Source organism: Pyrus communis, chromosome 8 (assembly GCF_963583255.1).
Source record: "Pyrus communis chromosome 8, drPyrComm1.1, whole genome shotgun sequence".
Taxonomy (NCBI): domain Eukaryota; kingdom Viridiplantae; phylum Streptophyta; class Magnoliopsida; order Rosales; family Rosaceae; genus Pyrus; species Pyrus communis.
The window spans coordinates 1,008,731-1,078,262 of NC_084810.1; the positions used below are offsets into that span (position 1 = coordinate 1,008,731).

Here is a 69,532-nt window from a genome sequence, read left to right on the forward strand (position 1 = left end):
CTTTAATTTGTTTATAAATTTGTTCTAGAAGTGAGCATACCTCGATAACTAAACAAGAAAGTGATGAGAATGTGTTTGTGTATATATAAATAAATAAATATATATAGTTAGGGAAAAAATTTCTTTAATGGTTTTTTTCTTTTACAAATGATTATTTACACTAATTCATCTAAATTATAAAAAAGGGAATTCGAACTTAAGTGCAAATGTGAAAGCACTCTGCTCTAACTAAGAGCTCGTTTGGATGTGTTTTTAAAATGACTGAAAGCACTTTTGGTGAAAATGTTTTTAGAACCAATCTTTATTAAAGATGCAAGTAATTCCTGAAAAAACACTTACAATACTTCTTGGAAGAAACATATAACTGGTACTTCTTGCATAAAGCACTTTAAGTGCTTTTGGAACTCAAAAACATTTTCTTTAAAAACACTTTTAGTTATATTAAAAGTACAACCAAACGAGCCCTAATTTAGCTAAACCGAGCATAACTAATTGCAGTTTTTCTTTTCATTGAATAAGAGGGGATAAAAGAAAGATATTAATTCACGATAATAAATTAACTTCTTTTTTTTTTGGGACAAAAAATAATAAATTAACTATCTAATTAATTCATTGGTCACATGTGAACTATAAAAAGAAAAACAAAAGGAATACAAGGTATATATAGCTAGCAAGGTTAGGGTTGTATTTACCCAACAAGTCAAGGGTATTTGGTAATTAAATTAAGTATTTCGATAATGTTTCTTGTGAGCACTATATATAATTATGTAAGGCCAAAGAAGACCAGGTTCCAAGATTAAGTCTAATTGCACAAAAGTTGCTTCTCTTCCTCTGACCAGTGTCACCAGAAAAGAAGGAGCTGAGTTCCCTGCTTTTGTCTTCCTCTACCAAAAGCAAACTCCTGGATTTCTGTTCACCAAAAACAAGTCTCTAGTACTCTAGTCCTTCTGGCAACATAGAAAATCTGAGCTGAGTGTAGAAAAAGGACAGGCTAATTATAACTGTATAATTATCTCAACCTTTATTGTCTGTCAAAAATGTCAAATATTACAGGTGATGTTGAAGAAGGAAGCTTCTCCTCAGGGAATAATACTGGAGAATTAGAAGTTCGTCGAGACCAAAAGCAGCAAGAAAACCACTTGCATCGCTCCAGCTCTGGCGGTGCTTCCGGTGCCCAAAGCAACAGTAATGGCTCTGTCACTCATCAGCAGCCTCAGCAGCCGCCACCACTTAAGAAGAAAAGAAATCTTCCAGGAACTCCAGGCAAATAATCTTTAATTAATATCAAGTAGTTTCTTGATTTGATTGGCATGTTTCACTATATATATGTATATAACATACAACACAAGGCCCGGGGATTTGATTCATTTCAGAAGAACAAAACAAAAGGGCTTCTTTCCGGATCATGTCAGCTTATGTTGAGATTGATTCACTCGAGAATATTTACCAATATTTGACGTCATGCCTGAGTCTTGTAATATTTCATTTCAACGATGTATATTGCTTTTTCTTCAAAAAAAAAAAAAAAGAAGTTCTAATTTGAGTTATCTTGCGAAAGAATCTAAACTTTATGAAGAATTGTTGACAATAATATACAACTGTTTGCTTGATTTCAATTTTTTGTTGGTCACAAGTGTATATGCTGACATAATTAACCAGTGTTGCTAATTATACTTATATTTATGCTACTTAGTTAATTATGTTCTAAAAGTTTTGTATTTGTGTAATCAGATCCTAGCGCAGAAGTTATTGCACTATCACCAACAACCCTAATGGCAACGAACCGATTTGTGTGTGAGATCTGCAACAAAGGGTTTCAAAGGGATCAAAACCTTCAGCTGCATCGTCGAGGCCATAACCTTCCATGGAAGCTCCGGCAGAGAACCACCACTGAGGTTAGGAAAAGGGTCTACATATGTCCCGAGCCGACGTGTGTTCACCACAACCCAGCTCGGGCGCTAGGAGATCTCACCGGCATTAAGAAGCACTTCAGCCGGAAACATGGGGAGAAAAAATGGAAATGTGACAAGTGCTCCAAGAAATATGCAGTGCAGTCGGATTGGAAGGCGCATCAGAAGACCTGCGGCACTAGGGAGTACAAATGTGACTGTGGAACCATCTTTTCCAGGTTCGTTAATTAACTTATGATCATGAATAGTTTAATTTTGTTAATTGAATATTGCATGTGCATGAACATATTATCGATCAAGATTGGGATCACCAAAAACTACTTCATGTATAGATGGTTGTTTAATCTATTAAGAATTAGCACCCATATGTGTATTTTTATACTAACTTACCAAGCAATAATCTTCATTAAATTAATCTATATTGCAAGTAGAATTCAGACTTGAGCGCATAGTATGAAGTACACTACTCTAACCAATTAACTACATTATTATTATTCCACGAGCTAGTTATAATTTCTACAACATTTTTCTTACAAGCATTAATTGTCACAAAATTATATGTAAAATGACTTTTAAATTTTTAATGTACCATAACTGTTGTGCTTGAGCCCTCCAAATGCAAAAATATAAATTTAGGAAAGAAATGGCCGACCAATTGAAATAATAGTTACATTTGTCGATCTCTTTTTGGAACCTTTCTATTTTATGTCACAAAATGATCTCGCCCTTCCAACATTGTTTAGAAGCAATAACATTAACATACTTGTTGACACGATTTTTAATATAAATGGAGTACACGCAATAATAGAATCTATTTATATTAACTTATGTTTATTTTGTATGTCCAAATAGTTTATTGCAATTTAAATAAGATAACTACATGCACATTCTTCCACAGAATTTTATGTAATCAACAATATCAATACAAATTTTGTACTTTTGCATGTAAACGTGCAGGAGGGATAGCTTCATCACCCACAGAGCTTTTTGTGACGCATTGGCAGAAGAAAACAATAAAGTAAACCAAATGCCTATGCCACTTGATCAGCTCATACCATCAATGGCCATGAACACCAGCACCTCCACCATGGGAGGAGGAGTCTCCGAATTCCTCAATTACGATATTAACCCCAACAAAAACAAGCTTCCTGAAGATCTGGTCCAAATGCCATTCAAATCCATGAACATGAACATGAACATTCCAGGTGGTGGTGCAGGACCAGGCATGTTCTCAAGCACCACCGGTTCGCTCTTTGGCGGGCCAAGAAGCGTGTCTTCCACCTCGGCCTCCAGCCTTCAGCTAAGTTCCAACAACAACAACAGCTCATTAGGGTTCAATTACCTTCACAACCAAGAAATCAAAAACGGAGGCAGCAGCCTAAGTAGTATTACTGGGGCTGCTCAAATGTCAGCCACCGCCTTGCTTCAAAAAGCCGCCCAAATGGGAGCCTCGGCAAGCAACTCTACGATCAACTCGCCGATGATGCAGAAGAGCTTTGTTAGCAGCATGGCAGGTCCTGATCACGGACACCTCTCTAGCCCGAATTCCCTTCTAAACAATAATATTCGACCCCCACCATCGTATGATCATCAGCCTCACCACTTCCAACAACAACCTCAAGCGTCTGATCCTCTATCATATAATTCACACAACATGATAGGAGGGTTCACTAACCAGCTCATGCAAAAGGACCCACAAGAAATGTCACAGCTTTTTGATCATCACTCCAACAACTCGGCCGCTAGCTCGGCAATGACAGATATGGGACTCTTCAGCCAAGTCTTTATGGGGATCGATGGCAATCCCCACCAGCACCATCAGAGCCACCAGGCATTGTTGAAGAATTTCGAACAAGACCATCAGGACATTAATAGCCCTAACAACAATTCTAGTAGTAGTATTTCTACGCATCGAATGAAAAGCGCTCTGGGGCCTTCAACGACGCTCGATCTCCTGGGTATCGGAGGGTCGAGGCCACCAAACTTGCATGAGCAGCATCACCATCACCACAACCAGCAACAAAGGTTGGACTTGGAGGCAATGAGTCAGCACAGATTGCCGGCAATGATGAACACTTTTCAGCAGCAGCAACAACGCTCGCATGGAGATTCGGCTATGGAAAAACAGATTTGGGATGTTTGAGAAAAGATACTCATGTTCCTTGTAATATCTACATGTACGATGTATCCATTACTTGCAGAAGAAGGAGAAGGGGAGGCAGCGAGAAGAAGCAAACTAGGGTTTGTTTTGTCCGCTGACACGTTTGAGATTTGGGCCATTTTGGGCCCTGATTTCAGGTCCACCTTCTTTATGTATAGTCAAATTTGGGACTTTTTTCTTTCTGCCCAAGTCACTTTTTATATAGTGACCCAGTGAGATGATAGAAGCACTGGGTATATTTGATGCTATTCACACTTATTTTTACTTTTTACACACCTTTCTTACTTTCGACTGTCAGATAAAATGAGTTGAAGAAGACATATGGCTAAATTAACAAAGGTGTACGGAAAATAAAAATGGGTGTGAAAATAGTACTATCCTTGCTCAATTCAGAAAATCCCATGGGTATTTTTCCTTTCATGAATCAATAAAAAACTTGAATGTGACTTTGCTTTCCCTTTGGAATGAATGTTCAATGTTTACATCAATGCCTTGAACCAAGAAAAGGGAGGAAATATTTCAAAGGTAGTTAAAAATCATCACGCATTATATCAATGTTATAATATGAATGAACGTTATTTTTTAGGAAAACTAATGAAAATGGCTTAAAAACTTTGAGTTTTAATTAAAATGACAAAAAGGTGTTGTAAGTGAATAGTCCCATGAGTGACTTTTTAGAGTAAAAATATCATTTTCTTTAAAAGTAAACAGTACCAAAAGTGTTTCGTTAAAACTTCATTTTTAAAGTATAATACGAATGATTCAAGATTAGAAACAAATTGCGTTGTCCAACTGGAATATGAGTGAATTGGTTTGTCAATCATAAATCATTGTGTAGGCCTCTTAACCACAATTGGACTTGGAAACAAATGAATAGTAGCCCATTTCTACTTTTAGATCGGTAACGTCCATTGCTCAATGGGCCTTCTTGGGCTGAAAGTATTGGGGGTAATTTCGTAATTCAGTAGAGAAAGCTGCTCGGCCCATAAGACGGCTAAACACTTGAACCCTAATCGAAATCGCGCTTCTATATATTCAGAGCTCAGAGCCTCCTTCGTCACAGCAATCTGTGTCTTCTCGCCGTCTCTCTCTCATCGCTCTCTTTCTCTCTCTAGAAATAGGGTTCGCCCGCTCTTTCTCTCTCTAGAATTAGGGTTTTGCTTTGTGCGATTTGTTTGAGGCAGTGATGATGAAAATCTACCTATTTTCTGAGGGATTAAATTCCCAAGTGTGATTACAAAAATTACCAATGGATCCTTCTGAGCCTCCCAACTCTCTTCTTCTTCATTAATTTTTTCTTCTTCTTTTTTTTTTCATTTTTATTACGTTTTTATTTTCTCTGTTTAATTAAGAACCGTTGATGTGATGATATGTTTCTCGGAATTTCCACCGTGTCGACTAAATTACAGACTACAATTATCTGATCAACGGTTCTCACTTTTCTGTCCATTTTTTATTTGGTTTATAATTCTTTTTCCTAATTTTCAACCTTAACCCAGAAAAAAAAATTCAAAAAAACCCAAATTTCTTTGGCCTAATTGTTTAATTGTCTTGAATTTATGACAAAATTCAGTTCTTGTAATTTGAAAAGGATCCTCGCCGGATCCTTTTTGTGGGGATTCGGAGATCAAGCAATCACGGTTATTCATTGTATATTATGCGTTTAGAAATTATTTAAAATTTAAAATTGAATATAAATAGTTTTTGACGAAAATTTACCGTATACGTTATACAATGAATGATCTTAATTACTTGATCCGAATTTCCACGAAGAGGATCATTTCCCTTGTAATTAATTATCCATCCAATTTTTAGTGGGAATCAGCTTGTTTGTTGGTCAGAAATTTAAATCGTAGACAAATTTAAGGATCATATAATTAAATTTAGCCAAATAACAAATATTAATGGAGCATCAAAATAATTAAAATTTTCAATGTGCCACTGTAATGAATGCGTTTGCATTGAACTGTTGAATTTTTTCCGAACAAATTGAATGGTTGAATTTGTATGGTTAGATTTTGATAGTCTGTAATTCAAAGACCGGGGCATTTAATATATTGGTTGAAAAATATTAAAAGTAAACCATCACAAAACAAATTGTAAAAAAAAATAAAATTAGCACTTGTTAAATCACTAATATAATTTAACAACACATTTGTGATGTACATACACAAATTTTAATGTCACCATGAAGTTAAATGGATTGGTAACGATTATATTTGTGAGATACATATACACATGCAGAAGAAATTTTATTTTTTAAAGTGTTTGGAACATAGAATGGTATTTTTTTTTTTTTTACGTGTTCTTCTAATTGTATAATAACATGTGTTATACGATCCGTGTTCTTGAGACACTAAAAAATCTCTCCATAAGCTGAATGCCGCTGTGAATGAGAAGACAAAAGAGTTCAAAGAGAAGGAAAAGGATCCTCGACGAATCCTTTTCTTGGGGATCCGACGAATCCCACGATTATGGTCGTTCATCGTACATCATGTGATCAATATTCATTAGGTACTATTTATATTTAATTTTAAACTTTAAATTTTAAATGATTTCTAACCGCACGATCTACGATGAACGAATATAATCACCAGATCCTCCAAATCAAAAAAAAAAAGAATCCGACGAGAATCCTTTTTCCAAAACGAAAGACCCTAACCACACTAGAACAATCTATTGAAAAGAAATCAAGATTTACAGTTTATATTTCTCTGGACAAGAAAGCCAATGCCTTGGGCCCAAAACCACAATTCAATTCAGATGGTCAACAAATCCAATCGTCAAATTAATAAATAAATAGGCCCAAGAATTTTTATGTTTGTTTTTAGAAAGTGAAAATTACAGAGAAAAAGGTTTGCCCAAATTTTAGAATATTTTTTCACCCTAATAAAATTGAAATTAATGATCAGTAGAGTGTTCTTATGAGCTTCTCAAATCTACGGTCAGTCACAATGGCTTTTACAAGCTCTCACTCGTTTCCAAAACTGAGACTCTCGAGAGCAGGGAGTTTCGTGTCACATCATTCATCCATCGCGACGCTTAATCCACGAAAGGGCAAGAGAGAACAAGTCCGTTCTTAGACATATCCACTCTGGATTCTAGGAACTCAGTCTCCTCCGCGGTTAGGCCATCTGTTCCCCTGCTGCCTAGTCTGACCGCGGTATCCTGCAGGATTCCTTCCCATTGACCTGTAATCCCGTCCCGGATTTGTTCTAGGTTCTGTTCCGTACATGTACCCGGGATTTCTACTCGGACTATCATCATCCGGACTCCGTGAATGGAAATCTTGGTTGCTGCCAACACGTTCATATCCTTCCCAAGAAGGACCTGACAAGTGAGGCTGCAAATGTCCCCCATGCGATGCGTTATACTGGTTTTGGTTCTCTAAGTAATGGTAATTTGAAGTCAAATCCTGCCTGGCTCTCCACGACTCGGACGGAGGGACCGCTTTTCCCATCGGCGGTTTAGGCGAGTACGTAGGAGTAGAAAAACGACGTTGTTGTTGTTGTTGTTGCAATGGCTGCGGCTGTCTTTGTTGCCTTGCCATAGTCGAAAACAAGGGCTGCTGCATTTCTGCTAGATTATATGAGTTAGACAGAGGTGCTCGTTCGACATTGCTCGTGCTCTCACCCCAAACTGAAGGCACAGCTGTGTTGGATAAGTTGTGAAAGTGCGTGTTCTTCGTCATAGAAGTCATCTCCGAGGCCGGTGTTTGCATAGGATAATAATCCGGTGAGTATGAAGGTACCGCTGGCTGCGGAGTTGATAGCCGTTGGGGCGGAATAATGCGATGAGCAGATGAAACCTGTGGCATCTGTTGGGGAAATGCATTCCTTCCAGCATCTCCTTTCCATCCACTCTGCGAAAACCGCAGAGAAACAATCAGTTTAACTTGCAGATAATTATACTGAACATGTATGATTACATCAAGAAATTAAAGTTTCAATATTTAAATTCACAGAATTTTCTCAAATTTTCCTTTTTCTGTAATATTACACAATATGTGGCCCTAACAAGGTTTATAGCCAGGCCACCATCTATGGCCCATGCAGAGAATTCCCATCCCATCCATCTAAGGTGAACGGGGACGCCCCTGTGATGATATGTCAAGCCAATAATGCATTGCCATGTGGGAAAGCTATAAAACGTTTAGCCTGTCGTTGACTTGCAATACCGCTCACAATGACATCCCTAAGTATAGGTAAATTTATCTCCGTCCACAGGAATATCAACCACCATTCACTATTTGCCACTTGTTTCATCGATGGTGACTCCTAACCAGATTCGAGATAACAAGACCTACAGTTCAATACCACCAATGGAGGTTCAACTTTTACCAAAAACTCATATGGGCCTCCTAAATTATCAATTGTGCTTCTATTTGCTTGGCTTTCAGGATTCTAGAGCGGGAGAGGCTAGAGTGCAGTGCATGGTAAATTTTTTCTACTAGTAGTCAAAATCTGCAACAGTGAATACAATCTCTGGCAAAAGTTGCAAAATGAGCCCGAGTAACGCACCGTTCCAGGGTTGCTCGAAGGTGTCGGAGATGGAAGAGAAACCTCGACCCTCTCCTCCATTTTTCTACCTAAACCATTTACACTACCGGCAACACCAGCCCCACCAGACTTAATCATATCCAGCAGTTTTACTGTATCCTTGCTCGACAAGTTAGCAGCCTGGCCGGAAGTCAAAGCAAACACCAGTTCTGGATTTTTTAGCAGTACTGCAAGCAGTTCTAGATCCGGTTCAGCTGCGCTTGCTTTGTTGATTTGAGATAAGGCCGTTGGCAAGGAAGCGACACTGTTTGCTCCCTGAGAAGGAACGACCATTGTTTCTGGATAATATTCTTCTCTAGGGAAAGTTTGTGTTTCACTGGAATCGGCAACATCAGGCGGCTGTTCTATTGGTATTTCTGGTGTTAAAGAATCATCGTAGTCCATTTCAATGTCCCATGGTTCCTTCGGGTTAGACGGTGTCTCCTGAACTGTCCGGTAAATAGTTTCCTTCTCACGGCGGTTTCTGTTTCTCTGGACTTCAATTTCTTTGCCATTCTCACCACCACCAACACTCCACGAAGGATCGAGTTTTATTTCTGCAGAAAGGAAAGGAAACGGCATGAAAAAGTATCCAACTGCAGAAAATGTTTATTTCAGCACTTACAGAAGCCATCAACCAATCAAAAACTAAATAAAATAATAATGGGCGAATATAACTGTGTCCAGAATCTCTGTTTTTGCTTCCTCTGAACGATCAACGTCCATTTATCCGTTAATGCCTTCACGGCCAAGTTCATCAGTTATTTAGCCCGGTATTATGGGATATATCGCGCCTTATGCCTATCTCATTCCACACGTGATAGGTAGAAGACGGGTATATCCCCGTGCCAGGTAAGTCCCTCTCGTCCTTCTGAAGATGCATTTCATAGTGAAGCATGCTACCAGAGTTTCAATGCGAGCTCACGGAACTGTCAATTACCGGGTGCTGGCCATATGGGGGTGGTTCGTAATCAGTCATTCATTTTTTTTATCTTTTCAAGCTAATGAATTCAAAATTGATGATATTTCCATTCACTCGGCCTGCTTGGTAGAATTCCCACTTAAATCACAGCACACATGTCGAGCGGACCTCATTCACATAGGAACCCATAAATAATCATGACAAAACTAAACTTCATTAAAATTTCTTACAAGAAACAAAATGTCGTCAAATAAATCTTGTAGCACATTATTTTGGTAACGTGTGACAAAACGGCCCTCAGAATTATCAGTCCATAACAATAGAGGAGAAAGTAAGGAAAGGGAAACGAGGTATAATTCATTTCTGTCAACAAAACAAGCATTGACATTAATATACTCAGAAACCTTAACCGAGCGAGCCCACTTTTATCCGGCAAGGAACACCCACATGGGCACCAGTACACCCAGCTACTGTCACATGGAAGAAATGACATCCTCCATTCGTTTTCTCTATGCAGCAGGTATAATCTACCATATAATTGTGATGCCTGGACAGTAACATTCCCTACCAAAATGCAAAACATAAATGGTAACAGGACAAAGTCCAAGTGTCCAAGGGATTTTAAGAGCAACACTCAACTGCTATAAGGTTGAGTTAGAGCACCAATTTAGTAAGCGGGAGGTCTTGAGTTCAACTCTTATCAGTGAACAAAAAAGATATAAAAATAAATAAAGTTGAGCAAGGAAATTATTGGTCAATGAGAAGCTATTAACTCAAAAAATTAACTCTGTCTCTCCATGATATATGTTGGAAATACTGAAGGCACTCTCCCAACAAACTCTAAACAACTAAGGCCTACTGCTTTCATACTTAACATTCCGAACAGAGAGTCAAAGGAACAAGAAAAGAGCCACTAAAAGAATATGTACCTGGAGGCATCTTCCATGGGATCTGGATTCTCCTGCACTTGTCTAATATGGGCTCCTTCAAATCCATAGACCGCTTTGGGGCAAGAGTAGTTTCGGGCCTACTAGGAGTTTCCCACTCTTTCAAAGGATATGTCGCAGGTATCTTGGGTTCCTCAATGTTATACCGAATTGGAACTTTGGGTACCACAGGCAAAATGCTTGCCTGAGAAGTTATAAGTTTTTTCACACCTTCAGTCTTCAATTCTTTATTTTCATGGGATAAACCAGATTTCCCATACTTGCTCTGCATAAATTGTGCTCGCATTTTTGCTTTTTGGATATCATCAGCAGACATTGGACGAGCTTGACTCACAGGTATTGTCCTTGTGGCCTGAACACTTCTCCCAGCAGATTTTTGGCCAGGTTGTTCCACCAACTGAACTTTTCTGCGCTCTCGAAATTCTGCCACTAGCTAAGGAAATAGGCTCCTTCACTCTCATATGTTTAAAAAATAAAGTTTTACACACTCTAATCATAAAACACCTTTTTAGGCCATCCACGTAGAAACATAACAACGTAGAAATAAAACCTTTCATTGACAAAAAGCCTACTTTTCTTAACTAATGATATAATTTTGTTCAAATAAGTAAATGTTACTCAAAAGTTCAATATACCACTTGGGAGAAAATTGTAAAAACCTATATTAAGGATACGAGATGAAGATACACCGAGGATGTTCTTCTTATTTGACTCATCTGATGATGCTGTCAATAACTTCAAGGGTTCTGAAGCATTTACTTTACTGAAAAAAAATGCATTCAAGATTAACACCACAAACACTATCTTACGAAAATATATGTCAGAAGAAAGAAACATTCTTACCTGAAATTCTCTGCACTTTCAAATGGTATTCCAAGTAAGTCTTCCTGTAAAACATAAAATAAAATCTGTAAAAACTACGCACCTTAAATCAACTTGAATGAATTTTTAATTAAATCTACGAAGCACTTACAGAAATATCCATATTTGACTTCCACGATTCATCGCCCATAACTTCATCGATACTGCAAGAAAATTATAGATTAGTAAAAACCGATTACCCAATTTTTCAGTGCATTGGCAGTGAGAATTGAGAAATGTACTTGCCTCTGCTTCAGAATTACTAACTCTTGTCCTGAATCACTAGATGTTTTAATGCCATTTGGTTTTTCCAAAGCTTGGTTTTTTGCTAATAACTTGCTCCACCTTGATAGCAAAACCCTTGCCCTGTTTGATATGTCTGATCTTCAAATCAGATAAATGAGATTAAAAAATTTCATGGTTTATAAAAAATGACAGATACAACATATATAGATCACTTATTATACAAAAGAATTTTCCCCTAGAAATAAAACTCAGATGAATGAGAAGAAAAATGCTATTGTGTATGGTAAAGTATGGCTGAAGAACATATAGAGTTGCTTACTTACTACTAACCATAGTTTAGAGATATCAAAGCAATACGCATATTGAGAACCTTGTTTTGTTGAGTCAAGAACAAGTTTAACCACACAGAGATGAGCACGAAAGAACTTGAGAGAGACGGGGCAAGGTAGAGAGGTGATAAAGCACCAAAGAACTATCTGTAACAAATACACACCTGCTGTCCTGTAAAACCGCAGTCGATTAACACTTTGCAGTACGGCTGACATATGCAAAGGAAGTGCTTTATGTAGAGGCAAATGACAAAGAACCTGTGCAGCAGGTAATGTTAGAATTTTAAACAACAATCATTAAATGCGGAAGATAGACCATTGGCAAGATGGATTCCAATTCAATAAGTACCTTTAAGATAACAAGTAAAACATTTGTTTGTTCTTCGACAGCAGCTTGACTCAACCATGTTACTAAAATCATTACACCACCTTTAGTTAAAAACCTGCACGTATAAAAGTGGACGTTTGGAACATGAAAAGAGACAAATTGTGTTGTACTATGAAACCTATAAAGTGATTTGTATTACCAACATAATACTGAAGAATTTTGTATCCGCAATATCCACTCCATCAGTTTCACTTGCCCAGAAAATGTTTCTTCCTTCCGCATCAGGTTGAAAATATCTTCAACAAAGCATTTATCTAAGTCGTCTAATCCAGAAGGAGCATCATCCTGTGTTGAGCATGATGGTGCGTCTTCAACATTCGAGGGACCAACAGAGTTCAAGGGAACTGGATCACTTGGTGTCAAAGAATCAGGGCCTGTTGAGACCCCATCCTGCAAATCTTTATGTTCACCGGATTTCAAGGCCTTTTCCCTTGACAACTGTACTAGTTTTCTAACTCTCGACCGTTGACTGTTAAAGAAATCACGAACCTGTCAATTAATGGAACATATGTAAGACACGATTAAAAAAATCACCATAAAAGGACCACACTGGGGAGAAAACGTGGATCAACCCAAAAATAGCCAGTTGTAAAGTGTAAGGCAGTATATCATTATCAGTTTAAACCACAATGGCGCGCATGGTAGGGATCATATGATGGCATAAACTAAATGCATTACAATAACATCTAAGGGAACAAGTAATTAAGAAGGAAAGCTGAATGAAAGGTAACCTGTGTGACTGTAATGCCGAATAGAGCATTGAGCTCCCGAGATTCCTTCTTACTAATTGCATCTTTAATCGAAAAAACAGATTGCATATACTTTATAGCCTTCGGATTTAGCAAATCCCTAGGTCTTTTTCCTGCAATTGGACCATCTAGTTAATGTATAACAGATGATGGCCACAATGAACAAACACAAGAAAAATATAAATATTTGTGAACAGTAAACTATAGCATCCAGATGGGTATATAGCATCTCACATAATGAAGCTGAATATGCAAATTAAACAAGATTAATCCCACAATTAGCAATAACAATCCCACTTCCAACATTTACCAATCTTAATTGAAAGAGCACCAGCTGCCTGCATATCACAAAACGAAAGACAAAATCATTAGAATTAGGGATAGTAATTTTCTTTAAATTTTCCTCCAATTTCTCGGAAACCAAACACGCAGAACGCAAATTCGAATACGAAGACAACGCACCATCTCTTGGGAGAGAGGATTGACGCCGGTGATTTTGCATTGGGTGCCGACGATTCTCTGGAGCTGATCGATCTGGCTGTGGAAAAGCTCCCTCTGCGAGTCCAAGAACTTCCCGAACGACTCCTGGGAGGTCCCAATCTCCATCTCCGCCGAGGGATCCTCCATTGCCGACCTCCAAGCTCGAGTTTCTGAAGCTAAATGCAGCCCATGAAGAATTCGAATTTAGCTATTAATCACTGGGAAGTTTGGGATAGAATTAGGGTTAGGCTTCGACAAGAGAAGAGGGGGGAGAGAGGGAGAGAGAAACAGGGTAGAAGCAGAGCAGGAAAGTAAACCCAAAACAATTGGCGCGTGTATCTTTCGGATCCGGTTCGTGGGTTTGGGCTTACTCTCCCGATTCGGTTTGCTTCTCGGCTCATTGTTATGTTTGTTTAATTGTAAGACTTGTAAGAAGGGGTTGAAATGTTTTTGTGAGTCTTTCGGATCTCGGAAGAGGTAGATAACTGTAACTTACTATCAGTTGTTCCCTTTTTTTTAAAAAAAAAATGTAAAATGTTACATGTGCTAATTCGGGACACAACACGATTATACAATAGATTTGTCATCATTGTGACTTTTCAACACATTTAATTACTTTGATTAAAATTTATTCTAGATTTCTGTGTCTGAAGTCCGCTGATTAAGAAATTCGGATAACTCACTTTCAATCTTATGCCCAATCAATCCCACTCACCCACTTCTAAAAACCCAAAAGCTTGAACAATCCGAGTCGTTTTCTCTATCTTGAATGGTCTGTAAGCTCTAGACACAGAGATCCGAGTAGATTTGATTCCTAAATCTTATGTAAGTGAAAATCGTCTTATCCATATCCGACCCATAAAGTATGAAGTTGAATTCGACATGTTCGTGTGGTCCATACGTGCTTTGCAACTTGGATTTGTATTATATTTGGTTATCTCACATAAAATTAGGGTGGATCCAAGGATCAAACACATGAAAAAGAATCATATTATTAAATGGGTTAATCGTTATAATTTTCAAGTGTATGTTCATGATGAGAAACAATGACAAGTTTAGTAATAGTGTCTAAGTTAAGGTTTGTCATCAACGCGTGTGTCATATCCAGGTTGATCCAAATCCGACACGTTTAGATAATAGATTCATCCATATATCATATATTTTATGTGGATAGGTTTCTATTACACCCAATGCACAATTATAATGGTGTCATTGATTCAATGATTGCTTATCACGAGTTCAAAAACTAAACCAATTGATTGATTGATGCTTACCATGTGTTGTGTTTAGTTGTATAAGAGTATCTCTCATTCTCGTGTGGTCTAATTCCTTAGGTGATGATCAGTCAGTCAGCTCGAAAGTGAGTGCGTAGGCGGACAGATTTGGATCCTCTCCTAAGCCCAAAGAAAGGGTCCTCCTAACCAAGCAGTGTGGGCCATTAAATTTTTATCCAACAACTATAATTAATATAACTTTAAAGGGATCATCCTGCTCCTGTTTGTAGCCATTGGATTTTTATCCAACGACCTACACTGCTTGGTCAGGAGGATCCTCTCCTTGGGCTTAAGAGAGGATCCAAATCCTAGGCAAACCAACCAATGGCGACCATGTGTCAGGGTGATCCCCATGGCGGGCTGCTATTGTAATTCATGGGCTGTATGTCCTGAAACTTTTGGGCTTATATTGGTCCATGGGGCTTATTCAATGACCTATATTTCTCGGGCTTAACGTATTGTTGGGTTACGAGAATCCTACGGTACAAGACAATTCTTTTTATTTTTTAATTTTGTAAAACTACCTAGTTTTTATTTATTTTTTTAATGAAAGAAGATTAATTAGTTTTTTCAATATTTTTTATTGACAAAGAAAATTCTATTAATGTGTAGTTTAAATTTAGAAGTAAATATATTTCTTTGAGTTGAAAATAACTTAATTTTATTCATAGCACGACTCTCTAATTTTAACAATAAAATAAATATAAATATCAATTTAACGTAATGAAATATCAAAATATTATTTTCTCACAATCATTTTGGACATCTGGCTCGTTTCAAAATGTTTTTAAAATGACTTAAAGCGTTTTTAGTTAAGATAATATGAGGATCAATTCTTAATAAAAACACAAATGAATATTGAAAAAGCATTTCAAGTGATTTTCTTCACAAGTATCTATTAATGTTTTTTTTTTAACAAAGATATTAGATGGAAGGAGATGAACTTAGCCTTATAATGGGCTAGTAATAATACAGTTCAAATTCAACTTTAACGAGAATCAAACTTAAGACCTCTCACTTACAAGTAACAAACATCAATTTCACTCATTAGTCACTTAGTACTATTGTCTAGCAGTATTCTTCTTCATCTGTATGTCAGAGGTTTTAGGTTTGATTCTCACGAAAAACAAATTTGAACCACATTAACATTATTGTTTGTAAAAAAAACATTTCATCCATTAACACTATCGTTTGTAAATAAAAAAAAAAGGCCCATAAATAATTAGACTATCTCCAAATGAGATGTCAAATCCTAGATGGAATTCTATGTAATCAAATTTGAATATAGGAATGAGCTCTATGAGTTTTCATATGTCAAATTTGACATATGAGAAAAGATGATGTCAATTTTTTTTAAATTATTTTATTATGTGGATTCTATTAATGCACCAATTGATTTATTTTTAAAATGGATTTTACAAATATTATTTATAACAAAGAAACATATCGGTTGGAAAAAGAAAAAAAATTCAACATTGCGACATCAACTATCAAATTAACATTTGACATTTATCTCTTAACAATTTTATAATAATAAAATTCCTACTATTTTCCGAAGAGTAATGCTGACTAATATTTTGTTAAATATTTTCGTCCTCGCTTTTTTCTATTTAAAAAAGGAGAAAAACCTGACCTCCAATTGGTCCCTCTCTCTCTCTCTTTCGTCCTCCCACTAATTTTCCTCTCCGCGATTTCCAGGGGTTGGAATTTCGGGATTTTCCCTAACTCTATCGATTTTCCACACGATCGACCCCTCTCTCTCTGCAATTAGGGTTTCTTCTTCCTTTCGAATTCTTCGCGAAGGTAGAGTCTCTCTTCCTCTGCAACTCCTTCTTCCCATTGTTTATAAATATTCTAAGCCCGTACGCAGCGGCAGCCCTCTTGTTCGTCTGCTTCGATTCTAGGGTTTCCTTGTTCTTCGCTGTGTAATATTGCTTTCGTGCTTTTTTTTTTTAAATTTTAAATTTTAAATTTTTTGTTTTTGTTTTTTTGTTATGGATGATTGTGGGTTTTGTTTCTTTTTTGTTTGGGGTTTTGTTTATTCAGCGATCTGTGTGTTAGGTTTGTTAGGTTTTTTTGTTAGCAATGTTTACGTGTTCTGTGCAGAATATATGATTTTCAATTTTTGTTTATCTATGATCTATCTAGGGTTTTCCCCATTTTATTGGCTTTTATTTTGGAGTATTTTCCATGTCATCATTTGTTCATCATCTATTTAGTGTTGTTTGTTCTGGATTAATCTAGGTTTTTCTCCATGATTTTAATGGCATTGCTATTACTTCTTTGATTACCATGGTTTGCTCCGAAGAAAGTTGGGTTCCACCAAGTAGCCCAACTACTTATAAGCACATGCAAGGTCCCTCCTCTCAACACACCCCCTCACGTGTGACGGAATTTTCAAGCCTAACACGTGGGATGATGTGGAGCACATGTGGCGGTATATTTTCTGTTGGTGTTATGGAATATATGATTGTTATATATTTGCCACTCGTTTGGTATGACTATTGGTTGCTAATCTATAATCGTTTCCAAATTATTACACGACTATACTTGCACACAACAGTATGTGTGCTCGAATGTACAAGTAGGCAATATGGTTAACATTTTGTTGGTTTTTTTCTATGTTGATAGAGTTATAGTGGGAGGGTAGCAAATCTTTTGTTAAATGGAGCGCAAAGTTATTGAGTTGGATCAAGGATGGGACTATATGCAGAAGGGGATCACGAAGCTGAAGAGGATCCTAGAGGGGTTACAGGAGCCTCAGTTCAACGCAGAAGAACATATAATGCTTTACACGTATCCTTCGTTGTTTTATATGTACTTTTTAAATACTGTGTTTCTTTTATTTTCTCCTTATTGGTGCATTCTCCGAGGTGAACCTCTCCTTAACTTTACGTACAGAACCATCTATAACATGTGTACTCAAAAGCCCCCCAATGATTACTCTCAACAACTATATGACAAATACCGGGAAGCATTTGAGGAATACATTACTTCAACAGTGAGGATCAAGGAACATTCTGAAATATTTGCTTATGGTTTCTTTGTATTGATCATTTACTTAAGTGACATTCTTTCATCATTTTCTGAAGTTGCGTAGAATCATAGTTGTATTTAACTGTTTATGTATTAGGTGCTGCCCGCACTTAGAGAGAAGCATGCCGAGTTTATGCTGCGGGAGCTTGTAAAAAGATGGGCAAATCATAAACTTATGGTTAGGTGGCTATCACGCTTTTTTTACTATCTTGATCGCTACTTCATTGCAAGAAGGTCACTTCCTGCACTAAATGAAGTTGGACTAACCTGCTTTCGTGATTTGGTTAGTTATTGGACTCTTTTATATCTTCTACGTACTTTATGCAAAAATACCTACTCCCTTTTATATGCTTTGTTGTTTGTCGAAAGGGGCTTTAGTGATCTCAAATGTATTGAATATACAACCTCAGGTTTATCGGGAGGTCAATGCGAATGCCAAAATTGCTGTTATTGATCTTGTAAGTTTATTGCTTCGTGATTAAGTCTATGTTTTATGCACAAATATCCTGGCCATGATGAATGTTGTACCAATACTTTTTCTCCAGATTGATAAAGAACGTGAGGGAGAGCAGATTGATAGAGCACTGTTGAAGAATGTGGTAGATATATTTGTTGAAATTGGAATGGGTCAAATGGGGTCTTATGAACAGGACTTTGAAGCACACTTGCTAGTAGATAGTGGTGCATACTATTCTCGTAAAGCAGCTAATTGGATTTTGACAGATACTTGTCCGGAGTACATGTCGAAGGCAAGTTTTCATGTGCTTAAGAGTGTGTGTGGCTTTTCAGTGTAGTTTTGTCTAACACCTCTTGTGGAATTATACAGGCAGAGGAATGCTTGAAAAGGGAGAAAGAGAGAGTTAACAACTACCTTCATTCAAGCAGTGAACAGAAGCTTGTGGAGGTTAGTTAATGTGTAACATTATATTTTGAGAATTCAGATAGTAAAGTATGTGTATATATATCAGCAGTTGTGTGGTAGCTGTAATTTGAGAAAGTGTTTGGATATAATATATGTATTTACGTATGCACATAAATGTATGAAGGGAGTCTGTAGTATGTGCTAGTGGGATCGTTGGTGCTTGTGTATAATAATATATTTTGAGAATCCAGATGGTAGATAGTACATGTATATTTATTAGTGGCTGTGTGGTATCTACAATTTGATAAAGTTTTTCCACCAAATACATATAGACTGTTATGTACATAAATATGTCTGTAGTTTGTTCATAATTATTGTACTAGTGGGGTTGTTGGTGCCCGTGTATATTATAGTAGGATCCTGCGTGAATATTAGCAATAAATTAATTGTTCACAGAGGAATCTTATAAAAACCGTGGGCCAATTGTTGATATTTGAAGCATTCAGAGGTGTGTTAGCACTAATGTTTTAGGAATCTATGGGATGTACCATTCTAGAAAATCCATCAATATCGTGCAACATGGAATGTGGTACGGAACGTACTGATCCATTAGGCATGCATAACAGGTTTAAAAACAACCTGTTACATTGAACATGGTGTAATTTGCCTAATGTTGTGACCCTACTTCTATAATTGAAAAGGCAGTGTAAACAGTTCTGGTTTGATATTGTTGTATTATTTTTAATCTCATTTATATTATATCATGATATTATTTACTTTCAAGTTCATCTGAATTATACTTGCATTCTTGACCTGTAGAAAGTGCAACATGAGTTGTTGATCGTTTATTCAACTGAACTGCTTGAGAAGGAGGGTTCTGGATGTCGTGCTATGCTGAGATTGGACAAGGTATCTTATTGCCATGCAGTTTATGATCCTGTTTGTAATCAGTCTTCTATTGTATTTCTAAGACTATGCCTGCTTGTTTGTGTCTAGGTGGATGATCTTTCTAGGATATTTAGACTTTACAACAAAATACCTAAAGGCTTGGATCCTGTTAGTCTTGTATTTAAACAGGTTTGTTTGTTTTTAGTTCATGTTCTTCCGACCTCTTTCAGATGCTCCTTTATTACAACAGTACTAAAATATGTAATGGTTTGCAGCATATTACTGCTGAAGGTACGGCCTTGGTTCAACAGGCTGAAGATGCTGCAAGTAGCCAGGTTCAGTATCTTGTTCTGTTTATGCTGAAAGTGACATATTAACAAGTGTCTTGGTGTAATTGCTGCCATATATTTATCCTATATGAACTCAAGTATAGGGGTAATTGCTGCATATGTTTTGTATTCTGTTATGGATCTATTTAAATTTATTCTGCTTACCATTCTATGTATGCATGCTGGAGTGTAGTTGCTAATCACTAAAATTCCTGGGTGTTGCCTCTCTATTTGATGTATCTTGTGGATGTCTTTGAAGTCATTGGTCCCATGTTCTGGCTACTTCAAAAAGTTAGATGCAAGCGTGATGTATGAATATTAACTAGGTGTTTGCATAGTGTGTATATGTATTATATATATGAAACATGCTTTTGTACTATCATGTTTTTTCATTATATAATTATAACTTACAATCAGTGTAAGTGATGCCCGAGTTGAGGTTATTGCATGGTTGCTTGATGCACATTTAATTACTCAACTTGGAGTTTTGACTCGAATGCTTATTAAGTTCAAAAGGATCATGGCATTATATGTGCTAATCTACTGAGAAAGAAGAGAAAAAAGTGATAAGAGGAATGAGGTTATAGTAAGCTGTCCTTCCTTGAACGCTTGTTGACTAAGTTGTGCCAAGGCCCAAGGGTTCTTGATCTGTAGTATTATTTGATTTTGTATTGTGTGTGCCTGGTGAATCCTATTAAGCATTCAGGAGTGAACTAAATATGTGTTCATCTTGCTTTTTATATTATGGTGTTAATTTGTATCAAAATTGCTTCTGCAGGCTCGAGGTGGAGGTGGCACACAGGAACAGGTAACTACGTTAATCCTTATTATTTGATAATTTTGGCAGTGATTGGAGGTCCGTAGTTGATGTATCTTTTGTGGTTTTCAGGTCCTTATCAAAAACATAATTGAGCTGCATGACAAGTATATGAAATATGTTGATGATAGCTTTCAGAACCACACACTCTTTCACAAGGTTAGTGTTACACAATTCTTGTCATTTACATTTGTCTTGTTACTTTCTCTAAGAGGCCCTTTTCTGTTGGGTGTTTAATAGGCATTGAAAGAGGCTTTTGAGGTATTTTGCAATAAATCCGTTTCTGGGAGTTCAAGTGCGGAATTACTTGCGGGATTCTGTGATAATATCCTCAAGAAGGGTGGGAGTGATAGGTTGAGCGATGAGGCCATAGAAGAAACGCTTGAGAAGGTATTATTTTATTGAGGGTTTTTCTTATTATGAATTTTCATTTATTGTTGGTTATGTGTTTGGTAATTCTTGTTGAACTTGATCTTTTGGATTAATTTTAAGATTGTCATCTAACTGTTTTCAGGTTGTTAAGCTGCTTGCTTATATCAGTGACAAAGACCTTTATGCAGAATTCTACAGGTAAATCCATGTTTTCTATCAATATGTAGCGTATGTGGTTTCGTGTCACTTACCAGTTAAGTTCTTGTCAGAAAGTTGCTGGTTAGTGTGTGCAGCTCAGTAGACAATAAGTAATTGTTTTCTATGCACAGGAAAAAACTAGCCCGTCGGTTACTTTTTGATCGGAGTGCCAATGAGGACCACGAAAGAAGTATTCTGACGAAGCTCAAGCAGCAATGTGGTGGACAGTTTACGTCAAAAATGGAGGGAATGGTGAGTCAACCTGTTTTTCCCTGAGCGTCTTTCTGACTGTTACTTCGCTGTTAATAGAGATATTTTCCTTCTTTTTTTTTCCGTCAAACGATAGTCAATTATCAAGTTCGTATAGAAATGTTTACATCTCGAGCAAGAGAGTTAAAAACCCAATCGGGAACAACAAACCCCATCTTTGACTACCACCCTTTCCAGTGTCTACAAAGTAAGCTACTGGGTCACACCATTACAATCATGTGAAGCGAAACAAAAAAAAAAAGATATAGTCCAACTGTCTAGCCATCTGATGCACATCCTGCAAAGTACTTTCAATATCTTCATCCCTTTGCGGATATTTGTCTTTGTGGTCACCAAGTATTTTTAATACTAGGATTGGGTCAATTAAGAGAAATTTTAGCAAGTGGTATTGACTTAAGGTGGAGAGGAAAATTATTGTTATTGACCTAAGATGAAGTAGGAAATTGTTTCATGAACTTATTTATTGACCTAGATTGAATTTCTTAAATTATCTTTCAGGTCACTGATTTGACAATAGCTCGGGACCACCAGAAAGGGTTTGAGGAGTATCTTCACCATAACCCTGCCGTGAATCCTGGGATGGACTTGACAGTCACCGTGCTTACAACTGGTTACTGGCCAAGTTATAAATCGTTTGATCTTAACCTTCCTGAAGAGATGGTAATATTAAGTTTGTGGAAGATTTCCACTGCAAATATAGATTGCGCTTGGAAATACACGTTCCCAAATATGGTATACCTGATGAATAGATATTTGGCGTATATATCTATTTCAGGTGAAATGTGTTGAAGTTTTCAAGGGATTCTATGAAACAAAAACGAAACACCGGAAACTTACATGGATTTACTCATTGGGCACGTGCAATGTTACTGGCAAGTTTGACACCAGACCCATTGAATTGATCGTGTCAACCTATCAGGTTATTCGACAATATTTTGCTTGATTTATTTTGGCCATTGGCAGAATGTCACTTTTTCAAGAGTATTCGAGTACGGGGACTATAAGTTGTGTTGCTTGTATTTTTCACAGGCTGCTCTCTTGCTCCTCTTCAACAGCGCTGATAAATTGAGCTATTCAGAAATATTGACTCAGTTGAACCTTACTCATGATGACTTGGTTAGATTGCTTCATTCGCTCTCATGTGCCAAGTACAAGATTCTCATCAAGGAGCCAAATTCAAAGACCATCTCAACGAACGACAGCTTTGAATTCAACTACAAGTTCACGGATAAAATGAGAAGAATCAAGGTCTGAGATCCCTGTACTTGTTTCCACTTCATTCTTTTTCTGAGAGCTGAAGATTCATTAACTATGGCTGTTTTGTTATCCTTAGATTCCTCTCCCACCCGTAGATGAAAGGAAGAAAGTGATTGAAGATGTTGACAAAGACCGGAGATATGCTATCGATGCTGCAATTGTTAGGATTATGAAGAGTCGGAAAGTTTTGGGTCATCAACAATTAGTCTTGGAGTGCGTTGAGCAGCTGGGAAAAATGTTCAAGGTACTACATTATGTTTGTCATTGGATGCACTTTTCAGTTTACGTTGGTGTTCGCATATAGACATTTTGCCTCTCGTATCTGTATCTATATATTCTGTGCTCTTTTGTTCCCATTTAATCCGTTCTGGCAACGGTTATGGGCGGACTTGAAATGTGCAGCCCGACATCAAAGCAATTAAGAAGCGAATTGAAGACCTCATCACTCGCGACTACCTGGAGAGGGACAAGGAAAACCCCAACATGTTCAAGTATCTTGCCTGATTCGAGTGCTTGGGCTTTGGGACTGGATGAAAACCCTAATCAGAAAGCTCGAGCCATAGTTTCTTCTTCTTCTTCGTCTTCGGATTTGAGACCCGAGAGATCTGCTGTATATTGTGTGCAGCTCTTTTAGAAATGCTAGGATTTTTCAGACGAGTTTTTGTGCAATTGATCCATTATCTATGTTTTTCTAACTTGGGGGGGGGGGGGGGGGGGGGGTGCGGAATATTATTATTGGCAATAATATTAAGATTTTTGTACTGCTATTTAGTGTTTTCGTGGTTGCTTAACGACCTTTAGAAGGCTAAGAGCTTGTTTGAAAGTGTTTTTAAAATGCTGGAAGTGCTTTTGATGAAATTTTTTTTAGAATCGATCCTTAATAAAATTGCAAGTAAATTCTATAAAAGCACATAAGGTGTTTTCTGGAAGAAATATATAACTAATGTTTCTTGCAAAAAGTACCTTGTGTTTTTGGAACTCAAAAATATTTTTTTTAAAAGCGTTTTTAATCAATTTAAAAGCACAAGCCCAGAACCGGTGTTAACCTTTTTTCTTTCGGTTTATGCTTCACTATAAAAGTTTCCTTTTTAACACAAGTGGGTTTGGAGTGGTTCGATTGATGTATTCGGGAAAGGGAATATAAATATGTTTCGTGAGTTCCGTTCTCTTTGTTACCTAACGACTAAGGATACATGGTCACTCAGATTGATTTGATGTCATATTAAGAGTTGGGTTTAAAACATTAAAAACTCATTCGTTCATTCTTTGTTTGATATCAAATTCAACAGTTGAGTTTGAAACATTAAAAGCATTCGTTGGTCGCCAAGTGAGCGTGTAATTTAGGGGTGAATTGTTGGTCTCAAAACTATTAACTATAACTCATTACATTCCGCATGATATTCGCCTTCCCATGGCCCGAGCCCCGACTAATATTTTCTTTACCGTGCACACAAAATGTCTTGAAAAAACTCAACAATTTCCATTTTCACTGAATTACGAGTTTTTATTTTTTCTAAACAAACGATATTATTATCTACATTAAGAGAGGATTAGCAATAATGTGATTCAAATTCATTTTTTATGGAAATCGAACCTGAGACTTCTCGCTTGTAGTGAAGAAAAATATCACCAGACCGTAGTACTCGGTAGCCAAGAATTACTGAGTTATAGTCACAATTTTTCACCATAAAATTCTTGGAAGAAATTCTAGAGATGTTGCGGCCTATAAAAACCTACAAAATGTATTTTTCCGTCTTAGAGCATAAAATACTGAACAGAAAAGAGAGCACTCAAAATCTCCCGTTGACATTTCCGGCTTTTTTCCATGAATAATTTATAAAACCCGGATAATAACCATCGCTAACTGAACTGATTTTAAACATTATTGTGTAAACCTAAACAAATGTTATTTCTCTCACTAAACAATCGTTTAATCACCAACTGTTGGGAAACTATACTATCCACATCACATCCGGCAAAATTCAAAACGAGAATATCACACCGAATTCATACGTCTACTCGCTAGAGCTGCACAAATCGCAACTATCCCCGCTGCTCAACCTGCAAGCACAGACCCAGTTCGGTTAGCAAAACATTATACGCTCCTCAAATTCAATCTACAAGACTGGCACTAACAATAGCGATCAGTCAGACGTCTCTGGATTTGTTGCATTCTTACTTAAAACCCTAGAACATCTCTCATACATGCCACATAAATGGGAAAGTGATTTTCTACTTCCCGACACTCCTCTCTCTTTCTCTAGCCCTTGGATTGAATTAAATCAAAGGAGAATCAAGAGTAAAGACGAAAGGGAAGGGTACAGAAGAAGAGTAATTCGGCTCAATCCTGCCCTCCTCTCATGTATGCAAATATATCTTTAATTATCTGAAGTCGACAAAACAGATTAACGTTGCTAAATCATTAGAACCTTACCTGTTAGATCTGAAGGACCGAGTTAATAATATCCAACCGATCCCCTTCTCTTTACAGACGGAAACACGTGCAGATTCTTCAATAATCCCGATTCAATGATTAGTATATATACATTGTCGCCACTGGCAAGATAAAGTGAAAATAGACAGAGTTAGAGATGAATGCACTTAGAATGAAGCATCAAACTTCCACCAACAGTTACGGCTAACAAACCTTTGAGGAAAGAAACTCAGGCAAGCGCAGCAGGTTCGAGCTAACATGCATAACAGTGATAATAATTCGCTGATAATGTTTTTTTTTTCCTTTTTCATCTGATTTCGTCTCTATTAACGCAAAGAAGATATCCTAACTACAACAAAAGTGAAGACAACCTGCACATGTAACACGTATCAAAATCAAATTCAGACAAAAAAGTGCAAATGGTAACTGAAAGGTTTGACGGGGAAATACAGATTATCTATTAGAAAAAACAGCATACCTACGATTTCCATCTTTTCCACCCTTTTCTACAGTGTCGGTGTGGTCCCAACTGTTGAATCAAGATCAGATAGTATGTGCACACACTGGCAGCTGCCAGTCTTCTCCACAAAGTTCAACATAACGAATTATCAAGATAAGTTAACAGTCTCAACAATAAAGAATCTCCAAAGCTGTAAGTTCTGGTTTTGGGACTCAAAACAAACCCCCTATTGATTTTAGAACTCGGTTCTCTCGTCCTTATATACAACTATTATATTGCCCCTCACATTCTTGATGAAGTAAATCCACTTTCAGAAGCTGCTCCAGAATCTTTTCATCAGAGCCGTACTTGACGATGACTTGTCAGTGCTAGAAAGCAGATTCGAGACCACATAAAATAAAATGACTAGGCGTTCGCTGTATTTGAAACATGAAGAGAAACAATCAGTCGCTCAACAGATGTTCCGAGCAGTTCAGCAGAAGTATCAAGACCAGACTCGTTTTCCGCCTTCCTTAAGGCATGAGACCAAGGATTCACCAATAGACCTTTTGCTAGGGTTGAATCATCCCACAACTACTTGCCTTTTTTAACGGCTGATAGCATCCATCGCGAGCCGTACCAAACGTAGTAATCCCTCCACGTCTTGGAAGTGAAAATCAAGAGCCCTTTTAATGGCAGATATACCCTCTGCACGCTTAGCATCTCCCGTGTTTGTATTAGCAGCTGCAAATGCAAGCATCGATTTCCTCGACGCTTCCATTGCAAAATTTACATCCTGAGCCTGCAAGAAATCATATTTACAAAATGTTCATCATCGTCCACACTTCTCTACTGTGAAAAGAGAATACCCATTCCTAAATAAATTGACAGTCAATTCTTGTTCATGCCCTTCTCTGACCACGTTATACGTACTAAAGATTTAGAAAAATAATTCTGATGAAAATGTGCAACAGTACAAGGGAAACAAATTAAAGTTTCAGAATAGGATCTACATAAACTTACAAAATTGAGCATCCGGAGAAAATTGGGACGGTTTCGGGCAGCAATAACATGGTTTCCAGCAACTTGGGGAGAGCTAACGCCCTTGGGTAAGGCAACCTTGTCTAACGTTGAGGGGTTGTTTAGGTTATCAACATCAGAGGCAGAGGAAGAAGGAGATTCACCTGATAGAAAAGCAACAAGACGGATATCAAATTAGCAGCAACTCAGAACAAGGCTACTAAGAGCCTTGCAGCTCCTCTAGCACCAAATAACAGCTCACTTAGGACGCTGGTCAATTTACCAGGAGGAACCAATTGTAAAGCTGTTTGCAACTCAAGACGATCTCTGCTTGCACTGGCATGCGAGGAGTATATCACCCTCATATAAGCCACTTCCATGCATTTGTAGGCCAAAGCCGCAGCAGCCATATCCTTGGCTTTCTCGTATTCATGTGCACAAAACCTATAAGATAATTTTTAATTAACAAGGAAAAGCATAAAAGGCATGAAAGCTGCAGAACCCATTAGAATATAAAAGCCTGCAAAGAACACACTTAAAAAATAGGAATGGCTCCTATACGTGCCACTACAGTACATGCCAATAACTATTCTAATGACCAAAGACGACACAATCAATACCTAGCACGGCCCAAAAGCACATCCCACATGCAAAAGACAGATGACAGCTTCAACAGTATAAGAAGATCACTCCCTACATCCTAAGAGCTAATGCTATGCGTACCCCAAAAGTACACTTTCTCTGTCACCCCTCCCAACCAATCCAAAAGGGCTTTCGATGCAAGTCCAAATACATGATGGTAAAAACCACAAAAATATAGTTGAAAGTACCACCTAAAATTGCGGACAACCATATTATGGATCCCAATGCACATGCAGGGTTCCACAAAGGGTAGAGGAGGACTCACAGCAAGGTTGCACAAGTCAACAGATATGATCACTAAGACCCAAAACCAGTGCATGTGCCACGAGAAAATAAGTATTAATACGGCTCAAATTTAACTTACTCGCATAGTTTCGCGGTGCTACTATACACTTGCATGCACTGAGTCATGTCAATATGCTTGGCACTATCAATGTTCTCCAACAAAGATGCAGCATGAAGAAATTTGACAGCCGCTTGGAAATAAAGCCCTGTACTTTCGGAAGACCCGGCGTTCTGCAAGGATTAGTATTACACATGATTATCACAGAAAGGAGAAAAGCAACATCTAATCATAAAAATACGATGGTTAAAACCTTGACGCGATCAGCAAGATGTTTTAGATCTTTAGCCTCTTTCAGAGCATTAGTACCAGCCTGGCTGCCGGAATCCCTTCTAACTGGACTAGGGGCATCAATATCCCTGGCCCTGTGCCCATTCTGTGCAAGATGCCTTGAACTGATATGCTGAGCTCCATTCTGATTATCAACCCTTCTGGTTTGTATTTGCTTCAGAGCATCATTACCTTCAGAGGCATCAACTTGTGAGCTATCTGCACCATTACCTTTTTGAGAACCCACAGCTGGTCGGGGACAACGACCCGTAATCTCATTTTGAAATCCACCAGAGGGTGGCAAGGGTAGTGACCTCCCCCTAACTGAGCCTGCATCCACTCGTTCAGTTTTTTCAGAAGGAATCTTTGATGACTTTTGACCATCACAATCTTGCAGTGAATTCTGCTTGGGAGTAGAAATTGCATCTTTTTTGCAAATCGTTTCTGGCTTAACATCTGGGCCATCATGCCCCCCAAAATTCGACTGACCTTCCCCTTTACTGCTCTCAATGGAAGATTTTCCAGTAACATCTTTCTTGCTGACATATTTGTTCTCAGTTTCACCAGATTTAGACCCAAATTTCTCCTGCAACTTGTTTTTACCATCCCCGGGTTTTATTCCATGGGAGGGTGAATGATCTTTCTGTTCACTGAGAACATTAGAATTCTTGGCCTCACCAATGTCCAAATCAGATTCAAAGCTCCTGTTCTTGTCCTTTGACAGTGAAGAAGAGTATCCCTTCCCTGACTTTCTTGGGTGCGATCCATTAGAGTGATAATGCTTTCCATTCTCTCTGTCCTGGAAATCAAGCACAGAAGACTCACGGGCCCCATGATAAGCCGCAGTGGAGACTTTGTCCTTCCTTGCTGTTGCAGATCGATCACTCCCACCATCATCTTCGCCATCCGAGCACCTTCTTGGGCTACCTATGGCAAAATGACCAGCATTTTGTGATTCATCCTTTCCCATGAGGTCCCTGCGTACTGATGTAAGCTTATCAGGATTCAATATTCTCATAGGTGAAGATGAGACAGATTCTACAGGTGAACCTTTAACTTCCTGAAAGCTGGATTTGGTTTTCTGGGAGCCAGAGATTTTGGAGGAGCTTGAAGTTGCAGCCATAGGAACCTGTACAGATCCCAAATCTTTTTTCAAGGAATCCACATCATTCCTACTCCGGTGAGTTAAGCTGCTACCAATATCTTTTCTATGTTGTTGGTTCTTTGCATGGCTGCTTTTTTTGTCTGTTCTACCACTTCCTTTGCTTGCACTAGACTCTTTCCCATCGGATTTAGAAGTCCTTGCCTTCTTTTCTTTCCTGCGGTAGTTCTCACTAAACTCCTCCTTCACGGCGACTGAATGATCCTCAACATAATGCCCTGTAGCTGGAATGGAACCCATATGAATTTGAGAATCGGAGGATTCCTTCAGTTTTCTCTTTTTTGATCTACCTTTAGAATCAATGTTTCCCACATCTAAGGATCGACTATTTAAGAAAGCTTCATCTTTTGCTTTTGTAATAGAAGCGGCATGTGACCTGTTCTTAATTTGATCTTTCCCTGCAGCAGCAGTCAGAAAACCACCACTTGAGCTAGGACCTACCTCCCCAACTGCCCCACTGTAGTCTGATGCCCATCCTTCATCATTGATATGTTTAACTTCAGTCTTGATTTTCTTGGAAGCTCTAGAAGAATCTGGATCAGAGTCTCTTCTATTCTTTATCTTTAAATTCTTGAAGTCACCTGTTTGACATGCTGTATTAGTACGTAAATAGCATTCACATTAATTAAGGAAGTCTTAAAAGCACAAAAAAAAAAAAAAAAAAAAAATGCTGTTTCATACAGTACCTCCCCCAGTAGAGCGCTCTAAATCTCTATGCTTCTCCCTGTACTTGTGTTTTCGTTTCTCCACTGCCATGTCACTGGACTTGCTTAGCTGCTGCAAATCAGGTTCACTTGGCAGTGGAGACTGATTCACATCATTCAAGCTTCTACTCTTCACTGATGCCTGCATGGTTTTCTTCATAGAGTTTGGAAACTGAATGGAACCATCTTTATTAGTTGCATTTGGCAATTCTTTTGCTCCAATTTTTTTCTTTCCACCACTAGGCATGGCAGGCAAACCAAAATTTTCAAGGTTTTGGTCAGGGTTTCGAGGCTTAGGCAATGCCACTCCCTCCATTAAACCAGGATTTCTGGGCAGATTATTTTGATTCTCAGGGGCAGGAACTTGGTACTGTGCAATTAGAGCTTTCGTCTTTTCTGTTGTTTCCTCCTCGTTTACATTACACCGATTCATCCCAGGCCTACATTTGAATCAAGAGATGAGCTTCAGAGAGATAGAAAGCGAGAGAGATTGGAATGAACAGTCACAACTTATAAAATGGCATACATCAGTATACCACTACAGGTTTTGTAGATGCAGCGATATAATATGTACTGTAATGAACGTAGTGATAGATAGGTTAGAAAATGCCTACGATAAAGGAACTTACAGCCAATTAAGCATGCTACATAGCCACTTCTCAGGTAGGCTCTCCGGGTTTGTACCATATGGAAGAAGCCGCCATTTCTGACACTTGTCACAACACACCCAATTATCTTTTATCAGTGCAGGAGCCCCCGTAGCAGGAGGCACAGCAGACACAGGCCCATTTCCAGAGCGTGGGGCTATATTTGAAGCCATCATAGGATATGAGTCTGCAATTGATGGTTTATCAAATTTATTGCCACTTTGTCTCTCCCTTGATGCACTGTTAACTGCAGATGTGCTTTTTGCAACAGCATCAGATTCCTTAAGCTTTTCTTCAAACAGCAGTTCAGATAAATTCATTTGGTTCTTTTCGTCTATATCCCCAAACAAATCTCTATATGTATCCCTGCTTTGATCAATATTAGAACTATTTGCAAGAGTGCCCTTCATTTTGGGCGCTGAAGAAGAACCAACCCTTGAGCTTTCTTTTGGAAACTCAGCAACCGGGTTCCTGTGACTTTCCTTCTGTTTGTTTTTCTCCCCAGGTACTGGATACTCCTTCCCAGAAAATAGTCTTCTATCATCTACCTCATGTGATGTAGCCTTCTGATTGACTTTCTGCTTTGAATGGTCCATGACTTCAGTATTTAGAGCTTTCCTCCCTTTGGAAACATTTAAGTCACCTTTTACTGATTCATAAGTCTTCTCTACTCTGCAATGGCCCTCTTTCTTTGGATGAACCAAAACGTCCTCACTCACATTCACTTTTCTATCTTCCTGAACCTTTCCAGCCAAATTGGCATTTCGCTTTTCAACCCAGCCATCCTCTTGGGTGGAAATTGGCTCCATTGGTTCATCTTCTGCTTGACCAGGGAAGACCTTATCCCTCACTAAAGTTTTCTTATCCATTTCTTTGCTCTTTATCACATCATTGACAGTAGAAAATGAACTAGATAGAAGTGGGAGCTTCAAGGTTTTAGAAACAAGCTCCTCACAAGCAAACATATCAATGTCATGTTCCTTCTTTGACAGAAGCCCAGTTCCATCCTTATTTTTCCCACTCTTTGATTCTGCTGACAAATCATTTCTTTCAACCGATTTTGTTTTCCTCGATCCTGACACTTTCCCACCTCCCTCCATGGTATGATTTCCATTCACTCTACCCTCTTTTAGGAGCTTTTCCTTTTCAATTAAGTAAATGAGGTCGTCGTGAAGAGGTGACATCATATCCTCATGCACGGGAAAGGAAGTCATAATCTGCTCCAGAGCACCGCCAAAAGAAATGTTTTAGATTAAGCACACTATTTCAGAAACAGAAAACATCTGAATATTACAGGGAGATGATTCACCTGAAGAATACTGGTGGGAGATTCAAATGGGGCATCTTGAGGCTCATGAGATATCCCTTCACTCTCGGAAGGGCTATCATCTACTGAGGAAGACGATGTGGCATCAAGACCAAGCCCACTGTAGATAGCATTTTTTCGTGTTGACAAGTTATCCGATCCCACTTTAAGTCGCACCTTCAGTGTTTTCTGGTCTGATGAATTAATATCTTTCTTGTTTGCAGATTCATGCCGAGGAGCGTACTGGTCAGCTTGAATTAATGACACACTTCCTTCTTGTTTGACTGGATCATTTGCTGAGGGTGCCTTCGGTGCAACAAGCGAAGTGGAACCTGTAGAAGCAGGTCCAACTCCCACTGACTGAGGTGTATTATAACAAACTACGTTGTTACGTTGACCAGCCTGTGTAGAAAAATAATGAAGGATGCTCAAGTACACTGATAATTGTCAAATAAACCACTACAAGACAAAGGTTTGTCTACAGAACTAGATATAAGTAGGAAATGATATGCTGAGAGTTGATACCTCAAGTTTCAAATTGTTGGGAGATTTGAGTAAGCTGCAGTTCTGAACTTTTTGCGGAGTCTTTGGATGAGACGACACTGGAGACCTCTGATAGGAAGGTAAAAATGAGCCATACCCACCCCACTTTGCCCCTGTTGCAATGTATTGATTGCCAACTCGTTACTTAAAGAGAAGGAACTTAAAATTAATGAATCTCTCAAGCACAAGAGATAATGTAATCCTCTTCCATTGACTTACCCAAATTCTCCGCAGAAACTCCACCTTCAAATTCTTTCTGGAAGTGTCCCAAAACATCCTGAATTTTATCATCCTAATACCAGAGAGAGCAGTATCTGTCATTAAAATGCAAAGCTCGTCTAAAGAGACGCAAAGTAATAAGAGCTAGAAACAAGACGGTTATACTTCAATAACGCTTTTCATAAGATTAGGCATCTTTATGATTTAAGATTTGAAATTGTCGAGCTACCAAATATTAACTACCTAAAGCAATCACACTTCATGACCCTACAACAACACTTAAACAAGTATCAGAATCTCAAAACCCCAGTTTCAAATTCCAAAAGGTCACCCATCGCATTTGAAGCTAACGTAGATAAATTCTACAAAACTTGATTCTAACATTCAGATTTTACAATCCCATATAACTCATAACTACACAGTACATCAATATGGATTCCAAACTGAATCGTTTTCATGGCACATTATATGGCACGTTAAACAGTTATAATAACCAATAAGTTCAGCGCAAAAACCAATTACTTGCATGATCCAACCCCTCAAAACAGCATTTTCATGCCAGACCATAAGTCAAAGAGGGATAAATCCTTACATTACAAAGTGGACGAATACGATATGTTAACACTGCAAGTACATTACAACAACCATGAGCTAAGTAACAAAGTCCTAAACTTCAGCTCCACTCCCTGAAAGCAAATATCAAGTCTTCAAGCTTCTTAAGCTCAAGTAAGAGATTTCTACTCAAATTTAATTCAATAAAAAGTTCTCGTTCATTACGTGCCCTTAAATTCTTAACATAATCAAAGTAAAATTCAATTTCAATCAAACTCCATTAGCTCGGATCTACACACCATACAAGTCAACCCAAAAAAAATTCGAGCAATTCAAAACCGATATTCATGTAAGGATCAAACTTTTAAGCAGCATAAACACATGTATATCCAAATCTACATGTATAAATACATATATGTGTTTCTATATGCTTACGATGTAAGAGAGAGCAACATCGACATCGATGTTGGAATCGTATTCATTGATGTGGGAAGAGCAAGCTTCGCCTTCTTCAAGCTCAGTATCCTCCATCTCTATCCTACCTGCAAACCCTAATTCTATCCCCTTCCTTGCATCCCTAGTCCCCACAGAAATCATCCACAAATCTCTCTCTCTCTCAAATTCTTCAACTACTAATCAAACCACGACCCATTCAACAAAATCCAAAATCCCTATCAATCAAATTCCCACCCGATCACACAAACACCCTCAAAAATCAATAACCCTAAATCCCAAAATTCAAATCTTCCAAAATTTCCCGAATTAAAAAACGAATTTATAAAATTAAACAAACCCAATTGGGTTTCTAAAAGCTCCGATTTCGCCAACAGCGACAATCTTATGCTTTTCGGAGACGCTTTCTGCGTGTAAATTCTTTTGAGCTGAAAATTTAATTCAGCAGGGCTCTCTCTCTCTCCTCTCTCTCTCTCTCTCTCTCTCTCTCTCTCTGGTTTTTGGTGTTTACAGCAGCCGGTTTCTTAATTTCTGATTATTTTTATTTTCTTTCGCTCGAAGCAAAAATTAATTAATTAATCATATTTTTCTGGCAATAATATTAATTTTTGTAATTTATGTGTCCACGTAGAATTAGGAAAGAACCAGGATCTAACCAGCATACACCGTTTACATATTTCCTTTTATTTCGTTTTGGCCCCTATATTTCCTCTTTTTTATGTAATGGCCCTGTTGTGAAAGACTGAGAATTTATAGTTTGAGACGCAAGAATACGCGCGTGGTTGCACGCTTCTCCCTTTTTCGGCCCTGAGAAAAAAAATGTAGTTTTGAAGTGTTCTAATTGTGAAGTACAGGTGATTTTTGTAGTAGTGTGATAGCAAGAATGTTCTACAATAGATTACAAGTTTGTTAATTAGTTAAAACGTACGAGCAAAATGTCGTTATGAAATCTATTTCATATAAGTCAACGATAGTTGATTGAGTTGGTAAGGATCGTTTTTTATTATAAATTAAAATCTAGGTTCGAGTACCGTTGTTGGCAATTCCTCTTGGTTGGCGAATTGCAAAAACTAAAAAAGGGGCTAGGACTCTCACGTAAGTCCTCAAAGAGACTTGTGGTATGTCCTGTAATAGAATAGTCTCCCTTATCTCTAAACTTTTGATTACCAAAAATATATGTTTTCATATAATATATGTTTATATGGATTATTTTTCATGCTGGATTTTATATCGAGTTTCTATAATTACTTGAACGTGGGTTGTAATGAAATTAAAAACTAACGTTGGAATAAATAATCAATAAAAGCATTACTGAGTTACTTTAAAAATATATTTACAATTTCTTAAATGGTACCTTGTATAGATTGTTATACTTGGAATAATATGTAGATAGCGTATCGAGAAGAGTAATTTCGTTTTTGAATTAGAGGAAAACATACTATAAATTTGGATTATTTTATTAGTCAAATCTTGCATGAAGTACCTGATATTTTGTGTTGTCAGACTGTAAACAAGGGTCATTTATTTAACATAATCTCGTATGGACTCTCGAAATGCTAAGTTTCTAGACTCTCAATTTGAATCATAAGATCAAAAGAATCATATTTTAACAATCTGACATGTCATGTTGCCAAACAATAAATTTGAATTATTGGTTCAACAATCTTGTTTGAACTATTTGGCACATTATGGTGCCAGACTGTAAATTTAGTCATTTATCAGTTAAAATCTAGTAATTGGGACTAGATGTGAACATTTGGCATGCAATGTTGAATAGTAGAATATTACTCTGAACTAGTTGGCATGTTATGTTGAGAAATTGTAATCTAAACAATTGATTTGTTAGGATCTTGTTTTGAACTATCTGGCATGTTAGATTGTAACATCGTGACTTGCTATTAATTGTCTCATTTTAAAAAAAAAATTATTTTGTATGCAGCAACTTTGTCTTTTCTTTTTTTTTTTGTGGTCAAATCGGATAGTTTATTAATCAATTCAGATAACAATATTTACATCCTCAACAAAAATATCGAATAAAAATTTAGGAAACAATAATCTCGATCTATGGTAACCTTCATTACGGTTTAACATACAAAGCCACCGAACAAGCCGCCCTATTGCAAGCTCGGGGCACAAAAGCAAACTCGATAGAATCCAAGCGCGTGGGGGAGAAAAAACTCTCTACCATTTATCCACTTGTCAGCTGGCAAATCAAGCATGTTCTTTTATACCTATCCCCCCAAACAGGACTTTTCCGTACTGTAAAAAACGACTTAAATAGGTGGAAAAAAAAAGTAAAAAACAAAAAAAAAATTAGAGCAGAGCAACACTGGAAAATCAAAAAACGAAAAATATAAATTCGAAATTAATTAAAAAAAGGAATTATTTAGTATTTACCGCAGTGTTTCACAGAAGAAAATAATAATAATAATATTGAAAGAGAAAGAAGCACGCACCAAGTGGGTTTGGTGGATACTGGAGACAGCAAACCTCAACTGGTTGACCGGTCTATGCTTACGGAAAGGGATTCTTTTCGGATATCTTCCACAAAATACACCCAATTAATCTAATTCGGATCTTTGAAATTTGATCTAATGGCTAAAATTATTATAATTTTTAAAGAGATCCCCTGTTTATAGCCGTTTGATCAAATTTCAAATATCTGAATTGATTGATTTGGTGAATTTAATGAAAGAGATTCAGAAATGACCCCTTTCCCATGCTTACATATGTTTTAAGACAAAAATGTCCCTATCTTTATGCGGTTGTCATGTCTGGAGTTTATTTATTTATTTATTTTTAATTTCAATTTAGTTATCGAAAGCAATAATTCACTGTAACTCATGTGTGACAAATTGTTAGTTATTTCAATGTTGTTTTTTGAGCTTTGTATAATAACCGTTGGTTGAAATCAATACAAGATTATTGAATTTTCAAGGACAAATTGGAAAATTTGAGTTCTGTGATACAATATATACTAAAATTTGTTCATCAGATAATATGTTAGTCGGCCATTCATTTTAATATGAACTCAATTTAAAATTTATTTATTTACCAGTGAACATAGAAGAAGTGTTCAAACACGTAATTTGAAATAGTTAAAATATATTTTCAAATCATTGCCTTCCTTTTTACATTCATTGTAACTGCAAAATGTTAAAACAGCTAACATATGTTACTTACTTGAAATGATAGTCTGAATTATTCCTAACTCGTGCTCATCAACTTACAAGTATTTTTTTTATTGTTTTACTCTTTTGTTTTAATTTTACTTATTTTAAATTTTATTATTTTTATTAAAATATATTTTAAAAAACAATTAACTTACTAAGTACCCTACATGTTTTTTTTTAACAAACAATAGTATACACTAAGGGGTAGGAAAGTGAGTCAATGAGCTTGCCATAATAATGTGATTCAAATTTACTTTTGGCGAGAATTGAATTGAACGTAAGGTCTATCCATCAAAGGTGAATTTGAACTACATTATTGCTCACCTCCTATGAAGTTAAGTCTGTCTACCTACCTATCATTTGTTAAAAAAAAATCTTCATTAGAGAAGGGCAATTTAAATATTATGAAAACTTTACTCTTTTTGCCGTCTATATAAACAGATAAAACTATGCCACAATTATGAAGGGACCCACATAATGGGTTGTGAGCATTTACATAGATTATCCACAAAATACCATCTTATGCTCTTGCTGTCAAATTCAGTTGTTTTATTTTCCAATTCCGTTCTTGTGCACAATGCTTGCTTTTAAAGTGAGGTTTTATTTTTTAATGCCATTATTTTAATTCCCTTTAAAAAGTCATTATTTTATTATATATATTTTTCAAAAAGAGACCAGCTGCTAATGGCAGGTGAGACTAACCATCGTGTGATTTACACAGTAATATAAAATAATGTGTAATTTTACTTTTGTAAAACTTTATATTAATGACTCAAAACACTGTAGTAAATGATCTCGTTTAGTAAAAATCTCTCTCAATCGACAAACATTATTTTGTTGTTGTTATTGGAATAATATCTAAAACCAAAATAGGAAACCCCACCGTGAAGAATTATTCCTAACTCATGCTTATCAACTTAGGAGTATTTTTTTTATTATTTAACTTTTTTGTTTTAATTTAATTTAATTTTTAATTTTTTTATTAAAATATATTTAAAAAAATAATTAACTTACTAAGTACCCTACATGTTTTTTTTTTTTAACAAACAATAGTATACATTAAGGGAGTGGGGGAGTGGTAAACTTTACAATAAGTTTGGCTATAATAATGTGGTTCAAATTTACATTTGTCGAGAATTGAACATAACACCTCTCGCTAAAGGCGAATTTGAACCACATTATTGCTAGCCTACTGTGAAACTAAGCTCATTTCCTTCCCCTCGATGTAGGTAATATATTTTGTTCAAAAAAATCTTCATTAGCGACTGACAATTTAAATATTGTAAAAACTTCACTCTTTTTGTCATCTATATAGAAAATGGATCATCTCCGGATCCCTTCCACCTGAGTCAACTGAGCACAAAATCCGGGCTCTTGAAATTTGATCCAACGACTAAAAACAGGAGGCTCTATTAAAAGTTATAATAACTGTAATCGTTGAATCAAATTTAAAATATCTAAATTTTATGCTAAGTGGACTCAGATGGAAGGGATTTGAAAAATAACCATTTCCGTCTATACAGACAGACATAACCACGCCACAAATATGAAGGGACCCACATAATGGGTTGGGAGCATTGACATAGATTATCCACAAAATACCATCCGATGCTCTTGCTGTCAATTTCGTTATCACATATGCAGTTTTTTCTTTTCCAATTCCGTTCTTGTGCACAATGCTTGCTTTAAAGTGAGGTTTTATTTTTTAATGCCATTATTTTAATTCCCTTTAGAAAGTCATTATTTTATTAAATATATTTTTCAAGAAAAGATCAGCTGCTCATCATCATGTGATTCACATAGTAACATAAAATAATGTATTTTTTTTTTTTTGTAAGATTTCATATTAGTGACTCGGAACACTGCTGTAAGTAATCTCGTTTTGTAATCTCTCTCAATCGACAAACATTATTTTGTTATTGTTATTGGAACAATATCTAAAACCAAAGTAGGAAACGCCACCGTGAAGAATGAAAGTCACGAAATACACGAGGCAGGTGACATGAGAGGCCCATCCTAAAGCAGCATGTGTTTTGTTTTTCTTTTCTAAAGTACATTTGCACCTTTTTTTTTTTTTTTTTTTTAATAAACGATATTTTTTATACTAAGGGAGTAAGTAAATAAGTTAAACTTCACAATGGGCTAGTAATAATGTAGTTCAAATTTGCATTTTGTGAGAATTGAACTTAAAACCCGTCACTTATAAGTGAAGAGAAATACCACTAAAGTGCAAATACATTTGAACTTGAGAATTGAGACAAAAATATGCGGGTGCTTTTTGTCCCATAAGTTAACAATGTACGTAACCAAAGTTCTTTGATCTTTTTATGCACGATCAGCGGTACCATATCTACTTAATTAGAGAACACCTTATGTTTGACTTACACGAGTGCATGTATAATACATTTTTATGATGAGTTTGATACTAAATGGTGTCGCATTACAACTTCCTGCCGGCGAGTAAATGGGGTTGATTTGTTTGCATAAAACTTTTCATGTGCTCTTAGAGTCTGTAAGATATAAATTACTTTTCTTTTTTATGATTTTATTGGGTTCGTTATGGAGATGTATTTATGATTAAAAAAAAAGAAGAGGAATTGTTATTAGCACTCCAAAAATCTTATTCTACACTCTAAATTTTCTATATTAAAAAAAAAATACACTTGTGAGGAATGTAAAATAAAATTTTTGGAATGCTCGTAATACTTCCCCAAAAAATAATCTACGTAGCTGTATTGAATTGTGATTTGCAAATACTAATAAATGACTCATTGCATGTAAAAAGTCGAATAATATTCGTGACGTAAATCATGGAGACTAATGATAATGATTTTTATTTTTTATTTTTTTGGAAACTGACTAATGATAATGATTAGCAATAAATATCAGAAAATCAAAAGGAAATCAGTAAGTAGTAAAGGCAGATGTTTTTGTATATAAATGGACGGTCAGACGGCATCAAGTAATTAGTAAGCTTATAAATAGCAATAATTATTGCAACTTAGTGCTACAGTATAATGATATTTATCTTTATTTGTAAGTAAGAGAATTTAAGTTCGAATTTTGCCAAAGATGAATTTGAACTCTATTATTGCTAACTCATTGTGAGGTTTAATCCACCTCATCCCTTAGCTAGATAATATTGTTTGTTAAAAAAAAAAAATAGTAACAATTATTTTTTATTTTTTTAAACAAATGATATTATTTATACTAAGGGAAGAAGGTAGAATTAATCTCACAATGGGTTAACAATAATGTGGTTCAAGTTGCCTTTTGGCGAGAATCGAACCTAAAACCTCACATTTACAAATGAAGAGAAATACCACTAGACCGTGATACTAAGCGACAACAATTATTTTTTATTAAAAGTACAAGGCAATAATTGGGTCCTACAAATGGGAAGCATGTCTTTCAATGTATATTAGGACAAGGTTTTTGGAATATACTCCTCGCTAATTATGAAAGAATGTGCTTGGATTTGTGCTCTTTAATTTGACCATCCAAAGATTCCAAACGCCAAATTGAAGCATAAATAGCATTCTTTTAGTATTTCCAATTGACAAAAAACAAAAAACAGAAGCATTTTAGTATCAGAAATGGAATTTAAACGATGTTTGTACACGCCACTTAATACTACGGTTTCTTAGTATTTCTCTTCATTTGTAAGTAAGAGGTCTTAATTCGATTCTCATTAAAGACGAATTTGAACCACATTATTGTCTAGCACAATGTGAGGCTTAGCCCCACCAACCCCCCACTTATTTTATTTTTTATTTCTCCTCTCTTTAATGCAGATAATATCGTTTATTAAAAGTCAAAAAAAAAAAAAATTAATGTTTGTACACATCTTCGAAAAGTTATGATATGGTATAGTCACATGATATAATAACAACTAATCATGTGTTATAATACAAATGTAAGGCTGGATGACCTCTGGCCTTAAGAATAAAATTGGATTGGCGGGGATTGGTTAGAATGGATAGGATTGGTTGGTAGGGATTGGTCAGACATGACTTGAAACCTGTCATCTCATATTTTGACATAACAAACAACGAACTGAACTTAAATATATTTTAATTGGTCACAACCTATTCCAACTAGACCATCAAACATGCGCTTATGGTTTAGAGTGTAGCATTAACAAATAATTCACGTGCTACAATATTGTGTGAAACATGTACATGCCCATTATCGGACATCCGTTCTTAATCGGCATGCCTTTTCCTCTGTTCCAATTTATTTATAGGTCCAAGTCGACCTCATTTTATGTGTAACTTATGACGCTTTATGATACTTGAATTCCTTTCTCTTAGTTTAGAATAGACTATCAATTTGTTTTCTTTTCTTTGATACAACAATATTGTGGAGTGGAGACTTGAGGTAAGCCACATAATGAACCAACTATAATTAAGTAATCAAACTCGTCATCTACGAGAATTAGACCTAAAATATTAGAGAGAAAAAAAAAAGAAAAAGCATGATCCAATGAAGAAAGTAGTTCTAAAGTTGACAATTTGATCCTATTGTACATTAAAGTTCATGCGATAAATCAACAAATACCTCATTTTCAAATTAATGGTACACGCATGGAAATATTAAAGGCAGCTCCAAACCAACAAGTCTACCGCCTTTACGAGGGTCAGGAGGGGAACTTCTATCGTACATAGCTTTACCCTTGCTTTGAAAAAAGGCTGTTTCCATGACTTGAACCCCTGACCTTTCGGTCACAAAGAAGCAACATTTCCATTACACCAAGGCTCGCCCTACATGCAAGGAAATACCATCTTTCCTTATTCTTCTGTTTTCTATATTTCTGTTTCTACCCTCGAAGTACAAACTGATACCATATACACTTGATTATATAATAAGTGATTCAAAATCTAGATTCCCCACAGATCATTTTAATGTGACGGGAATTCACTTGGGAGCTCCTTCGAACTGATCACGCAGCAACTCGTACTTTCTAAGCTCGGCCATGGAGAGCGACGGAGAAAGCTCCCCTAAGACCTATAAGACGGGAGGACAAGGCAGTCAGGCGATAATCCAGAAACTGGCTTTGGGGAAGCACTTTGTATAGTAATACACATAACTATTCACATTTCCTTCAATCATAGTGAAGAGCAATTGTCATACCTTGATAAAATCATCATATTCAACAATAACAGAGTCCGATTGTTCATCTGTGCGGGAAGAATCTGAATCCAAACTCAAAGCCTACATGAAACCAAACGTCAGCACCAGAAAGGGAGCATGAAATACCATCAGTCGATACAGGACCATTCCTTTATCTAGTTAGGTTTATTGTGATAAAAATTCACACATGTATCGAGTGTCGACAGAAAATGTCCAGGATGATCTTGACAATACAAGGTCCTACATCGAGCACTTGAAGGTTTTCAATCCCAGTATATGAAATCCTGGGTGTCTCAAAACTCGTTTGTTAACTGGTTTATGGGTGGATATTCCAACTTTAAAGGAAATAAAACATAAATGCACTTCTGCTCTTAATTACCTTACCATTTAACACCCCATATATCAGATAGCATTAACATGTAGCGAGGATATTAGTTTATCTGACTCACCTTGCGCTTTGCTGCATTAAACCAAGCGTCTGCACACAATGCGTACATGTCTGCACCAGTGAAGTTCGGGGGACATCTGTTTGCTATGGAGTAAAGTGGTACGTCTTGATGTAACTTAAACTTTCGGGTAAGTGCTTTGAGGACCCTAGAAGAGATGCCATTAAGAAATGTGAAGAAAAGATTCATTGACATGCATTATTTGATTAGTCTCTTAAACATGAAGGCATGAAACCGAAAATGTGAGAATACTAACCGCTCTCTGTAAGATGCTTCAGAGTTTACTCCAACGTAAAGCAGTTTATCAAATCGTCCAGGCCGTAGAAGTGCTGGGTCAATCAAATCTGGTCTGTTGCTTGCTCCAATTATAAACAAGTCCTAAGACAAACCAAATAAAGCGTGAGGTATAGTTTCTTTCTTATTCTAAGAAAGGAAGATACCAGGACAATAACCTGTGTTGAATCGTTTAGGCCGTCGATCTCTGCAAGCATCTAGCGAAACAGAAAACTTATCACATTTAGAAAACATCAATGGAATCATAAAAAAGGGAATTTTCATGAAAAGGGCTTGGACTAAGTTTATTTTAATAAAAAACCATGCTATAACTTTATTTAATTAAAAAGACTTAAATTTTAATGAAAAACCCTTAAATTTTAATAAAAAGGGCAAAAGAACTTAAATTTTAATGAAAAAGACATAATTTTAATAAAAAGGACAAAAAATCTGACGAGTGGACTCACGGTACACTGTTTATGAAACTTACTACACTGTTTATGAAAACTTACAACACTATTTATGAAACTTACGACACTGTTTATGAAAACTTACTAAAATGAAACTCTGAAGGGTCCTCTCTTTCTGCACATAAATCCTTCTCCCCCACATTCTTCTCCTTCTTTGAACCAGACTGCTCAACACCAACTTTGCCTGTCAAACTTGTAGCTCCACCATTGGCATTACGTCCCACAACTAACTGTCTCCCTTCACCATTGCCTATTTGCAGAGACCCATCAACTCCCGAGTTTAGCGAATTCGCGTTACCATCTACACTACTATCGTTTTGGTTAATTGAATTACCAGAAACTTCAAAATTTCATTACTTCCATCTAATCCAACCTTTGCCCATCTTCCCATCTCCCCCACACTATGACTAGCTTCTTCACTCCTCCCCTGTCTCCACCCTTTGATATCATCAAAATTCACATCCACTCCACTACTTCCCACAAACCTAAAGCTCTCACTCTCATCCACAGGATCAAAGTAATCCCAGGAAGAATCTTCATCCGGCAGAGGAGGCGGCGACGGCAGTGGAATATCCTCATCCACGTAACTACTGCTAACCTGACCTCATATAACTCAACCTTGCTACATGAGGCGAAGCGGGCCTCTCATTGCACAGAGGCGAGTCTGAAGCGTCGACCAAAGGTGATGGCAACAGCGAGGGGTAGGAAAATAAAAACAAAATCTATTAAACAAAAAGATGGGAGAAAAAATGAAGTGTTTCAAGTTTTGGGGGGTACGCGTCCCCAGCGCAAGTTGGAAGTGTTAGGTTTTTTTTTTTTTTTTTTTAATTAGTCTTTTGTCCTTGTTATTAAATAAAGTTAGTGGGTGGTTTTTTTTTATTAAAATGTAAAGATTTGAAGCCCTTTTCATTAGTTTTCTTTAAAAAAAATTATGCGGAAGTCATGAGAAAAAAAAAAAAAAAAAGGAGACTTCACCTGAGAAACCACTCTGTCCATAACACCCCCAGAATCCCCCGAGGCACCACGGGCTGGAGCAAGAGAGTCAAGTTCATCAAAAAATATAACACATGGGCGTGCTGACCTGGCCTGCAAAGTATGTACAATATCACTTAATCACGAGTTCAAACTTGAAATGGATGTTTTGAAATTTATATATAAAACCAATATCATAAGCTTCTTTCATTGAAGGGATACTGATCAACTGATCATAGTGGAATTCTTTACCTTCTGGAAGATGTCTCTAACATTCTTTTCTGACTCTCCTATGTACATATTGATAAGTTCAGGTCCTTTTACGCTGAGAAAGTTCAGGGAACACTCAGTTGCAACGGCTTTTGCCAGTAGAGTCTGTGGATTAATAAGAAAATCAAAGGTGGCAAAAAACAAATCACTCCAGGCGAGGAAGAGGGCAAATTGATAAGTCCAGAGCAACTTACTTTCCCAGTTCCGGGTGGACCATATAGAAGAACACCAGACCGCTTTCGTAAACCAGATGAAAACAAGTCCTTGTGCAGAAGAGGTAGCTACAAATACAGCAACAAGTAACTGAGTACAGTGAAAAAGACTTCCAATTTCCAGTTACTGGAATCTTGCTAATGAACATACAAAGGCTTAGATATACAAAGAGTGCCTACCTGAACAGTATCCAGAATTGACTTCTTGACGTCCTCAAGACCGCCAACATCATCCCATTTCACATTAGGGACCTATGGGAAAAATGACTTTCAAAATTCCTTGTATATACTCAAAAATGTTCTATGAGTTTACTACTACACTGCTTGCTGATTCTAGCAGTAAATCTTTATTACCTCCCACATCAAAGATAAAACTCTTAGAAACAATAAAATATTACACTGAAGTTAGTCTTGTCTCTAAATTACCTTTGGTGTACCCAGGGCTGTTGCATTCCTTTTCTTTGAACGCTCCAATGCCTTTGTCAAGTTTTCTTTCCTCAGAACCTGAGGTGCAACTGCAGAGGACTTACTATCAGATTCCGCATCAGGTCTGAGAGATCCATCTGATTCCTCCGACTTAACAGTGTCAATCAGAACATTGCCTCTGGAAATCAAGTTAGCACCAGCATCAGCAATCAAAGCATGGATATCTCTAGGCATGAAACCAGATGTCTGCGCAACTATATCCTTTATAAACTCCTCTGAACCAGTCTGCAAAAAACAACAATCTGATCCATCAAAGTCACCAATTTGATCCAAAAAAACTACAATGAATACCATGTGGAGTATCAACCAACACAAGATCAAATCATGGTTATAAGAATATATATATATAGTTCAGCTTTTAAGAATAGCCTATGCATCATAGTTATACTTCTATTAAAAAAAACAGCACACAAAAGGTACATAGAAACAACACATTTGCTCACATACATTAGAAAAAAGTTCAGAAGCCGTTTGCAGCGACTGTGACACCATTTTCACCCTTTGTTCTTCGGTCAAAGGACCCATACTTATTTCATGGCTAAAGCAGCGTCTAATAATTGATGGTAGACCTTCAGTACTGTCAACAGCTGCAATTAACAGCACCCGATGCCTTCCTATCTTCCCAGCATCCTGCACATGCCCCACTAAGATTAAAAATAATAAACAAAAAAGTTGTAGATCAATGGACGGACATCCATGCAAAATGAATAGGCACAGATTATTAGAAATTCATATACAACTATTTATCATTCGAGAGAATCAAAATGACTAAGTTTCTATAAGTATCCTAAACCAAGATATGTGGATCTAAAGCATTTGCATCTTACAGTATCACCATTGTGTTTTCCTTCAAAATCCATGTCTCCTTCATCAGAAATTGGCTCAGTGAATTCCCTGATAAGTGAAGCCACTTCAGAAGTGATTCCAACTTGATCACTTGGTGAACCTTCATTAGAGCCCAAATTCCGGAAAACGTCAAAATGGCGGAGAAGAAGTATTGCTGGCGAGTATCTGATAGCATAATTGGCATAAGAAAAAAAAGCAACAATATAAAGAAGAAATAATCTACAATAACAATGATAAATTGTCAAATATAACAGAGAAAACAACGATAGAAAAGCATGGACTGGCTTCTCACAAAAGTTTGAATAAATGATGCAAAGATAATTATTGATACAGCAATTAACAATATCACTGAAAGACACATAACAAAAATGAATACGATTGTGCCTGCCTTGCCAAGTATATGTGACAGTATTAGAGCAACGTAACTGACAAATTTTACGAGATCTAAACACTTTGTGCTGCCTCACCTTTGAGCTGTATTCAAGGTTTGAGCTAGTGAAACAGACATCCTTTTATCAGATGATGCCATTAGATTGTGACAGCTATATTCAACTACATGCAGGCCCAATCGACGAGCAATGTATCTAACAACAGTTCTCTTACCACATCCTGCAGCGAGCATTGAATCAGTACTCAATAACACTACACACTTGGGCACATGAAAAATACATCTTAACCAGAACAGACAGGTTTTTGGTCAACATCTTTGTTACTAACTGGTAATAGGTTCAAAGATGATTGCATACAGTTGCAGATGAGTGATCTTGTTAGAGACCATTCCAATTTAAACATCAAAGCCACCATGAAAAGCAAACTACAAAAGAAAAAATCAAACTCACCTGCCAATCCGTACAGGAGAACTGAAACTCTGAATTTTGAAGATAGTGCTGATGGGCAGAGAGGCGGTGCTAGTATGGAAGCCAATATTTTTACGGTGTCCCCTTGCAAAGGTGCAAAACCTTGTTTTCCAGCAATCAATAAGTCTGGGGGTACAGCAGAAGAGACACTCCCTCCAAGCACAAGGGCTGTTTGAGAGCGATTAATTCGGAGAATGGATTCGTCGGAAGGTTCCATGGCCACAACCTAAGGATATTAATTTACCCTGTGATCAGACTTGGTACTATATGTTGAGTATAAAAGCAACCAAAGAACAATATTAAGATTCTTTTTTTGCTAGGAAGAACAATACAGGGAAATTACCTTGAAATAGATGTTATCGCTTCCATCTTGTGAACTTTGGTTGCAAGGAATGCACATCATTGACTTGCAAGTCCAATTTATACAAATACTGAAAATATCACCCCTTGCTAGAAACCTATCAACTCCAAAGTAGTTATGTAGTGCCAAATCTATCATTTCTTGACGATCTTCATATTCAACGGACGAATTTCCTTTAAGAGAGTCAAGTGTACCACATTCCGGTACCTTCACGAAAGAAGCTCTCAAATGAGAAGCATATCTCGGCAACTGAGGCTGAGGCTCCAACTGCAATCCAACTACAGAATCCTCAAGGCCTTTTCTGCTCACCTCATCATCAACTTTCTCTCCAAAATAAGATGCCAAAGTCTCTTCCCCTCTATGAACGAGTGATTTGAAGCACAATGTGTGCAATTCAAGGTTATATGCTAATAGAGGTGATATATAGGCAACTTCCCGCTTCAACAAAATTCGATCATTTCCAGGGAAAGTACAACAAGGCAAAATAAGCATTGCGTGAGAAAATTCAGACAAGGATTGTTCAATCTCCGCGGCGCAATCATGGCTGTTCGGAGGATCAAGAACAATGGCCTGAGCGGTTCTTTGTATGTTTGTCTCCACATTCTTCACAATCACCTTGTATATTCGAAATCCAGCCGAACCAGAAAACAACATAGAATACTGTTATCAATTACTAGCTGAATATTCGAAATCCAGCCGAACCAGAAAACAACATAGAATACTGGTATCAATTACTAGCTGAACAGAAAATTCTAGTGTAATCTTCAACCCAAAAAAATCTAACTAATGAATTTCAATTCTTTCCAAAATCAAAATTCGATCATTTTAGTTTTATCTGCGAATTTAATTGGATTCAATATTCTTTAAAATCACAATTATGTATTCATAATCAACAAAATTCTACCATAATTCATTCCGGAAATCGAAATTTCGATAACTTGAGACTTTAGCCGGGAAATTCAGCTTGGATTCAAGTGTAAATTCTTGTACTTTGATCCATTTTCCCGGCAACCAAACAGAAAGCAGGAAAATTTATATGAATCAACATTGGAACAAGTACCAGCGAGCCGGAGGTGATGGAGAGCCGTTTGAGGGCAGAAGTGGACAGCCCGACCAAAGCAGAGTCGTCGAGAGAAGCCAATTTGGGGCTGTTTGAGAGGACCGTTCTGTCCTTAGACAGCCGAAGAATCCCCGGCGGCAACTGCAAGCTCGTAGACTCGTCGCCATCGCCGCCGCCGTCGACTGGGCGGTCTTCACTCAGTACGGAATTGACGAGACTTTTGGTGGAAGTAAGCACCAGTGGCTTCCTCCTCCTCCTCTCCACCATTGAAATGGAAACCTATAGATACACATGTAGATACATTCCAGCTGCAGATAGTACATATAATTATAGATACTGAAATAGAACGAATCGATGAAGCTCTGCGGCTGCGTGTGGTGACGTGGCTCTCGGTTCGATATGTTTTTAAAATTACTAAAAGCGTTTATAGGTGAAATGTTTTTCAGTTCTAAAACTACTTCAAGTGTTTTTTACGAGAAGCACTTAAGTGCTTTTCAAAGATTTACTAACATTTGTATTAAAAATTGTTTCCAAAAATATTTTCATCAAAAACGATTTCAATCATTTTAAAAACACATTCAAACAAAATGTAGTAGTCCAACCGTTTGGACATGAGTTGTTTGGGCTGGAACCTGAATGGGCTTTGTTGCTAATTGGGCCTGCACCAAAGACTACTATTAAACCTTTTGGACCGTCCGATGCAAATTTTGGAAGCTTGATTTCATTTTACGTGTTAATTTGAATGAGAGCCGTTAGATTCCAATAAGTTAAATGATCTAACAGTTCTTATTTAGATGTGCAACCTAAACGGGCACTAGAGAAAGCCTCTTAAGCAAATTGGTTGGAGCAGATGTCGATTTGCTTTGCAAAGAATGTGACCATGACCAAATGGCACGATAAACGTATACGAAAGTTATGGCTACCATGCTCTCGATGCGGCACAATAAGATGCGAAAGTTATGGCTCACTGTGCCGTTGATGACCGCAGCAGACTCTTTCCGCCTTAATAAAAGATGAGTCTATGAGAACCTCACTTGCCTCATCAGAGCAAACGAATGAGAAATTTGCTCATTTGTATCGTATGATTCACCAAGCTTAATTAAGCATTTAACACACAATCTATGAAAGTCGAATCTTGAGACTCTTACAAACAAATAGAAACAAATATCACTACACCACAATTCAAGTGACGATACTCAATTTATTTATCAAATAAACGAATTGATTTAGTGGGTTAAATTTAACTAAATAACATAATTTCAAATTTTTTGTAACAACACGAAACACAAATTTGGCTTCCACAAGAGAGACAACACGAAACACATATCCCTTGTGCATGTAAAAAGAGAGATAACTGGATTACTGGTGGTAAGCTACGATTATCCACCCACCCTGATCACAAGTTTGGCTTCCACACCAGCAATGAGTTTCGAATTGGAGACCTCGGGTTTTTATTTTAAAGAAGCCTCGTAATCCGTCATTTACCACTGGACCACCAGGTCATGATTACGAAACACAATGATTAAATTGACGAAAATTCAAACACAAAGATCAAAATTGAAATTGAACAAAATCACCGAAATTAATCTCCTTTTTCGTCATTCTCATTGAATCATACGATACAAACTTCAATTAATCAATACATCTTGGACATCCACTTTTCCTTGGTACACAAGCAACAACTGAGGAAGTTGCACTTCATGTCTACTCACAAACCTCTCCAAGAACTGCTTCTCCACCGGATAAACCACACTCGACAACCTCAAATTCTCTTTTTCCAACCCCTTTGCCACCAGCAATTTGAAAACCAAACACCGCGGCACGATCCTCCTCTCCAAGCTCAAGCACATCACCGTCGCGCATTTCGCAATGGCGGCTGAGGACCACCCCATCTTGTTCACCAAGAAATCAATCGTCTCCGTTATCTTCTTCTCCGATTTCGTCATGCACAAGGGATTGGACCTGAAAGCAGAGAGGATCTCATCCTCCGACCAACCACATTTCCTGTAAGCCTCTTGGTTTCGTTTCAAGATCGATTTTTTACCGGACATCACCCGCATTGCCGCCACAAAGTTTGATTTCTCGGGCTCGAATCCGAATTCTTCCACCTCATTCACAATCTCACTGAACAATTCATGCTTTTTCATCAAAATGTTAGGGTATTGCGCAAGCAGCAGAGCTATGGAGGATTCCGGCATCCCCAAATCTCGCAGGAGACCGATATTCGGCATCACATTTTTCGACAGATTATCGAGGAAGATCCACGCCTTGTGCTTCAGAATACTAATCACCCTCTCATCAGAAATCAAAAGGGCTTTGAGGAAATTGTAAGACGGGATAATCTGATTTTTCAAACTTATTTTCAAAAGGGAAGGATCGTAACTCACAGTTCTGGCGAGATCGAGCCTCGAAATCCCTTTGGAGGTGAAGAACTCGAGCTTGGGCAAAAGGGTCTTTTCGGCGTCGGCGGCGAGGATCAAAGGGTGGCGTCTCACGAGCTTTGAGATGTCGGCGGCGGAGAACTCGTGCGTTCTCAGGAGCTCCAGAACAGAGTCCGCTCTGTCGGAAGACCGGAGCTTAAGCTTCTGGGAAGCTTCGGCGGCGGATTCCGGCGACAACCCACATGAGTTTATGAGGTATGCGACGGTGGGAGCATCGTGATCGGCGGAGATTGTGTTGGCGATTGATCTGCGGCAGGATAGATTTTGTACTGCAAATCTTGGGACGGCGGCGATTTTGGTGAGAGAGTTGAAGGGTGTCATTGGTTTGGATTTGATTTGGACGGACAGATTCTGTTTTTTGGGGTTTGGTTTCTGTCATATGGGCTGGGTAAAACCGAACCGGCGTGACCCAGACCCGATCAAACCCACCAGATCCGAACCTCAGATTTTGTAACTAAAAATTCAAAAAAATAAAAAAGAAAACGGCAGGATTCAAACTTAGTATCTCTGAATAAAATTTAAATCAACCACACTAGATAATAGCTTTTTAAATTCTTATACGTTTTGCTCTACGTCAAAGATTTTCAAACAATCGGAAGTCTTATGCGGTGGCACCACCTAAACTGCTCAAGAGTTGGTCCTAACCCTAGTACTATATATATTACAATAGATATGTTGTGAAATTGGCGTGAATATTCACATAAAATAAGCATATGGAGATGAAAGATGAAATAGTAGAAGTTTGATTTTTACTATTTTAGTGTGTAAACTTCTAGATGCATTAATTGTTATTGTAGATTTTCACACGTTAAGAACTAAGAGCATGCAATATAAAATAAAACAAACAGAAAAAGACGACACAATATGACTACTTTCCTCCAGGTTACAGCCTATCTTTTCTAGGCTCATTTTCGACTAACATAAGTGAAAAAAGATTGATCCTCATGCTAGATTTATCTTGTTCCACTTCAACCTCCAACAAAGGTTGATCCTCATACTAGATTTAGGTCAGGCCGACTCACTCTACGTCCTCTCAAAATACTGTATTTAACAATTCTTATTTAGATGCGTGGTCCTTATTTGGATGTATGACTTAAGGGTCGTTCGATAACAATTTCGTTTTCAATTTTTAGTTTTTGGTTTGTACTTTTTGAAAACAAGATTTGTTTGTTTTCACTTTTCATTATTATCAAACAATATTTCAGTTTTTTTTTTTTTAATGAACAAAATTTGAAAAATGAACATTCAAACGTTTATTTATTTTTATTTTATTTTTACAAACGATATTATATACACTAAGATAATGAGAAAGTGAACTAAGCCTCATAATAGAATAGTAATGATCTGGTTCAAATTCGCCTTCAGCAAGAATTGAAATATAAGACCTCTCAATAGGTTATCAACCTAAATATGCACTTTTGATGTGCACTAAGCTAATGTCTAGTTCACATTGGAAAAACCCAAAATCAACAGAACACGTAGGCTACTCGATATACATTATTTTTACACACCATACCTTTTTGACAAAAAACATGGGTGTTACACTCACGGTTTTTTGTCAGTTTTTACAAATTCGTACATGAATCGTTGTTCAAACTATTTATTTTCACATTCGCCTCACCGTTAAGTTTGAAAATTAAAGTAATACTTTCTGTTAACATTCTTGAGGGTGGGACCTTATTTTAACAATGTTTTGAGCCTCACAACTATATTTTTCACCTTCACCTCACCATGAAGTTTGAAGATTATAGTAATACTTTTCGTTATATTCTTGAGGGTGGAACGCCATTTTAACAATGTTTTGGGCCTCCCCACTATATTTTTCACTTATGTTTTTAATTTTCGACTTAAATAGTTTACTAAATATACATTTTTTTACTCAATAAATCGTAAACTTGCTTCCAAATAAATAAATGAAATAGAAAAGGATACGATCAGTACTTATATACCGATTGTCCACACTAACTGTCGCTAGCGTGTTAGCAATAGTTCCAAAAGATAATCGCTAGTTTGTTAGCAACAGTTCCAAAATATAATCGCTAGCTTTATACCGAACCGCTCTTTTCAATTTTTTCTTTTTCATTTTTTAATTTTTATTTTTTACTTATGTTTGTTTTAGTTCTCTTACGGTAACAAGAAACTATCAAACTCGTATTTTTCAAAATATGTTTTTTCATGCAAAATGACGCCCCCTCTTGCCATGCATTGCAAGGTAAAGAAAACCCCTTTCAAATTTTTTTCCCGAAACTTTATGTAAATTTTTTTCCCAATTCGGAAATGAGGGAACAAACCAATCATTCAGCAATTTCGCAACGTCTTCATCCTCGAAAGAGTCCACCTCCATAACGATAACATGACACCTTATTGACAGTCCCACACAAACTAATTAGTCCTCATTCACTAGAATATTAAAATCAAACTTCCCAAAAATCGAACAAGAAATCTCACCAACGACACTCACTGTATCCGACTTTTGCATACAAAACCAACGCAGCAAGGAGAAAACAAGGAGAAAACAAAACAAGGGTAGAGTAAAGTTACTTGATAAGAAGATGGGAACGTCTCTCTCTCGAGCTTCGGCGAAAGCTTCTTCTGGATGCCAATCCACCTGGTAAAACGCAGTCGAGTTTCAATCTTTCAGCTCGCAGAGCAATCCAAACAACAAAGAACAGGAACCCAGTTCGGAAATTCAAACTTACCGGGTTGTGGGCGTGTTGCAGAAGGTAGGGGCTGTGCTCGGCGGCTAGGCGATTGGAGTGCTTGTGAGACGGGGCGGCTGGGTTGCTCGAAGTGTGCTCGGCCATGGCGAGGGGCTTGGAGGCTGAGATGGGTCGGCGGAGAATCAGTGACGAAAGGGCGGGAAAGAAAGTGGCGGGAGATTGGGGCGGTGGTGATGGAGGACAGGAGAGCTGTTTGGTTGGATGAGAGAGCAAGCGGAGTAAGAGAAGAAGAGTGCAGAAGTTGGTGCCATGCGTAGAGAGGGGGTGAAGAGGCAGAAGCAGCCATGTGGAGCTTGGGCTTGTTTGACGGCTGGAGGTTGACTGTTTGTATTTGTAAAAGACAGCTGTTAATCCCACCCCCAATCCTATTTCCCCACCCCTTTATTAATTTATTGTTAATGACATGTTTACCCCCTATGTTAAATGACGTAAATACTTGAATAATCTAGAATCCTTCTCTCTCCCTTCCTCTTTCAGACCTCTCGCAATCCAGCTTCACTCTCCCGAACTTGCATCCCACGAATCTTCTTATCCATAATTCTAACCAGTTTCTTCTTATTGTTTTTGCAAAACCCAAAAAGACCCAATTTCTTTGAATTTCATTTTGTTGTTAGTTGCTGCTTTGGCATAATTGAAAGAAAAGAAATAGTGAAAAATTGAAAATTTAGTAGAAAAACGGAGAGCCCATCAACCAACTCCCCACATCCATGAGCTACCCACCCCATCCAATTTGATGGCAGCTATCCTCCACCGGCTTGATCCTTCAACCTAATATTTTCCTTCCTCCATCTCAATCAAACTCACAAATAATAAAACTCAACTTCAACCGTGGATGTCGCTCATCCTCCTCCTCCTAGTCAAAAGGACCACGTCAAGGCCTTCCCCTCCAAATTTCTAGAGAGAAACAATTGTTGCTGGTGGGAAGGAGGTCGTTGTTGAATTGAGTTGGATGAGACTGTTGTTGAATTGAGTCGGATGATGTTAATTGTATCTAACATATTTCAAGAATAAAAGTGGGTGGAGAAAGAGTATAAGTATTGTTAACTTTCTACAGTGGGTGGAAAAATAGGACAATGGGGTGGGTCTAGTAACATTCTTTTAAAACGACTAAAGCGTTTTTAGTAAAGGAAAGGGCTGGATCCCTTTCCACCTAATCCACCAAGTTCGGGATCCGGACCATTGAAATTTGATCAAACAATTACAGTTGTTATAACTTTTAAAGGCCCTCTGTTTGTAGCTGTTGAATCAAATTTCAACTGTCCGGATCACATACTTGGTGGATTAGGTGGAAAGGGATTCATAGAGGATCCCTTTCCTTCAGTAGAAGTGTGATTGGGTTTTGATTTGAAGTGCATTTTGCATCAACACTTTTTCAGGGTTCACTTGTATTAGGATTGGTTTTAAAAGCCTTATTTGAAAGTGCTTTTAAAATGACTGAAAGTGCGTTTGATGAAATTATTTTGGAACCAATCCTTAGTAAAAATACAAGTAAATCCTAAAAAAACACTTTAAAGTGCTTCCTGCAAGAAGCACCAATTATATGCTTCTTGCATGAAGCACTTTTAAATGGTTTATAGAATCCAAAAATATTTTTACTAAAAACGCTTTCAATTATTTTGAAAACACTCGCAAACAAACCCGTTTTAAAAGCACTTTCAAACACACTGTTCAATTGCTTTTTGGACTAATACAATTGGACGCGACTATGTGCACGCTTATTTGCAATTGAGTGCGATAGAGCAATTTGCCCGCCTATTTGCACCTAAGTTCGATAGGGTCGTGTGTCCACTTAATGACACTTGAGTTCGATAAAGCAGTGTGCCCACTTATTTGCACCCGAATTCGATAGTACAATGTTTCCACCTACTTGTACTTGAGTTCGATAAGGTAGTGTGCATGCCTCTTTGCACCCGAGTTCGATAAAGCAGTTTCCCACGTACTTGCATCCGAGTTCAGAAGGACAATGCACCCACCTATTCGCTACACGATTCTCCTATCTTTACATAAATAAAATGGAGTACAAAAATTACATAACTCAGCTATTTAACCTGTCAACAACAAATTCAACGAAAAATTCATGTGCCTGTGATTGCGTCTCGACATACAACATACGAAAAGATTGCCCCGTTTTTGAACAATTTTTTCCGGCAAAGGCTTCCTTACTATCTGATCCGACTCTGTAAATCTTCAAACAAGATTGCCGCAAAACAAGCTAGAAATTAGCCAGCGGGCGCTCCTACAGATTCAGCGAGTTCTTCCAGCAGTTCTTGCTGTTCTAAGGAAACACAAGCCTGCAAGAAGGGTAGGAATATCAGTTGCACCGCAATCGTATTGGTGAACCCTTTTTAACAAATACTGTATAACCATAATATTTATTAAGAGAAAGGGAGGACATGTCTTTAAAGAGCTTGACTGTGGAAAAATACCTGAATTGCGTTATCTATATCGCCACCAAGAAAAGAGGTGAGCTCATAGTTTGTCTTTAACCGATGGTCGGTCACTCTATTGTCCTGATATTCAATAAACCAAAGAAGTGAACTTCCCGAAACATAACCAATCTTATGCAAGAAATCTCACAGACAAAATTGTTGAACACAAGTCTCGCATTGGTTACTGGTTTGTATAAGTTATTTTAGCTTTATAGACCTATCGGGACCTCTGCACCTAATAGCTATAGCTTTTGAACTGGATAGTTCAGTAAATCACTCATTAACAATACCTTAAAGTTGTATGTCCGAATCTTTTCTGCACGAGAACCAGTACCAACCTGCATTTTCAGAATACAAACATCACATGGTTTAGTCCTGTGCCTAAAACCATAATCTAGCGCTCCCATTGCATACCCTAATATCAAAGAACAGCATATATGTGATGGCAAAGGTTTACAACAGAGATGTTGCAGTCTTACGTGCCTCGTAACTATACTCTAAGCTAAAAAATACCTGCGATTTCCGCTGATTCCTAATCAACTCCTGCTGCTCTCTCAATTTTATCTTATACCTGTACCAGTGCCATTGATCATCATGGACCAAGGAAAAAGTGTGGAAACAAGAGGTATTATGTGTGAATGGCGTTGACTGCATTCCATGCATATGTCAAGCTATGACGAAACTATTATGCAAAATCCCAAATGTTTCATAAAAGGGAACAGTTAATGTGCCTCACAAATAAAGAATACGAGGACATTTAAAACACAGAAACCAGTACTCACAATTTCGCCCGCAGCAACTGAAATGCACGATGCTTGTTCTGAAGTTGAGACCTTTCTTCACTACAAAAGATGCGGATGCCCGTTGGTTTATGGACAAGATCAACAGCTGTCTCCACCTTGTTGACATTTTGCCCTGCATGATAATCATGCATGAGGCTTAACTCACATAAGAAATCCCGTTCTGAAGAGTGAGATGCAAAATCAAGTTAATTAAGAAGGGAATTGTTATTAGCACTCCAAAAATCTCATTTGGCACTCCAAACTTTCTATAATTAGAAAGAAAAATACACTTGTGAGGAGTGTAGAAAGAGATTTTTGGAGTGCTAATAACAGTTCCCATTAAGAAAATAATACTCTTTGCATATCAATACCTCCAGCTCCCCCAGACCTTGCTGTTGTCAGTTCAATATCTTTTGGGTCGATAACCACCTCAACTTCATCCGCCTATAGTAAGGCACAGAACAAGCACAATAAGTCAATGAATCAGAAATGTTTGATCATAAAGAGTACATAAAAGATTACAGTGAAAAGTAAAATAAAAGCTACCTCTGGCATGATTGCAACAGTCGCAGTGGAAGTATGCACGCGACCCTGTGTTTCTGTATGAGGAACACGTTGAACCCGATGAACACCAGATTCATATTTTAATTTGCTGTATACACGTTTTCCTTTGACTTCCATCACATAGGCCTTGTATCCTCCTCTTTCAGCCTAAAATAATGCAAGAGCTCTGTCAGTATGTCAACCGAAACAGGATATACCTCTAAAAATGTCAGTGAAACATACCTCTGAGCTTGAGACTGTGCTGAACCTCCAATTATTCCTCTCACAGTACTTCTCATACATACGAACCTTGGTACCAAAAAAAAAAAAAAAAAAAAAAACAGAAAAGGAAAAGAAAATGTAGAAGCTTTAAGATATGCTTGGAAGCAACTTGAGAAGAAGGAATTCATACCACATTCCACAAGAATAATCATTTTTTTTCCAATGAGGCCTATCATTGAAAAATAAAACATAAAGAAGAAGAAAGAGTGCACGGCCACATCAATAACAGAGACTTTTGATGTGCCCGTGCAAATAAAAAGTAATGTCAACATATTGTATAGAATTTAAATGACAAGAGAAACATATACCTACAAGATCACCTGCCCAGATTCCAGCTTCATCACCACCAGTACCAGCCCTTACTGCAGAAAAAGAGAATACGTATGTATGAGGAACAGTTTCAGTCAAATCTGGTTCGGATATATGATGTTCCATCATCTCTTCCTAAAAAGGAGCCTCGAGAGAGCATTTTACATTGCTAAACATCCATATGTGGTTCTCAAGCAATCTAACAGAACAATTTATTTAAAGGGAAACTATGAGATTACCTTCAAGCATTATATTTCTTGCATCAAGAGGGTCACTAGGAAGGAGTAGCATCTGTTAATATAAAATGGAACATTATCCCAATTGATATTCCAACTATGGAAAGGAAAACATTAAAAAATTGAAACAACAATATTCGGTCAAAGTAGTTCAGAATGCCAAATCGATCAATCGCATGTAAAAATACCTTGAGCTTCGCTTCCAGTTCTTTGATTTGATTGGATAAAGATTCAACTTCAAAAGATATCATCTCTGCCATATCCTCATCACTGCCAGCTTCTTTTGCTAAAGCTGATGTATCAATATAAATATCAAAGTGAACGTTAGCAAATAGCTCCAAATTTTTCAAAAGAAATGTTTTATATAGGCATACAGTTACATAGACCTTTAGTCTCTTCTAACTGCTTCTCGCAGTCCTTGAAATCCCTATAGATTGTCACAACCTGTACATTGAAAACAAAGGCAAAACACAGTCAGTTAAAATCTGAAATGAAATAAGCGGCAAAGATAAACTTCAGCACCTCATCAAGCTCTGCCACAGACTGCGCAAGCTTCTGGTATTCACTGGGATTTGACACGACATCTGGATCAGCCAGCTTGACCTACATTCGTTTCCGCTTCTTCATGAGGATACTCAAATCCAAAGAAAACAACTGCAATAATAAACCATGTAGAACCACAGTACACGAATCTATACAGTGATACGCAGGCGGCTAAGATCTGCATGAAACCAATTAGACCCAATTCATGCCCCTTTTTTCCCCTTTATCTGTTTTCTTGTAGAATTTGAAACATAAAATTCAAATTCGGTTAAGGCAATTTGCAAGTCATTATCTCTGCAATGGGCCTTCAATTGCAATCACTACCATCAAAATTTTAATCACCAAAATTATACATTCCCAATCTTCCGAAATCATTCAAATTCTCTACCATATAAATCCCTAAACCCTAAACCTAAAACCCTATGGATCAAAAAAAAAACCTAAAACCCCAGACCATAAAAAACTACACAGTATCACACACACAGAGGGAAAAATCAAAACCATCAACCCAAAACATTCAATCAGAGTACGAAACGTACTGATAAATCTTTCCACGTCTTCTCGGCGGAGTCCAGCTTTGTAATCAAATAGGGTTCCTGCAATTCCACGAAAAAAACATCAGAAAATGAGAATCCAATCACATAACACCTGTTTGTTTCTCGGGAAAACTTTTCCCTTCAAAAAATAACAAAACCCCAATTTCGAAATCTGTAAATTTCCAATTTCAATGTTTCTAATTGGGAAGCATTGTTATTGTTCTGGGGGTGGATGTACGAACCGCCATGCAAACGAGTCTAGGAGCTCTGGGAGGAGGTTTACTGACGAACACGGAGCTCGACGACGAGTGGTCGTGGAAACGGCGTCGTGCTGGAAATGCGAGTAATCGAGAAGGAGTGGAGTTCGTAGTGAGGCCACTCATTGCAGCCATGGGAGTTGCAGGTCGGAAGGAAAAACGCGCCTAAACCGATATGTGGCGTTTGGAACGGATAAAGTCCCGCTTACGGGTCCTGTTTGGGAACTTGGATATCGTATCCCACACAAACGGAATTAAAGGTGGTGATTGCAAGTAAAACACTTTTAAGTGGAATGCGACGCAATCAAATTTGAATGCAAGAAGAAAATTTGGATTCTTGTCTGATTTTTTTACGATGATTTTAGAAATTCATGAATCGTGTCCGTTCATCGTATATTGTGCGATCATAAATTATTTTAAATATTTTTATTTAAAATTAAACATAAACAATATTTGATAAAAATTAACCGCATGATATACGATTCACGGATCCTTATGATTCTCATGAAAAAAATCTGAAAAGGATCATGTAGGGTAGGTAGAAGCTTCAACCATTGACATATGTTAATTATTTTTGTGATTATTGTATCGTGTAGGTCATATTAATATACTAATTATAAATCTTAAAATTTTAGTTTAATTGAATTATTTTAAAAATATATATGAGCTGAAAAAAGAAAAAAATCTAACGTCACGTCAGCCATTAAATTAGTGTTTAACATTTATATTTTAACATATTCATTGCTATCACCATAAAGGTATGAACAAATATGGTAAGATTTACAAAAGTACTTACTAAATTTATACATCAAAACTTAATTAAATAATTAGTTCTTCCTTTATATCCAACAACCAAAATATAACATGCATGCGAAAATACTATACAGTGGAAAAAAATTTGGTGCCAAGATTTGAACCAAAGCATTTTCGTTTACAAACACAATAAATTTTTTTTTTTTTGTCAGACGGTAGATTTGTTTGATTACAGAGTCGATGAGATTCATGTCGTGATGTAAAGGCAACACTCATTTCAACCATTGTGGTAGATAGCCACTTGATAAAACATTTTCCTTTTCAATGCAACCAAATTATCTTCAGTTTTTTTTTTTTTTTTTTTAAGTTGGTAGCTTCATCACGACAATCCACTTTTATGGTGACAATAAAGATTCACATAAATATTTTAGCCTCTTTATGACCACCATCGTATAATTCATTAGCATCAACAATCGAACTCAAAACGATACATAATATAAGTCTGGAATATGCCCCAACCATAGAGCCGCCTAGTTTTATTAAAATCTAGTTGGGTAAATGTAATGTGTACTCATATCTGCCAACAAAAAAGAAATCAACATGTGCACTGCATGGTGTTACACTCTAGTTCGAGTAAAGTTTTCTCATAATTTAAATTAATTACTTCAATTTAATATAAATTATTTTAGGAAACTTTAACGAAAAACTCCTAGTATTGTTCACTTTAACAAAAAAAAAAAAAAATCATATTTTTACACTAAAAAGTCAATCATGGTACTATTCATTTTATTGTTTATTTTGTCTTTATCGTTCAAACTCAAAGTTTTTAAATCATTTTCATTAGTTTTCTTATTATTTTATCGTTTGTCAACGTCCCTCATACTTTAAATGTGATCAATTGAGTCTTTTTAAACTACATTTTTAGGAAAAAGGATCCTATTTGTAGGATTCCCACATCATAGTCGTTCATCGTACATTGTGCGGCTAGTTTTCGTCAGGTACTATTTATGTTTAATTTTAAATATAAAAAAATCAAATGATTTATGACTGTACGATGCATGATGAATGGTTAAGATGTGAGTATTCCTATAATTCTCACAATTTGGATCCGGATGCCATTTCTAGCACCAATTTTGGTTTTTTTGTTTGCGCCAATTTAATTTTGGAAATAAATCTAAACTCCCGGACCACACGCCGTACAGTGCAAAGTGGTTTCTTTCGTGCAGGGCTCCGAACAGAAAGAAACAGCCAATCGGAAGCCTCTTTCACCCCAACTATCAAAATGACAGTTTCATCCCTCCATACAATGCGGCATCGAAGCTCACTTTTGTCGCATTCCATGTCTGAATCTCCAAGGGCTGCTTCGTAATTTCGAAACACCATCGACGGTTCCCAAGCAAATCTCTCTTTCCGGTGCTCCTTGTATTAGCCGGTACGGAAACTCTGTCGAGGTCTCTTATGGAATAGAAAATTTTGGTTTAGCCCGGCAGCGTGTCTTGTATGCTCATTTAATGGTAATAAATATATTGTTTGTTAAAAAAAAAAATATATATATCGTTGGTTGCTATATTGACTATTTACATGAATCTTAGTTGTTGGTTGTGTTGATATTTTAATACAACATGTGAGGATGAAAATTTAGATATACAATATTGACCATAAGTTATACATATGCTAACCATCAAACCCTTTAAGAGAATAGATTCTCATTTATTTTTTTTTTAAATGGGAATTAGTTTTGGGACTCACTTCACATCGAACTTCAACAATCTGAATTCTCTATTTTGTAAGTCTCGAAATATCATCTTTGCAAAATTTCACTAATTCGAATCCATTTGGCCATTTAATTGCCACAATGAAATTTCAATGTTTCTCAAAACATAATAATGTTGGTCAATTTCTTTAAACTTAATTAGATACCTCAAATATTTCTGATTTGGCTAATATTTGCAAAAATCATCTATGAGATACAACTTGACAAATAAACAGTTCGGATCGTTGAAATTCGATGTGATGTAGGCAGCACAACTAATTCCCATTTAAAAAAAAATAAAGAGGGGTCCCTTTCCTAAAGGCATTGCGGCAGTCATATTCAGATATAAAAATCATCATTAATGAAAATTTGAACAAACATTAGACATCTCTCTTAAAAGTGGACATAAATACTATTGATCCAATGCTTAAATTAAAAAATTATAGATAATGTGTCAATATACTTATTGATAATGTGAATACAACCAAGAGACTTGAATGTAAATATGACGAAAATGACTTACATTGTCACGCCCGACTGAGACTCAAAACATACAATATACATCAGAGCTTCAACGAAAATAATTTACAATGATGGACAACAATTCTTGCTCTTGAAATCTTTCTCTAATCGCTACATGGTACTCTGCACAACAACCCTACATATTGAGAATAACACAACAAACAAAGCAAAAGCTCAAAAAGCTGAAAGCTCATATGTGTGACAATAATGCAACATGTATGATTGAAAGTACAATCATAGTGCTACGTGGTACTTTGCAAAACAACCCTACATATTGAGAATAACACAACAAACAAAGCAAAAACTATAATAAGCTGAAAGCTCATATGCGTGACAATAATACAACATATATGATTAAAAGTTCAATCATAGTTTGAAAAGACAAAAGTTGAAAATACGTAATTTCTTCGTTAAGGCACCGTTTATCGAACAATTTTCGTCTACGCACTCGTGAGGTCGAGCTCTATCTAACCAACTGAAGATATGACCAAAAAAATCTAGTAAATTTTGAAATAAGCAAAATACACCTAACTTCACTTTTGTCTAAACTAGATAATTTAACGACTAATTTTAGTTAAATCTTCGAAATACTTCAAAAATAAAATAAATCACTAAAATTCAGGACCGAATATCACATACATGCACCACTTGAAAATACCACCTTAGAATTTAGGCTAATGATTCAATGTCATGTATAATCTTTTTCTTTCAAACAAATATTATTATTAAAGTGAGGTTGATGGCTCAAAGTTATTACAATAATTTTAAAATATGAGAATTTCAAACTCATATCGCATGAGTAAAGGTGTAATACACTAACCACAAAATACTGAATGATATTTTGTAAATAAAATTGCGATATTAATTTAGAATAGGGTAAAGTAAAAAAAACTACCTCAACTATTGGTGTCACGGCACTTTCATATCTCATCTTTTAAAATTGACAATGACATACCTCATCTTACGAATTTGTGCCAATATCAGACCTCCGTTAGTTTTTTTGTTACTTTTCTGTTAAATGCTGACGTGGCAAAAAGGGACCCATTTTTATTAAAAATTTAATTAAATATTAAAAAAATTAATTAAATATTAAAAATTAAAAAAAAAAGAAACCAGATCCCCTTAACCCATAAATCCTTCCCACCCGTCCCCCTAACCTTCCTCTCCGATCCCTCCAACGACAACCCTACCTCTGTCGTTGACTTCAACGATGACAGCCACGACCCTCAATTGCCCCTAAACCCTAACTCTAGCCACAACCTCCACAACAACATTCCCTTTTCCTCCTCGCCCCCAGCGTCTGCCCCTCAGGTGATTTGCAAGAGAAAAACAAAACAATAACAACAACAACAATCCCAATAGAAAAACTCTCCGTTTTTCCCATAAAATACCGAGATTTTCCTAGAAAATCAGAGGAGGCGCGAGAAACAAAGAGAGAGTTGTGATATGAGAGTGTCTCTCTTTGGTTTGAGTTTCTGATAAATGGTGTATATAGGTGGGTCAGATGAGGAGGAGAGAGTGGAGGTGAAGTCCATGGCGCTGGGTTATGAGAAGGCGAAGCCTCTGCACAATTTCAACTTGTCGTGGTATTTGAAGTAGGGGAACCAGAAGCACCTGTGGTGCCAGAAGGAGAGCTTCGACGCCAGCAAGTGTGGCCAGCAAGTGTGGCGGGGAAAGGTCTAGGGTTAATTGGCGATCGTCGGCTCAGAGGATTGAGAACTCGCCGGCAGTGATGACTCGGGTGGGAATGGTTTATGGGTTTTGGGATTTTAGAGATGCAGGTTGCAGGGAGAGAGAAGAGAGAGAGGCGAGAGATAGAGGAGAAAGGATAGAGGGTTAGGTGGGGGAGAACTCAGAGAAGGGGATCTGGGTTTTTGGGGGAGGGGGGACATGAGTTGATGGGTGTTTTTTGGTTTATTGTTTATTGTTTATAATTTTTTAATATTTAATTTTTTTAATAAAAATGGGTCTCGTTTATGGCCACGTCAGTATTTAACAGAAAAACTGACGGAGGTCTGACATTGGCACAAATTCGTAAGATGAGGTATGACATTATCAATTTTAAGAGATGAAGTATGAAAGTGTCGTGACACCAATAAGTAAGGTAATTTTTGTACTTTACCGGTAGAATATTATCATAATGACGAACTCAACGTAGGTAAGTCCTTTCTCAAAGGAACCCAAAAAATTTCCATAAAAAACCAAATAGGAAGAGAGAGAGAGAGAAGAAAAAGGGCAGAGAGAGAGAGAGAGAGAGAGAGAGAGAGAGAGAGAGCGTTTTGGTGCGTGACTGAGTGTGAAGCCAAAAAGGGCAAAATACTAGACCGTACGACGGTCTCTTTTAGAGAGAAAGCAATTAAGCTTCTCCATCACTGTGAAGAAACCGTCGCCGCTCTCTCTCTCCTCCTTCCCTCACACTCTTCAACTCGATCGAGCTTCTCCGATCCTTCTAGGCCTCTCTAGAAGGGCGGTGGGATTCCTGTACAGCTCTCCCTTTCCTCCTTCTCCTATTCCCCACAGTTGCTGCAGGTGTACAGAAACCCAACACTCGTCGTTTTGTGATGGACTTGTACGGACGAAGCCCCGCCAGAAACGGGTCGAACCAGGAATGGAGCCCCGCCGCCGGTGAGACCGGCCTCGAAGGTACTCCTTTACTTTCTCGGCGTTTCAATTTCGTTTCGTTTGAGCTCGATTTGGGCTAATTTGTAAATGGGGTTTCTAGGGTTTTGGGTTTGGTTTGGTAATGTGGGGGTGTGATTGGGGTTTTGTTCTGATTTGGGGGTAAATTGTAGAGCAAATGTGGCATTTGGGGTTGACGAGCAGCGAATCGTACCCGGAGCGACCCGCCGTGCCCAATTGTGTTTACTACATGCGAACCGGGTTCTGTGGATATGGTGGTCGGTGCCGGTACAATCATCCTCGTGATCGTGCCGCTGTAAGTCCTTGTTCGTTGTTAAATTTCATTGCAACCAGTTAATGAGCTTTGTCAAGACTGCTTAATTGTGGGTTTTGATATGTAAACTAGTACTTAAGCTTTCAGTGATAGGTGACTGCAAAAGGACATATTTCGTAAGTTTGAGTGTTTTGTGGAGGTAGTTTTTGTCCCTTTACCTGAAACTAGATGATTGTTTGTTTCCTGGGAAAGCTGGGGAAAAGAAATGGGAACTTTTTTTGGAATGATATGTTTTTCGCGCTTTTATTCGACCTAGTTAAACGAGTCTATATTCGATGAAAATATTAGGCCTAATATTTGTGTTTTGGGCTCGGTGGAGTGGGCAATGTTGTCTTAGTGACATACAACTGCTTGGATTTTACTGGTTAACTGAAATTGTCTTTGATTGTTAATTTTGTTATCCTTTGTTTATGACTTCGGTTTGATGCTGCACATAGGTCGTGGCAGCTGTAAGAGCTACGGGGGACTACCCAGAGAGAGCGGGGGAACCTATATGTCAGGTATGCAGTAGTTTTCTACTCTGTTGTAAAATGTGAATTTCCTGCCTGATAATGAGAATCTAGATCTGGAAACTTTACTGCAACTTGGTTCTGTTGTCAATTTATTTATTTGAGCTTTGAACTTCATATGTCATTGTGACATTTGTTTGCCTGATATGCAGTATTATTTAAAGACTGCGACCTGTAAATTTGGCGCATCCTGCAAGTTCCACCATCCAAAACATGGAGCTGGATCCTTAAGCCGAGCTCCCCTAAATATCTATGGATACCCATTACGACCGGTTTGAATTTCCTCTCTGTCTGTCTCTCTGTCTCTCTGCCTCTCTCATCCACATAAGGGTGTGTAGACTTTTGAGAAATTTGTGTAGCTAGTGGCTCACAGTTTTTTATCTTTTCATAACAGGGTGAGAATGAATGCTCCTACTATTTGAAAACGGGGCAATGCAAATTTGGCATAACCTGTAAATTCCATCACCCGCAGCCTGCTGGAACAGCAATACCGGCTTCTGCACCTCAATTTTATCCACCGGTGCAGTCTCCTTCTGTTGCTTTGGCAGAACAGTATGGGGGGGCATCCACCAGTTTGAGGGTGGCTAGGCCTCCACTATTACCTGGATCATATGTGCAAGGGGCGTACGGTCCTGTCTTAATTCAACCAGGAGTTGTTCCTATTCAGGGTTGGAGTCCTTATTCGGTACGATAAAAACATGTTTAGGTTGATATATGATTGAAATTCCTTGCTAATAAGTTGTTGCTTTACTTGGTGCAGGCACCTCTTAGTCCTGTACTATCACCTGGAGCTCAACACACAGTTGGAGCAACTTCTTTATATGGAGTAACACAGCTGTCTTCTCCAACACACGGACTTGCAAGACCTTATACCTCCATACCCTCTTCTATTGGTCCTTCTAGCAGCAACCCGAGTGAACAAGTTTTCCCAGAGAGGCCTGGCGAACTTGAATGCCAGTACTATCTGAAAACTGGGGACTGTAAATATGGAGCATCTTGTAGGTATCATCATCCTCGGGATCGAACTGTACCAAGGATAACTTGTCTCCTTAGCCCGATGGGTCTCCCACTCCGTCCGGTATGCAAAGTTGTTTTATATTCATCTTGATGAATCTTTAATTTTTCTAAATTCCGCTGTTAGAAATTATTGAGTTCATACTCGCCTGGTTATCCAATTTGGTAGACCCAATATTTTTCTTTTACTCCGTTAAACAGTAATCTTTTCCTAAAGGGGATTGTGGGATGCTACTATCACATCTAAAAGTATACCTGGTCGACCTCCTTTGTACAACCAAATGAAATACAAAAGTAGGTAGCAAAGAAAAGGCTGATATAGATTGTGTAAACATGTTTTTCAGTAATTTGTTAACGATATCATATTCTATGGAGAAAATTAATGTGCTTTTATTTGGACAGGGAGTGCAACCGTGTACATTCTACCTGCAAAATGGTCAGTGCAAGTTTGGATCTACATGCAAATTCGATCATCCAGTGCAGAACATGAGGTACAACCCCTCAGTTTCATCTCTCGTTGATATGCCTGTTGCTCCATATCCGGTTGGGTCTCTGCTGGCCACCCTGGCTCCATCATCGTCATCATCAGATCTTCGGCCTGAATTACTTTCAGCTTCCAAAATGGATACTTACTCAGCTAGAGTGCCCTCTTCCGGGAACGCCTCAAGTAGTTCAGTTGGATTGATTTTTTCTCAGAGCGGTTCTGTTTCACTGTCTGATGTGCAACTGTCCACTCAGACTTCATCCCCTTTAAGCAATAGCAGAAGCACGAGACCAGTTGGCGAGCTTCGTCGATCAAGTTAAACGTAATACCCAAAGTCAGCTTGTTCATTATCTCCAGGATCGCGGTTTCACCAAGGCTCTTTCTGTTTATATAGACGTCGTCGGTAAATGTATAATCGGGTCAATTGTGCAAAGGGTGTCATATTTCGGTCTTTCAACCCAAATCTGTTTATCCCACACTAGTAGGAAAGGCACACACACTGTTGATGCTTGTGTCAATTCGATATTACAGGAATCCAATATAAATTCCAAATAAAGCTGCAGTATCGAAATTTCCCATGTCTTCTTTTCATCTCTTCCAACTTCAAGTGATTACAATTATAAACTATGCCTGCAATTTTTACTCTATTTCATAATGTTTGATGAGGACCGCTTTTTGACAGCCAAAAGTGCTTCTGACTACGCTTCCAGGTGCTTTTTTTAAGAAACACTTGGATCGTTATTACAAATTTCAGAGCGTTTATAAGAAAAGCGCTTGTAAGTGCGTACGTATGAGTAGACGTGCTTCATGCTACCTAATGGCCCAGCTCTTTCAACGATGCATTTTCGGAATTTACTAGGTAGGGGATTGATAAGCCGGAGGAAGGTGAGGATGATGTCAAGTTATCATTCTCCACCCCTTACGCCCCAGGCAACACGTGCTATAATGTCCCGAACCGTTAATAATCGTCGGTCAGTCATACGACGGTAAACTCATTCTCATGCCCTATGCCAGAAGGGAAGAGAGGATGCTACGTTAAGTTGCAAGCCATTGAATCCCTCCAATGATATATATCTCCGAATGTATGCAAGAATCTCTCCGTTCACTTAGTCACTCGTGATTTGATGTCATGTTTGCGCCTAAAAAAACAAATTAAAGCAAGGAATAAACTGGAATTATTAAGTGCACCCAGCGGAACAGGGCACTCCAATTCTTCTCTTTCCCCTGCCATCTGTAGCAATGTTGAAGCAGCATATGGATTGGACCAATTGCCAACTGTTCACAAAGAAAGAGAATTTAACTTGACGATCGATTTTCTAGAGAAAGATTTCTATGACACAAATACATTTCTCTTTATCGATTTGTACAGATTATAAGTTTTTACTAACGTAACGTTGTATCATTAACGCGAAACATCATAGTAACAGTTTACCGTGCCTTTGAATTTTGACCGAGTACGACTAATCTTTAAATGTTGTTCACCACCTACCGATCATCCAGCAAACACAAAAGAAAAAGAATTGATGGGGTTATCATTGCCAACCGATCAACTCAATCCAAGGCCATCATGAGTCCAACAACGTCACATCGAGAGCACTGAGTACCACAAATATATGTACAAGCAAATTTAATACAAGCATGTGTTGCCGAGGTAATTCATTTATATAATCCTCTATATGGTGCAGTTACGCATTATAATCAATTTCCGTGTTATAATACAGATGGATGAAATTGTAATGGACGAGATTATGTGATATGGGTATACATTCCTTATGGAATACAGTTAAACATCTATAAATTAAAGAAATTATTATTGACACTCAAAATTTTAATTGTGCAGTCCAAATTTTATATATTTAGAAAAAAAAAATGTTCTCATGAGGAGTGCACCGTGCACAATTAGATTTTTATAGTGTCAAATGATGATTTCCTAAATTAATAGTTTTGGACCAAAGGAATCTATTAATTTAGTGGAAAATTAAGTAATTGATAAATTAATAATTCATTATTTTATGAAAGTATTCTTTATTTTTTAAGATATTGTACATTCTATTTAATTTCTCGTTCTGTAAACTAACAATTCTATATATTTGTTTAACTAATTAAAATTCATGAGTCTACTTACTTTTTTTTCAAAAATAGAATGCACATTGTTCAAGATGATGAAGTCGAAGATGCTAGTTTTACTATAGAGTATGGAGCCCATTTTGCGAAAATAAGCTCTTAAAGTGGCAATGACATTGAATAATATCATGTTGTAGGCTTGTAGTACGAGAAAACCACGTCAGAACTTCTTATCATGTTAAGAAAAGTTAGAGATAAGATACAAGATAACATCA

At 37.3% G+C, this 69,532-nt stretch overlaps 7 protein-coding genes, 2 non-coding genes and 1 pseudogene across 14 annotated transcripts; 5 read left to right on the forward strand and 5 right to left on the reverse strand.

Annotated features, from left to right (window-relative positions):
* The first annotated feature begins 1,037 nt into the window (after positions 1-1,037).
* LOC137741790 (zinc finger protein BALDIBIS-like) lies at positions 1,038-4,053 on the forward strand (annotated as a pseudogene).
* A 1,192-nt stretch (positions 4,054-5,245) lies between these two features.
* LOC137743961 (small nucleolar RNA R41) lies at positions 5,246-5,342 on the forward strand. Its single transcript, XR_011069566.1, has one exon. It is a non-coding gene; the product is annotated as a small nucleolar RNA R41 (small nucleolar RNA).
* An 84-nt stretch (positions 5,343-5,426) lies between these two features.
* LOC137743963 (small nucleolar RNA Z155) lies at positions 5,427-5,501 on the forward strand. The gene has a single exon (XR_011069568.1). It is a non-coding gene; the product is annotated as a small nucleolar RNA Z155 (small nucleolar RNA).
* Positions 5,502-6,835: 1,334 nt separating this feature from the next.
* LOC137742756 (homeobox protein LUMINIDEPENDENS-like) lies at positions 6,836-13,811 on the reverse strand. Of its 4 annotated transcripts, none has more exons than XM_068482698.1 (13): positions 13,514-13,811; positions 13,362-13,389; positions 13,034-13,164; positions 12,442-12,791; positions 12,264-12,357; positions 12,079-12,172; positions 11,586-11,718; positions 11,452-11,503; positions 11,322-11,365; positions 11,153-11,241; positions 10,461-10,901; positions 8,592-9,166; positions 6,836-7,933 (listed from the first exon to the last, which is right to left on the reverse strand). In XM_068482698.1, the coding sequence occupies exons 1-13, from the start codon at positions 13,676-13,678 to the stop codon at positions 7,181-7,183; spliced, it is 2,949 nt and encodes a 982-aa protein (XP_068338799.1). In that variant the 5' UTR covers positions 13,679-13,811; the 3' UTR covers positions 6,836-7,180. The 4 variants fall into 4 exon arrangements, with proteins under 4 accessions (XP_068338799.1, XP_068338798.1, XP_068338800.1 ...); XM_068482697.1 differs by having other exon boundaries at positions 13,034-13,179; XM_068482699.1 differs by having other exon boundaries at positions 12,442-12,771; positions 13,034-13,179; positions 13,514-13,626.
* A 2,634-nt stretch (positions 13,812-16,445) lies between these two features.
* Positions 16,446-23,537, forward strand: LOC137742142 (cullin-1-like). Of its 2 annotated transcripts, none has more exons than XM_068481905.1 (21): positions 16,446-16,551; positions 16,592-16,608; positions 17,437-17,601; positions 17,707-17,806; positions 17,939-18,124; positions 18,252-18,299; positions 18,387-18,594; positions 18,672-18,745; positions 19,523-19,612; positions 19,700-19,780; positions 19,867-19,926; positions 20,699-20,728; positions 20,810-20,896; positions 20,978-21,127; positions 21,252-21,307; positions 21,439-21,559; positions 22,076-22,237; positions 22,353-22,496; positions 22,607-22,825; positions 22,911-23,078; positions 23,237-23,537. In XM_068481905.1, exons 3-21 carry the CDS (start codon positions 17,471-17,473, stop codon positions 23,336-23,338), a joined length of 2,217 nt encoding a protein of 738 aa, XP_068338006.1. In that variant the 5' UTR covers positions 16,446-16,551; positions 16,592-16,608; positions 17,437-17,470; the 3' UTR covers positions 23,339-23,537. The 2 variants fall into 2 exon arrangements, with proteins under 2 accessions (XP_068338006.1, XP_068338007.1); XM_068481906.1 differs by adding an exon at positions 17,114-17,242 and having other exon boundaries at positions 16,456-16,608.
* Positions 23,538-24,619: 1,082 nt separating this feature from the next.
* Positions 24,620-34,086, reverse strand: LOC137742143 (cysteine-tryptophan domain-containing zinc finger protein 3). Of its 2 annotated transcripts, none has more exons than XM_068481909.1 (14): positions 33,551-34,086; positions 32,564-32,636; positions 32,327-32,457; positions 31,805-32,203; positions 30,478-31,712; positions 29,831-30,288; positions 27,966-29,725; positions 27,734-27,885; positions 27,011-27,171; positions 26,731-26,891; positions 25,747-26,509; positions 25,482-25,639; positions 25,269-25,390; positions 24,620-24,895 (listed from the first exon to the last, which is right to left on the reverse strand). In XM_068481909.1, the coding sequence occupies exons 1-11, from the start codon at positions 33,710-33,712 to the stop codon at positions 26,315-26,317; spliced, it is 4,887 nt and encodes a 1,628-aa protein (XP_068338010.1). In that variant the 5' UTR covers positions 33,713-34,086; the 3' UTR covers positions 24,620-24,895; positions 25,269-25,390; positions 25,482-25,639; positions 25,747-26,314. The 2 variants fall into 2 exon arrangements, with proteins under 2 accessions (XP_068338010.1, XP_068338008.1); XM_068481907.1 differs by having other exon boundaries at positions 27,966-29,737.
* Positions 34,087-41,112: 7,026 nt separating this feature from the next.
* Positions 41,113-48,478, reverse strand: LOC137741903 (peroxisomal ATPase PEX6). The gene is made up of 16 exons (XM_068481600.1): positions 48,128-48,478; positions 47,050-47,682; positions 46,689-46,932; positions 46,317-46,458; positions 45,831-46,014; positions 45,451-45,633; positions 44,944-45,228; positions 44,698-44,769; positions 44,500-44,586; positions 44,288-44,410; positions 44,039-44,149; positions 42,773-42,811; positions 42,577-42,698; positions 42,324-42,468; positions 41,875-41,955; positions 41,113-41,748 (listed from the first exon to the last, which is right to left on the reverse strand). Exons 1-16 carry the CDS (start codon positions 48,392-48,394, stop codon positions 41,659-41,661), a joined length of 2,808 nt encoding a protein of 935 aa, XP_068337701.1. The 5' UTR covers positions 48,395-48,478; the 3' UTR covers positions 41,113-41,658.
* A 1,277-nt stretch (positions 48,479-49,755) lies between these two features.
* LOC137741791 (transcription termination factor MTERF6, chloroplastic/mitochondrial-like) lies at positions 49,756-50,889 on the reverse strand. The gene has a single exon (XM_068481508.1). It carries the CDS (start codon positions 50,887-50,889, stop codon positions 49,756-49,758), a length of 1,134 nt encoding a protein of 377 aa, XP_068337609.1.
* A 4,081-nt stretch (positions 50,890-54,970) lies between these two features.
* Positions 54,971-59,429, reverse strand: LOC137743277 (peptide chain release factor APG3, chloroplastic-like). The gene is made up of 15 exons (XM_068483147.1): positions 59,191-59,429; positions 58,952-59,008; positions 58,392-58,472; positions 58,256-58,313; positions 58,058-58,161; positions 57,873-57,924; positions 57,637-57,686; positions 57,286-57,351; positions 57,046-57,210; positions 56,871-56,943; positions 56,500-56,632; positions 56,231-56,288; positions 56,008-56,055; positions 55,715-55,798; positions 54,971-55,579 (listed from the first exon to the last, which is right to left on the reverse strand). The coding sequence occupies exons 1-15, from the start codon at positions 59,338-59,340 to the stop codon at positions 55,508-55,510; spliced, it is 1,251 nt and encodes a 416-aa protein (XP_068339248.1). The 5' UTR covers positions 59,341-59,429; the 3' UTR covers positions 54,971-55,507.
* Positions 59,430-64,533: 5,104 nt separating this feature from the next.
* Positions 64,534-67,764, forward strand: LOC137742604 (zinc finger CCCH domain-containing protein 32). Its single transcript, XM_068482513.1, has 7 exons — positions 64,534-64,876; positions 65,026-65,168; positions 65,624-65,686; positions 65,848-65,967; positions 66,090-66,380; positions 66,456-66,773; positions 67,112-67,764. Exons 1-7 carry the CDS (start codon positions 64,795-64,797, stop codon positions 67,511-67,513), a joined length of 1,419 nt encoding a protein of 472 aa, XP_068338614.1. The 5' UTR covers positions 64,534-64,794; the 3' UTR covers positions 67,514-67,764.
* The last annotated feature ends 1,768 nt before the right edge of the window (positions 67,765-69,532 follow it).

Coding starts and splice junctions, on each gene's coding strand:
- LOC137741903 (XM_068481600.1), bottom strand. CDS start 48,394: ATGGTGGAGAGGAGGAGGAGGAAGCCACTGGTGCTTACTTCCACCAAA. Junction 46,459..46,688: donor TCTCCTGTACGGATTGGCAG/GTGAGTTTGATT, acceptor TGCTCGCTGCAG/GATGTGGTAAGAGAACTGTT. Junction 42,699..42,772: donor GCCTAAACGATTCAACACAG/GTTATTGTCCTG, acceptor GGTTTGTCTTAG/GACTTGTTTATAATTGGAGC.
- LOC137742604 (XM_068482513.1), top strand. CDS start 64,795: ATGGACTTGTACGGACGAAGCCCCGCCAGAAACGGGTCGAACCAGGAA. Junction 64,877..65,025: donor CGGTGAGACCGGCCTCGAAG/GTACTCCTTTAC, acceptor GGTAAATTGTAG/AGCAAATGTGGCATTTGGGG. Junction 66,381..66,455: donor AGGGTTGGAGTCCTTATTCG/GTACGATAAAAA, acceptor TACTTGGTGCAG/GCACCTCTTAGTCCTGTACT.
- LOC137741791 (XM_068481508.1), bottom strand. CDS start 50,889: ATGACACCCTTCAACTCTCTCACCAAAATCGCCGCCGTCCCAAGATTT.
- LOC137742143 (XM_068481907.1), bottom strand. CDS start 33,712: ATGATTTCTGTGGGGACTAGGGATGCAAGGAAGGGGATAGAATTAGGG. Junction 32,458..32,563: donor AGTTTCTGCGGAGAATTTGG/GTAAGTCAATGG, acceptor ACATTGCAACAG/GGGCAAAGTGGGGTGGGTAT. Junction 30,289..30,477: donor TGTAGCATGCTTAATTGGCT/GTAAGTTCCTTT, acceptor ATTCAAATGTAG/GCCTGGGATGAATCGGTGTA.
- LOC137742756 (XM_068482697.1), bottom strand. CDS start 13,678: ATGGAGGATCCCTCGGCGGAGATGGAGATTGGGACCTCCCAGGAGTCG. Junction 13,390..13,513: donor ATCCTCTCTCCCAAGAGATG/GTGCGTTGTCTT, acceptor TGTGATATGCAG/GCAGCTGGTGCTCTTTCAAT. Junction 9,167..10,460: donor CCCATGGAAGATGCCTCCAG/GTACATATTCTT, acceptor TCCTTTCTGCAG/AAATAAAACTCGATCCTTCG.
- LOC137743277 (XM_068483147.1), bottom strand. CDS start 59,340: ATGGCTGCAATGAGTGGCCTCACTACGAACTCCACTCCTTCTCGATTA. Junction 57,687..57,872: donor AAGAAATATAATGCTTGAAG/GTAATCTCATAG, acceptor CTTTTTCTGCAG/TAAGGGCTGGTACTGGTGGT. Junction 55,799..56,007: donor TTCGGACATACAACTTTAAG/GTATTGTTAATG, acceptor ATTGAATATCAG/GACAATAGAGTGACCGACCA.
- LOC137742142 (XM_068481905.1), top strand. CDS start 17,471: ATGGAGCGCAAAGTTATTGAGTTGGATCAAGGATGGGACTATATGCAG. Junction 18,125..18,251: donor TAACCTGCTTTCGTGATTTG/GTTAGTTATTGG, acceptor ATACAACCTCAG/GTTTATCGGGAGGTCAATGC. Junction 23,079..23,236: donor AGCTGGGAAAAATGTTCAAG/GTACTACATTAT, acceptor TGAAATGTGCAG/CCCGACATCAAAGCAATTAA.